Source organism: Oncorhynchus clarkii, chromosome 6, assembly GCF_045791955.1.
Source record: "Oncorhynchus clarkii lewisi isolate Uvic-CL-2024 chromosome 6, UVic_Ocla_1.0, whole genome shotgun sequence".
NCBI lineage: Eukaryota > Metazoa > Chordata > Actinopteri > Salmoniformes > Salmonidae > Oncorhynchus > Oncorhynchus clarkii.
The window spans coordinates 84,157,496-84,229,584 of record NC_092152.1 but is presented as its reverse complement, the minus strand read 5'-3'; the positions used below and the strand labels follow the sequence as shown (position 1 = coordinate 84,229,584).

The window sequence follows — 72,089 nt, the reverse complement described above, 5'->3', positions numbered from 1 at the left end:
GCCAGGTCATTCTAATCCTCTACAGATACATGCCCAGGTGACAGTTGGTTCAGGCTTTGTATTCAAACCTCAAACTTGAATATCTCTCTCTCTCTCTCTCTCTCTCTCTCTCTCTCTCTCTCTCTCTCTCTCTCTCTCTCTCTCTCTCTCTCTCTCTCTCTCTCTCTCTCTCTCTCTCTCTCTCTCTCTCTCTCTCTCTCTTTCTCTCGTCATATCAAAGCATTGTGTCTGACAGTGGAGAGACTAGAACAGGGCATCATTGTCAGATCCCTCTTAAACCAACCAGAAACCACAGAAACTTTTTCATTTCAGTTTCTTTGTGAAAATAAGGTGTTAAAAAAAGCGTGAAAAGGTGGAATGGAGAGGACCTGTCAGCACCACACAAAAGCAATGTTCTGTGGGTTACCGGTCCGGGCGACATGTTTGAAATAGAATAACTTAATTTCAACCCATCATGGAGACAGGATTAAAAAAAGGACTGTTTTGCCTAGTTGTAACCAGATAGTCTTTTTGCAGAACAGTTAGAGGTATCCTTACTGTATAGAGAATATAGAACATGAGTTAGGAGACAGGGAATTTCACGTCAACTAGACAACGGCTCCACTTGGTCCTTGTGTTGTTCCGGTCGCCCTGGTTTAAGTGGTTCTCTACACCTTTTGTGAGGCCTGTCTGTCAAGTGCTGTGGCGGTGAGAAAGGAAAGTAAGTGTCTGCGGTCAGTCTATAGGAGTCAGTCCCCATCAGACCCTAGAAGCAGTAGTACTCATCACATGTATTTATGAAGCCCTTTTTACATCAGCACATGTCTCAAAGTGCTGTACAGAAACCCAGCCTAAAACCCCAAACAGCCAACAATGCAGACTTAGAAGCACGGTGGCCAGGAAAAACTCACTAGAAAGGAAGATTTTGATTTGATTTTGATTTGATTAGTAGTCAGGCAGCTCTTGAGAAAGCCTGCTTTCTCAAGAGTGTTAATGTGTTTGGACCCCAGGAAGAGTAGCTGCTGCCTTGGCAGGAACTAATGGGGATCCATAATGAACCCCAGGAAGAGTAGCTGCTGCCTTGACAGGAACTAATGGGGATCCATAATAACCCCCAGGAAGAGTAGCTGCTGCCTTGGCAGGAACTAATGGGGATCCATAATAAACCCCAGGAAGAGTAGCTGCTGCTTTGGCAGGGAACTAATGGGGATCCATAATAAACCCCAGGAAGAGTAGCTGCTGCCTTGGTAGGAACTAATGGGGATCCATAATAAACCCCAGGAAGAGTAGCTGCTGCCTTGGCAGGAACTAATGGGGATCCATAATAAACCCCAGGAAGAGTAGCTGCTGCCTTGGCAGGAACTAATGGGGATCCATAATGAACCCCAGGAAGAGTAGCTGCTGCCTTGGCAGGAACTAATGGGGATCCATAATAAACCCCAGGAAGAGTAGCTGCTGCCTTGGCAGGAACTAATGGGGATCCATAATGAATACAAATAAGATGCGTCCAACAAGTGCTGTATTTATGTAATGTTTCACGTTGCATGTCAGATAGTAGTGAAATTGTGTCTAAAACAACTTTTCTATAGGTTGTGTATTCGTAACAATATCCAAGTTGACACGATTGTCTGTTGACGGGGTATTGAAAGAATCTGTGGAATTTCTGTGGAATCTCAACGGAATGTTGTGACACTGATATAAAAGAGTAGTGTGTTCCTCCTGTGTTTCTCCTTGTGTCCCTGAATTTCCAGTAGATACTACCTGTGTGGTCTAGCCATGTGGATAAGTCATTGGTAGGCCTAGTTATTATACAGGTCACTATTGCATAGAAATCGCGTGGTAAATTGGTAAATGTCATCATAATAATCCATCCATTTAATAAACACCCATTGATCTTTGGACTATAAAGTAAAACGTTGCTCATAGATGTTACAGTCACCTACTTTGGAGCTTAAAGGGATAGTTTGAGATTTGATCAATTAAACCCTTTTCTACTTCCCCAAAGTCAGATGAACCCATGGTTACCATTTGTGTGTCTCTGCATCCAGTATATAGGAAGTTAGAGATAGTTTTGGGAGCCACAGTTAACTAGCGTTAGCACACTGACTGTAGAAAAACAGCTTAATTTCCAGAATTTCAGACTATCCCTTTAAGTGACGGACTCAGATTGATCTTGAAAACATTAAGCAATTTTGATTGTGACAAATGTCTGGGACTAATTGGTTTCTTATGAGTGAGTTATCATTTGTTTGTCTCTGTAAATTCACCCACGTGCTTCTGTTTGTCACGTTTCAAACAGGAAAGAAGCTCACACATACGCACACACACACTGACACACACACACTGACACAGATACTGATACACACACACTGACATACACACTGACACACACACACTGACACAGATACTGATACACACACACTGACACAGATACTGATATACACACACACACACACACACACACACTGACACAGATACTGATACACACACACACTGACATACACACTGACACACACACACTGACACAGATACTGATACACACACACTGACATACACACTGACACAGATACTGATACACACACACTGACATACATACTGACACACACCCACTGACACAGATACTGATACACACACACTGACACAGATACTGATACACACACACTGACATACACACACTGACACAGATACTGATACACACACACACACACACACACACACACACACACACACACACACACACACACACACACACACACACACAGATACTGATACACACACACTGACACAGATACTGATACACACACACTGACATACACACTGACACACACACACACTGACACAGATACTGATACAGATACAGATACTGACACTGATACAGATACTGACACACACTGACACAGATACTGATAAAGATACTGACACTGACACAGATACAGATACTGATACAGATATTGATACAGATACTGACACAGATACTGATACTGACACAGATACTGATACACACTGACACAGATACTGACACAGGTACTGATACAGATACTGACACAGACACAGATACAGATACTGATAGAGATACTGATACAGATACTGACACAGATACTGATACAGATACTGACACTGATACAGATACTGACACACACTGACACAGATACTGATAAAGATACTGACACAGATACAGATACTGATACAGATACTGATACAGATACTGACACAGATACTGATACTGACACATATACTGATACAGATACTGATACAGATACAGATACTGACACAGACACAGATACAGATACTGACACAGATACTGATACTGACACAGATACTGATACAGATACTGATACAGATACTGATACACACTGATACAGATACTGACACAGATACCGACGCAGATACTGACGCAGATACTGACACAGACACTGACGCAGATACTGATACAGATACTGATACTGATACAGATACAGATACTGATACAGATACTGATACAGATACTGACACAGATACTGATACAGATACAGATACTGATACACACTGACACAGATACTGACACAGATACTGATACAGAACCAGATACTGACACAGATACTGACATACACACTGACACAGATACTGATACAGATACTGACACAAACACCTTCCTGGAGGTTAAAAACATAGAGACAGAAAACCTACGGTAAAAGAAGGAACATCACATCAGAAATCAGCTCAATGTAATTGAAGAATCCACAGACTCTAACCACTTCTGGGAAAATTGGAAAACACAAAACAAACAACAACACAAAGAATTATCTATCCAAAACGGAGATGTATGAGTAAACCACTTCTCCAATCTTTTTGGCTCTATAACAAAAAACTAACAGCAAAAACATATACATGATCAAATACAAATCTTACAATCAGCTATTAAAGACTCCCAGAACCCACTGGATTCTCCAATTACCTTGAATGAACTACAGGACAAAACACAAACCCTCCAACCCAAAAAGGCCTGTGGTGTTGATGATGGTATCCTCAATGAAATGATCAAACATACAGACAACAAATTCCAACTGGCTACACATAAACTCTTTACCATTATCCTCAGCTCTGGCATCTTCCCCAATACTTGGAACCAAGGACTGATCACCCCAATCCACAAAAATGGAGACAAATTTGACCCCAATAACTACCGTGGGATATGTGTCAACAGTAACCTTGGGAAAATCCTCTGCATTATCATTAACAGCAGACTCGTACATTTCCTCAGTGAAAACATTGTACTGAGCAAATGTCATATTGGCTTTTTACCAAATTACCGTACGACAGACCACATATTCACCCTGCACACCCTAATTGACAAACAAACAAAACAAAAACAAAAGCAAAGTCTTCTCTCTGTTAACTTCAAAAAACCCTTCGACTCAATTTGACATGAGGGTCTGCTATACAAATTGTTGGAAAGTGGTGTTGGGGGAAAAACATACGACATTATAAAATCCATGTACACAAACAACAATTGTGCAGTTAGGTAAAAACACACACACATTTCTTCCCACAGGGCTGTGGGGTGAGACATGGATGCAGCTTAAGCCCCACCCTCTTCAACATCAACGAATTGGCGCGGGCACTAGAAAAGTCTGCAGCACCCGGCCTCACCCCACTAGAATCTGATGTCAAATGTCTACTGTTTTCTGATGATCTGGTGCTTCTGTCAACAACCAAGCCTACAGCAGCACCTAGATCTTCTGCACAGATTCTGCCAGACCTGGGCCCTGACAGTAAATCTCAGTAAGACCAAAATAATGGTGTTCCAAAAATGGTCCAGTTGCCAGGACCACAAATTCAAATTCCATACCAATTACCATACCAATTACCATACCAATTACCATACCAATTACCATACCAATTACCATACCAATTACCATACCAATTCCATACCAATTAGGATCTGGCTAAAAATACTCGAATCAGTTATAGAATCCATATGGTTGTTAGGTCTGGGGTCCGCTCACCAACCAAGAATTCACAAAATGGGACAAACACCAAATTGAGACTGCATGCAGAATTCTGCAAAATTATCCTCAGTGTACAATGTAAAACACCAAATAATGCATGCAGAGCAGAATTAGGCCGATACCCACTAATTATCAAAATCCAGAAAAGAGCCATTAAATTCTACAACCACCTAAAAGGAAGCGATTCCCAAACCTTTCATAACAAAGCTGTTACGGATACATGTATCCTGTGTCTGTGTGTATCCTGTGTGTGTTTCTCTCCTTCTCCCCTCACAGGTGAAAATCATTACTCCCCAATCAGTCAACAATCAACCCATCAATCAGAAGACACACCTCCTCCTGTTTCCTACCCTATCACAGTTCCTTTCCCTTGGTTTAAAAACCCTATCATTTGTTTGCTCAGGAGCTCAATCTCTTTGTAATGCCATGTTGGTAGATCGCTGTTCTTGTAGATTTCAGTAGCTCAATCTTTTTGTAATGCCATGTTGGTAGATCACTGTTCTTGTAGATTTCAGTAGCTCAATCTTTTTGTAATGCCATGTTGGTAGATCACTGTTCTTGTAGATTTCAGGAGAGCTCAATCTTTGTAATGCCATGTTGGTAGATCTCTGCTCTTGATAGATTTCAGTAGCACAATCTCTTTGTAAATGCCATGTATGTAGAACTCGCTCTTTGTGTATTAATTAACCTCTTCTTTTGTTTGAGCACCTCCAAATCACTTTGTCATCTCCTGTGAGTATTGTTTTTGCTTATGGTGTTTGCTGGTGGGAAAAGGGGAAACCAAGACAAGTCGCCCATGGGCATACACTACCCGTAGGTAAACTTTGTTAAAAACACTAGTTAGAACTGGGCGGACCACCCACTGTATTTTTGGTTAGTTAGTTAGCTGTTGTTGAAATAGGCTAGTCTAGCTTAGGGGTGTTTTTGCATATTTGTTTCTTTCCTTGGGTCCAGCTCAGCCCCTTTTCCTGCTCCCCCCCCCATTACCGTGTGTTTTACAATAAACCCTGAGTTTGACGGTATTATTTCAGTTGTCCTGGTTATTTCGTTCACACATACTTTGTCACAATTATAATTTACATGAGTTATGTTACGGGTCTCACTACCATCCCCCCTAGACTGTCGGGCCAAAAAGGGATTCGTAACAAAAGCCATCACCTACAGAGAGATGAACCTGGAGAAGAGTCCCCTAAGCAAGTTGGTCCTGGGGCTCTGTTCACAAACACACCCCACAGAGCCCCAGGACAGCAACACAATTAGACCCAACCAAATCATGAGAAAACAAAAAGATAATTACTTGACACATTGGAAAGACTTAACAAAAGAACAGAGCAAAGTAGAATGCTACTTGGCCCTAAACAGAGAGTACACAGTGGCAAAATACCTGAACATTGTGACTGACCCAAACTTAAGGAAAGCTTTGACTATGTACAGACTCAGTGAGCGTAGCCTTTATGGGCAGACTGCCCACAAAATGAGGTGGAATCTGAGCTGCACTTCCTACCTCCTGCCCAATGTATATTAGAGATACATATTTCCCTCAGATTACACAGATCCACAAAAAAATGGAAAACAAACCCGATTTTGATCAACTCCCATATCTAGTGGGTGAAATACCACAGTGTGTCATCACAGCAGCAAGATGTGTGACCTGTCACAAGAAAAGGGCAACCAGTGAAGAACAAATGCCATTGTAAATCCAATCCATATTTATTTTCCCTTTTGTACTTTAACCATTTGCACATCGTTACAACACTGTATATAGACATAACATGACATTTGTAATGTCTTTATTCTTTTGGAACTTCTGTGAGTGTAATGTTTACTGTTCATTTTTATTGTTTATTCCACTTTTGTACATTATCTACTTCACTTGCTTTTGCATTGTTAACATGAGAGAGAGAGAGAGAGAGCCTCCCCTCTCCCTCCCTCGCTCTCTTTCCCTCCCTCATTCTCTCTCTTTCCCTCTCCCTCCTGTCCTCCCCTAGGGGATGGGATGTTCTCAGCAGTTGTAAAGCAGGCTGGCGACTAGCAGACGGTCTGGCTCCTCTGGCTGGCTGGGCATAGACACACAGCCAGACATTCTGTCATGGGCTTCACTTTCACTGGGCTCAGCTAAACAAGCTCTCCCAGCACCATACACACACACACACACGCCTATACACACAGGCAGGCAGACAGGGAGGCATGAACACACAGACACACACACACAAACGCAAACACACAAACGCCTATACACACAGGCAGGCAGACAGTGAGGCATGAACACACAGAGACACACACACACGCACACAAACACACACACATACAAACACTTCCTTCCCTGATGCCTGAACATGATACTGAACACAGGAGCTGTTTACTCTGTCCTACTTGTCCAAACACACATTGATTTACGAGGAGAGAGACACAGATAGGGCCTGACGGATGACAATGTATTTACTGTCAGAGCCTACAGCAGATGTGTGCATTCTGACAGATGCTCATGCTCTGAGACTGCTTGGTGTGTATTACAGTAGCCTCCTTCCCTGCCTCCTTCCCTGCCTCCTATCCTTGCCTCCTATCCTTGCCTCCTATCCTTGCCTCCAATCCCTGCAATAGACACCTGAGACCAAACACACTATGCCATATTGTTTCAATTCCCACAGAGCGATTTGTCTTTTTCTGGGAATAAGTCTTATAAGATATACAGGTCTGTAATATAGTTAAGATGAATCAAATGATGGATCAATATAGATACAGTGGTGTCATTGATTTCTCTCTCTTTCTCACTCTCTTTCTCACGCTCTCTCTCTCTCTCTCTCTCTCTCTCTCTCTCTCTCTCTCTCTCTTTCTCACTCTCTTTCTCTTTTCTCACTCTCTCTTTCTCACTCTCTTTTCTCTCTCTCTCTCTCTCTCTCTCTCTCTCTCACACACACACACTTTCTCTCTCTTTCCCTCTCCTCCCCTCTCTCTCTCCCCCTCTCTCCTTCTCTATCTCCCCCTCTCTTTCTCTGTGATAACCACTCACCACCGCAATATTACAATATACTAGAAGTCAATACAGGATATGTCTGTAGGGCTTGTGGTGAATGTGTATCTGTCTGACTAGTTTATATATGCTTAGTGGGCATTACAGTAGTCGGCATCCATGGTTCTATAGACAGAGCTACCGGGTGGTGCAGGACTTTGTTTCATCCATGGTTCTATAGACAGAGCTACCGGGTGGTGCAGGACTTTGTTTCATCCATGGTTCTATAGACAGAGCTACCGGGTGGTGCAGGACTTTGTTTCATCCATGGTTCTATAGACAGAGCTACCGGGTGGTGCAGGACTTTGTTTCATCCATGGTTCTATAGACAGAGCTACCGGGTGGTGCAGGACTTTGTTTCATCCATGGTTCTATAGACAGAGCTACCGGGTGGTGCAGGACTTTGTTTCATCCATGGTTCTATAGACAGAGCTACCGGGTGGTGCAGGACTTTGTTTCATCCATGGTTCTATAGACAGAGCTACCGGGTGGTGCAGGACTTTGTTTCATCCATGGTTCTATAGACAGAGCTACCGGGTGGTGCAGGACTTTGTTTCATCCATGGTTCTATAGACAGAGCTACCGGGTGGTGCAGGACTTTGTTTCATCCATGGTTCTATAGACAGAGCTACCGGGCGGTGCAGGACTCTGTTTCATCCATGGTTCTATAGACAGAGCTACCGGGTGGTGCAGGACTTTGTTTCATCCATGGTTCTATAGACAGAGCTACCGGGCGGTGCAGGACTTTGTTTCATCCATGGTTCTATAGACAGAGCTACCGGGTGGTGCAGGACTTTGTTTCATCCATGGTTCTATAAACAGAGCTACCGGGTGGTGCAGGACTTTGTTTCATCCATGGTTCTATAGACAGAGCTACCGGGTGGTGCAGGACTTTGTTTCATCCATGGTTCTATAGACAGAGCTACCGGGTGGTGCAGGACTTTGTTTCATCCATGGTTCTATAGACAGAGCTACCGGGTGGTGCAGGACTTTGTTTCATCCATGGTTCTATAGACAGAGCTACCGGGTGGTGCAGGACTTTGTTTCATCCATGGTTCTATAAACAGAGCTACCGGGTGGTGCAGGACTTTGTTTCAGCCCAACACCACCACTCCAGGTTTGATTTATTTGAAGGTTAATCTAGCAGGTTCAGGACACCCATAACCCCTAATACAACATGGATTTACAATTGAAAATGTCAGAAAATAACCCCTGTAGTCCAGACCGAGATATGGAACCGAGGCCGGGATTCACTCCGATCCACGTCAGATCTGCGTAACAGCGCGCTAAACAAGTAAAGGTCATTTACGATTGAGCCGACTGTACAGAGCGCTGCGCTGTGAGCCATGAGCTGGTCATGGGTGCACCTCAGCCACGCTCAAGGTCCTAATTGGCAGACTCGACAGCCTTGGTTTCTCAAATGATTGCCTCGCCTGGTTCACTAGCCTCCAACTGATAAAAGTAAAACTAAATGTATGATATTCAACCAATCGCTGCCCGCACCTGCCCGCCCGTCCAGCATCACTACTCTGGACGGCTCTGACTTAGAATACGTGGACAACTACAAATATCTAGGTGTCTGGTTAGACTGTAAACCCTCCTTCCAGAATCACATAAAGCATCTCCAATCCAAAATTACATCTAGAATCGGCTGCCTATATTGCAACAAAGAATCCTTCACTCATGCTGCCAAACATACCTTCGTAAAACTGACCATCTTACCGATCCTCGACTTCGGTGATGTCATCTATAAAATAGCCTCCAACACTCTACTCAACAAATTGGAGCGGCATTCATTTTATCACCAAAGCCCCATATATCACCCACCACTGCGACCTGTACGCTCTCGTTGGTTGGCCCTCGCGTCATACTCGTCGCCAAACCCACTGGCTACAGGTTATCTACAAGTCTCTGCTAGGTAAAGCCCCGCCTTATCTCAGCTCACTGGTCAACATAGCAGCACCCACTCGTAGCATGCGCTCCAGCAGGTATATTTCACTGGTCATCCCCAAAGCAAATTCCTCATTTGGTCGCCTTTCCTTCCAGTTCTCTACTGCCAATGACTGGAACGAACTGCAAAAATCACTGAAGCTGGAGACTCATATCTCCCACACTAAATTTAAGCACCAGCTGTCAGAACAGCTGTCAGAGCAGCTCACAGATCACTGCACCTGTACATAGCCCACCTGTAAACAGCCCATCCAACTACCTCATTCCCATACTGCATTTATTTATCTTACTCCTTTGCACCTCAGTATCTCTACTTTCACATTCATCTTCTTCAGATCTACCATTCCAGTGTTTAATTGCTATATTGTAATTACTTCACCACCATGGCCTATTTATTTCCTTAACTTACCTCATTTGCACTCACTGTATATAGACTTTTTGTTTTCTTTTGTTCTACTGTTGTTGTTCTACTGTATTATTGTTTTGTTTATTCCATGTGTAACTCTGTGTTGTTGTATGTGTCGAATTGATTTGCTTTATCTTGGCCAGGTCGCAGTTGTAAATGAGAACTTGTTCTCAACTAGCCTACCTGGTTAAATAAAGGTGTTCTCAACTAGCCTACCTGGTTAAATAAAGGTGTTCTCAACTAGCCTACCTGGTTAGATAAAGGTGTTCTCAACTAGCCTACCTGGTTAAATAAAGGTGTTCTCAACTAGCCTACCTGGTTAAATAATGGTGAAATTCTTTCTTTCTTTATTATTAATTTAATCCAGGCCCTGTTTTCAGGGCAACTATCACTCTCTGCTGCCATCTTGTGGTGGAAGCAATGAACTACATTATTGCCTCGATTTGTCTCATGGCGCATTTGCTCCGATTTCCTTCTCTGCCGTGCATTTTCTATCTACAATAGTCTGTGTATTTTCCATTTGCAATAAACGATAGAGAGAAATGACGCATGGTAGAGAGTGATGCTGCATGACCAAGTATAACACATGGATACAGAGACGTAAGTATCCTATGGCTAGCCTGATAAATCCAGGCTATGAGTGACAGGCCTTCCATACTTCTTACTGGGCGATGTCGGGCACACATGTAACTAACTACTCAGTGATCCCGTGGCTGGCTTTGATGGAGAGTACCCCGCTGAGATTATTTCAGAGCCCTAAGGACATGATGACATGGGGGTGCCACACACACGCGTGCGCCCTGGGGCAGGAAGGGGGAGATAAATGAGACGAAGTGGTTTAGCCAAACAGAACAGCCTCGGGGGTAGATTTTCAACCCGGGCTAACATTAGCATGTTTATAGAGGTTGAATGTGTTTGTCTACATTCCACTGCCCCTGGAATCACCTTTTGATGAAACCTATTAAGAACAAAGGACCTTGGAAGAAGTCAATGCTCTGTGATGAAGTCGAGCATATGAATGCTAACGTTGTGCTCACGTCGTTGTGTACCATGTCGTTGTTGGGGACACCTCATTTCATGTCGTTGTTGGGGACACCTCAGTGTCAGAAAGCCTGTGTTTCTAACATTTGTTTGACAACGACCGACACAACAAGGACCAAACACCGGCTAACCAAAATTATTTTCTTAATGACATCTCCATTTGCTCAACTCTTGTAATATAATACGGTCTCATATCTAAGAACAAAATTCTATGTTGCAGAAAAACAAAATATTCCATTATATGACAATATGTGTGTAGGCTTGTCGAATTTACTGAGAATCCAAACAATAACAATGTTCTCAGTCATCACAACCGCTGAAATACAACGGGTAGCCCAGGGACGTTATTAGCATAGTGTAGAGGGTGTGTGAATAGGAGAAATGATACAACGGGTAGCCCAGGGACGTTATTGGCATAGTGTAGAGGGTGTGTGAATAGGAGAAATGATACAACGGGTAGCCCAGGGACGTTATTAGCATAGTGTAGAGGGTGTGTGAATAGGAGAAATGATACAACGGGTAGCCCAGGGACGTTATTGGCATAGTGTAGAGGGTGTGTGAATAGGAGAAATGATACAACGGGTAGCCCAGGGACATTATTGGCATAGTGTAGAGGGTGTGTGAATAGGAGAAATGATACAACGGGTAGCCCAGGGACGTTATTAGCATAGTGTAGAGGGTGTGTGAATAGGAGAAATGATACAACGGGTAGCCCAGGGACGTTATTAGCATAGTGTAGAGGGTGTGTGAATAGGAGAAATTAAACAACGGGTAGCCCAGGGACGTTATTAGCATAGTGTAGAGGGTGTGTGAATAGGAGAAATGATACAACGGGTAGCCCAGGGACGTTATTGGCATAGTGTAGAGGGTGTGTGAATAGGAGAAATGATACAACGGGTAGCCCAGGGACGTTATTGGCATAGTGTAGAGGGTGTGTGAATAGGAGAAATGATACAACGGGTAGCCCAGGGACGTTATTAGCATAGTGTAGAGGGTGTGTGAATAGGAGAAATGATACAACGGGTAGCCCAGGGACGTTATTAGCATAGTGTAGAGGGTGTGTGAATAGGAGAAATGATACAACGGGTAGCCCAGGGACGTTATTGGCATAGTGTAGAGGGTGTGTGAATAGGAGAAATGATACAACGGGTAGCCCAGGGACGTTATTGGCATAGTGTAGAGGGTGTGTGAATAGGAGAAATGATACAACGGGTAGCCCAGGGACGTTATTAGCATAGTGTAGAGGGTGTGTGAATAGGAGAAATGATACAACGGGTAGCCCAGGGACGTTATTGGCATAGTGTAGAGGGTGTGTGAATAGGAGAAATGATACAACGGGTAGCCCAGGGACGTTATTAGCATAGTGTAGAGGGTGTGTGAATAGGAGAAATGATACAACGGGTAGCCCAGGGACGTTATTAGCATAGTGTAGAGGGTGTGTGAATAGGAGAAATGATACAACGGGTAGCCCAGGGACGTTATTAGCATAGTTTAGAGGGTGTGTGAATAGGAGAAATGATACAACGGGTAGCCCAGGGACGTTATTAGCATAGTGTAGAGGGTGTGTGAATAGGAGAAATGATACAACGGGTAGCCCAGGGACGTTATTAGCATAGTGTGTAGAGGGTGTGTGAATAGGAGAAATGGTACAACGGGTAGCCCAGGGACGTTATTAACATAGTGTAGAGGGTGTGTGAATAGGAGAAATGATACCAAGCACAGAGAGAATCAATGGGATGTGACCAGATGAGGTGTCATCTATGCATGTAATATCTCAGAGGGACCAAAGGCTTTAGATCATAGAAATACAGATGAGGTGTCATCTATGGATGTAATATCTCAGAGGGACCGAAGGCTTTAGATCGTGTCATCTATGCATGTAATATCTCAGAGGGACCAAAGGCTTTAGATCATAGAAATACAGATGAGGTGTCATCTATGCATGTAATATCTCAGAGGGACCAAAGGCTTTAGATCATAGAAATACAGATGAGGTGTCATCTATGCATGTAATATCTCAGAGGGACCAAAGGCTTTAGATCATAGAAATACAGATGAGGTGTCATCTATGGATGTAATATCTCAGAGGGACCGAAGGCTTTAGATCGTGCCATCTATGCATGTAATATCTCAGAGGGACCAAAGGCTTTAGATCATAGAAATACAGATGAGGTGTCATCTATGCATGTAATATCTCAGAGGGACCGAAGGCTTTAGATCATAGAAATACAGATGAGGTGTCATCTATGCATGTAATATCTCAGAGGGACCAAAGGCTTTAGATCATAGAAATACAGATGAGGTGTCATCTATGCATGTAATATCTCAGAGGGACCAAAGGCTTTAGATCATAGAAATACAGATGAGGTGTCATCTATGCATGTAATATCTCAGAGGGACCAAAGGCTTTAGATCATAGAAATACAGATGTGGGATTATTATTATACATGATATGTATGTTTATGGTGCAGAGAGGGACTTTTACAGACTTTTACAGAAGGTGAGGAGCCTGGAACTGCTACTCAAACTGTCTTGTTTTTGTGTTGGCTGAATGTACCTTGGTCTAGTTAGAGTCTAAAGACCATTAATGTAGAACCAAAAAGTGCTAATGGTTCAAATGGTAAATATATGCTTACTGCAGCGTTTCCCAATCCTGATCTGGGGACCCCGAGAGGTGCCGCATTTTGTTTTTGCCTTAGCACTTAGTTCTAATACAGCGGTAATGTCTGTTTTAAGACAAATACATACATTTTAACAATTGCAGCAATGAATGAATGACTCGTGCTGGGGACTTTAAGGAAGCTAAACAAGAGTTTTAAACCTGTAAACTGTCTTATCTATAACCTACTGAGACTACATGACAGAGGAAAATGTATTTTTAAACAGCAACCTTTCAAGAACGCATGTTGAGAGCTGCAGTATCCAACGTTAGCCACTGGGAGGCGCTAGATGACATCTTTTGTTGACACCACTGCAACTCCAAGACATAAACACAAAGCAAACTGAACGAGAAAAGGCATGTGTTGTTAAAAAATAAAATGTCTCTCCCACTTAAATGTTTGATTATGGATGATATCAGCTATCACAAAATGGAGGGATTGGAAAATACAGTTTTGATCAATACAGATTGGAGCAATTCATTTCTAACATATTATAATCATGTATTTACACCAGATTATAACCTAGGCCTATTCATTATAAAACGATGTCTCTTCCTCGTGTGTTCTGACTGAGAAAGCTATGTTTATTCCAAAAAATTATGAGGAATATCTAATGGTGTTTTTCCACAGTATAAATTGCTTATTTAAACTAGGAGATTGAAAAATCATTGGACTATACAAAAATAAGTCCAACTAAACATTGATGCATTCAACTCTGGCTTCCTGGTTTTATTTGAGTCACAGTCAAATGAAACATGAAAACCATAAACAGCAGCCATATAGGATCTGTGTTGAAGGCGTGCCCATTAAAATACCTAACATATGACGGCTCCAGTTGTTGCGCAACAGAACAACACATTTTTTTCCGTCAATCATTTATCTAGGCAGGTCAGTTAAGAACACATTCTTATTTACAATGACAGCCTACCAGGGAACAGTGGGTTAACTGCCTTGTTCAGGGGCAAAACAACACATTTTTATCTTGTCAACTCGGGGATTTGACCCAGCTACCCAATGCTCTAACCACAAGGCTACCTGCCACCCCAAATAGATAAAGGGTGACAACATCTCTTTCCTGACCACTATCAGTAACAGTGCTCTGTCCTACTCTATCCTAAACAACAGGAAATGATCCCGCCACTCTGTCCTCGCCCGTATTGACCAACAGTCATGTTGGACATGAGTCATGTTATAGTTGGGAGTGCGTGGTCAGCAGGACCATACCTGGGGCTCTGTAGGACTCTGTAGGGCTCTGTAGATCTCTGTAGGACTCTGTCGGGGTCTGTAGGGCTCTGTATATCTCTGTAGGACTCTGTCGGGCTCTGTAGGACTCTGTAGGGCTCTGTAGATCTCTGTAGGACTCTGTCGGGGTCTGTAGGGCTCTGTATATCTCTGTAGGACTCTGTCGGGCTCTGTAGGACTCTGTAGGGCTCTGTAGATCTTTGTAGGACTCTGTCGGGCTCTGTAGGGCTCTGTAGATCTCTGTAGGACTCTGTAGGACTCTATAGGGCTCTGTAGGACTCTATAGGGCTCTGTAGATCTCTGTAGGGCTCTGTAGGAGTATGTAGGACTCTGTAGGACTCGGTAGGACTCTCTAAGGCTCTGTAGGACTCTATAGGACTTTGTAGGGCTCTGTAGGACTCTAGGACTTTGTAGGGCTCTGTAGAACTCGGTAGGACTCTGTGGGGCTCTGTAGAACTCGGTAGGACTCTGTAAGGCTCTGTATGACTCTGTAAGGCTCTGCAGGACTATGTAGGGCTCTGTAGGACTCTGTATGGTTCTGTAGGACTCTGTAGGACTCTGTGGGACTCTGTAGGACTCTGTAGGACTCTACAAGGCTCTGAATGACTCTATAGGGCTCTGTAGGGCTCTGTAGGACTCTGCAGGACTCTGTAGGACTTTGTAGAGCTCTGTAGGACTCTGTATGACTTTGTAGGACTCGGTAGGACTCTGTAGGACTCTGTAGAACTCGGTAGGACTCGGTAGGACTATGTAGGGCTCTGTAGGACTCTATATGGTTCTGTAGGACTCTGCAAGGCTCTGTAGGACTCTAGAGGACTTTGTAGGGCTCTGTATGACTTTGTATGGCTCTGTAGGGCTCTGTAGATCTTTGTAGGACTCTGTAGGACTCTAGAGGGCTCTGTAGGACTCTATAGGGCTCTGTAGATCTCTGTAGGGCTCTGTAGGAGTATGTAGGACTCTGTAGGACTCAGTAGGACTCTCTAAGGCTCTGTAGGACTCTATAGGACTTTGTAGGGCTCTGTAGGACTCTAGGACTTTGTAGGGCTCTGTAGAACTCGGTAGGACTCTGTGGGGCTCTGTAGAACTCGGTAGGACTCTGTAAGGCTCTGTATGACTCTGCAGGACTATGTAGGGCTCTGTAGGACTCTGTATGGTTCTGTAGGACTCTGTAGGACTCTGTGGGACTCTGTAGGACTCTGTACGACTTTGCAGAGCTCTGTAGGACTCTGTATGACTTTGTAGGACTCGGTAGGACTCTGTAGGACTCTGTAGAACTCGGTAGGACTCGGTAGGACTATGTAGGGCTCTGTAGGACTCTGTATGGTTCTGTAGGACTCTAGAGGACACTACAAGGCTCTGAATTACTATATAGGGCTCTGTAAGCCTCTGTAGGACTCTGCAAGGCTCTGTAGGACTCTAGAGGACTTTGTAGGGCTCTGTATGACTTTGTATGGCTCTGTAGGGCTCTGTAGGACTCTGTAGACCTCTGTAGGACTCTGTATGGCTCTGTAGGAATTTTGTAGGGCTCTGTAGGACTCTGTAGGGCTCTGTAGGACTCTGTAGGACTTTGTAGGGCTCTATAGGGCTCTGAATGACTCTATAGGGCTCTGTAGGGCTCTGTAGGACTCTGCAGGACTCTGTAGGACTTTGTAGAGCTCTGTAGGACTCTGTAGGGCTCTGTAGGACTCTGTATGACTTTGTAGGACTCGGCAGGACTCTGTAGGACTCTGTAGAACTCGGTAGGACTCGGTAGGACTATGTAGGGCTCTGTAGGACTCTGTATGGTTCTGTAGGACTCTAGAGGACTCTACAAGGCTCTGAATGACTATATAGGGCTCTGTAAGGCTCTGTAGGACTCTGCAAGGCTCTGTAGGACTCTAGAGGACTTTGTAGGGCTCTGTAGGGCTTTGTATGGCTCTGTAGGGCTCTGTAGGACTCTGTAGACCTCTGTAGGACTCTGTATGGCTCTGTAGGAATCTGTAGGGCTCTGTAGGACTCTGTAGGACTTTGTAGGGCTCTATAGGACTTTGTAGGGCTCTGTAGGACTCTAGGACTTTGTAGGGCTCTGTAGAACTCGGTAGGACTCTGTGGGGCTCTGTAGAACTCGGTAGGACTCTGTAAGGCTCTGTATGACTCTGTAAGGCTCTGCAGGACTATGTAGGGCTCTGTATGACTCTGTATGGTTCTGTAGGACTCTGTAGGACTCTGTGGGACTCTGTAGGACTCTGTAGGACTCTACAAGGCTCTGAATGACTCTATAGGGCTCTGTAGGGCTCTGTAGGACTCTGCAGGACTCTGTAGGACTTTGTAGAGCTCTGTAGGACTCTGTATGACTTTGTAGGACTCGGTAGGACTCTGTAGGACTCTGTAGAACTCGGTAGGACTCAGTAGGACTATGTAGGGCTCTGTAGGACTCTGTATGGTTCTGTAGGACTCTGTAGGACTCTGCAAGGCTCTGTAGGACTCTAGAGGACTCTACAAGGCTCTGAATGACTATAGGGCTCTGTGTGTGTGTGTGTGTGTGTGTGTGTGTGTGTGTGTGTAGGGCTCTGTGTGTGTGTGTGTGTGTGTGTGTGTGTGTGTGTGTTTAACTTGTCTGTCTGACTCAGGTGAACTTCACCTCACCCACAACACATACAGTACTCCAGAACGGTCCTGTCAGCAGACTGAGATGAGCTCTGAGGGGACAGACTGAGACATCCTGGTCTAAAACAACACTGTGTTGCTGTGTGTGTATGACAGTACATAGTATGTGGATGTTGTGTACAGTCTAACAACTAAAAGGTTAGGACACTGTTTACCTGTCAAGATGATGATTGAACTAGGTAACTGATCGTTGATGATTGATTATTTTACCTACATAATAACCTAACTGTTCCCATTCTTACTTCATACTTTCTTATATTAATAGGTCAATATCACATGATATAGGACCAACCACCAAACCAATAGAAGCTTAACATTTTCTGGAAGTTTCGTAATACTTTTCGTTCTGCAAACTGCTCAAGGCTGTACGACTGCCCATTAGAGGAAATTTACCCCCCAACAATTTTTCTGGTTATTCATAGCCCTACACACCAAATTGCGCAACACTGTAAGTTTACAAAGATTTGTTAGTCAAGAAGTATAAATGAAGTATTGCTTCCTGTACTGGAATGGATCAACTGGTGTAAACGATGAGTCAGTCACAGTACCTCATTATGCAGAGGTAAAGTGACTCCTTACTGAAATAAACAGAGAGAGGAGGGAGTGAACGACCTTGAGGCCCAGGAGAAAGAAGTGGGTGTACACCATGTGCTGCCTCAGACGTGGAGCTGTCAGATGCCGTCGAGAGATTGATGGCTTTTAGAGGGAGAAAACATCATGTCATAGTATTGCCAAGGAGATTTGTGAAGACACTGCTTGACAGCTCTCAACAGTTCGCCCTGAGCCCTATCATGTCAGAAACGGACTGGAAGAACAAGCTGTGGTGTCTCACACAGGTAGCTCATAAGCATACAAACACACACACCAACACAGACACACACACACACACCAACACAGACGCACACACACACAAACACAGACACACACACAGACACACCACACACACAGACACACACACACACACACACCAACACACACACACACACACACACACCAACACAGACACACACACACAACACACACACCCCCACACACACACACACACAGACACACCAACACACAGACACACACACAGACACACACCAATACAGACACACACACACACACACCAACACAGACACACACACCAACACAGACACCCCCACACACACCAACACAGACACCCCCACACACACACACACACACCAACACAGACACACACACACACACACACACACAGACACACACACCAACAGACACCCACATACAAACACAAACACACACAGCACATAACAGAAAACACACCCACAATAACACTAGCGTCAGCATCAACAACCTGAGATGAGGGTCAATGATCAAATGTTGGCATGGTAATATCACTGATGTTAGCTACGTTAGACACTAAACTGTTCACTACGAAACTTCCTGGACACTGAGATAACATGCTCTAAAATCTATTTCACCCTACATTAAAACTGTTCACTATGAACCTTCCTGGACACTGAGATAACATGCTCTAAAATCTATTTCACCCTACATTAAAACTGTTCACTATGAACCTTCCTGGACACTGAGATAACATGCTCTAAAATCTATTTCACCCTACATTAAAACTGTTCACTATGAACCTTCCTGGACACTGAGATAACATGCTCTAAAATCTATTTCACGCTACATTGTTTAGTTGCATGACCACAAAAGTGCTCTGGTTGTTGGTAAGAGGTTTTGGGCCTTTAGGCTCTTTGATTCTGCTGAAGGCTTCAGTGTTTTATAAGTAATGAAAGTTCCTGGCCTTTGATTCTGCTGAAGGCTTCAGTGTTTTATAAGTAATGAAAGTTCCTGGCCTTTGATTCTGCTGAAGGCTTCAGTGTTTTATAAGTAATGAAAGTTCCTGGCCTTTGATTCTGCTGAAGGCTTCAGTGTTTTATAAGTAATGAAAGTTCCTGGCCTTTGATTCTGCTGAAAGCTTCAGTGTTTTATAAGTAATGAAAGTTCCTGGCCTTTGATTCTGCTGAAGGCTTCAGTGTTTTATAAGTAATGAAAGTTCCTGGCCTTTGATTCTGCTGAAGGCTTCAGTGTTTTATAAGTAATGAAAGTTCCTAGCCTTTGATTCTGCTGAAGGCTTCAGTGTTTTATAAGTAATGAAAGTTCCTGGCCTTTGATTCTGCTGAAGGCTTCAGTGTTTTATAAGTAATGAAAGTTTTACTATATTTTGTCATTTGAAATGGAATAATGATGGAGTTAAGTACTATACTTTTAGTTTAGTTGTTTGCAGCACAAACTTGATGTGATGTGTAAGCAAGCGATGCACACCAGAACAAAGTGGGTTTATCAGGTCCAGTGTTTTCATCTTATCAGAGCAGCAGCACAGACCCAGCTTCCTTTTATTCTGCCGTCTCATCCTGCTCTGGGACACCAGCTGACATAACACACACACACACACACCCGCCCCATCCTCATCCCCAAGTGTCCCCAGAGTCCAGTCCACCACAATGCCATTATCGTCCATCGGATTGTACATGGTCATTACCCATTCAGCTCTGCCGACGTGCCTTTTGTGCTGGGTAATTCTTCACAGCATCCCCCTACCCTGCTCCCACCCCATCCCGCTCCTGTCTACTGCAGCCCATCTGTTTAGCCCATCCCCCACACCCCATATTCATCCCCATCCACCCCCCATATCCATCCCCCTCCACCCCACACTCCAAACCCAAGCAGCTGTCTTGGCCGTCCCAGTCCCGGAGGGCATGAACAGGTGCCAGGCCTAGTGTGGGACGGCTACATGAGACACACGGTTGAGCACGCTCTCTCTCTCTCTCTCTCTCTCTCTCCCTTTCTCTCTCTCTCTCTCCCTTTCTCTCTCTCTCTCTCTCTCTCTCTCTCCCTTTCTCTCTCTCTCTCTTCCTTTCTCTCTCTCTCTCCCTTTCTCTCTCTCTCTCTCTCTCTCTCTCTCTCTCTCTCTCCCTTTCTCTCCTCTTCTCTCTCTCTCTCTCTCTCTCTCTCTCTCTCTCTCTCTCTCTCTCTCTCTCCCTTTCTCTCTCTCTCTCTCTCTCTCTCTCTCTCTCTTCAGCCTGTCAATATAACACATCACACAGTGAGTGCTGGGAGAAAGTAGGTTATTATTATTGTCTATGCTGTCTCTAGCTGCAGGCAGCTTGGTTGTAACCACAGACTCGGAGGTGTTGCTGCTTCACTGCAAAACAGAGAAAACAAAGAGGGCCTGCAACTGACTCCTGTGGGATACCCTTAAACACTTACTACAGATAAAAACACGTTTCTGGATGGTATGAGTTGTCGCTTATTTATTTCAGACATGGTCCATGTAATCAGGATAACTGATAACACAAAGATAATATTAAACAGATGTTATACTTAAAGGTGCAATCTGCAGTTCAAACAATAAGAAAGTGGCACACCCCACCACTGATTTGGTAAATAGCTGAGGGATGAGTCTGGAGAAATGGAATCACTCTCAAATTCATAGACAAAGTTATGGACTGACCTTCCATGAGATCCTAATGACAGTTTCAACCATGTCTTAAGACTGTAGAGTGTTTGTTTACAATTACATTATTTACCAACAAAGGAGTAAACAATAAGCTTATATTCTGATGGGCTAGACAATTCATCTAGGCTCATAAGGCATTCATAAATTATAATCTTCAAGAATCAATGGACGTATATCATGAATTTAAAAGTCCAAAAAAGGATGTGGCAATCGCAGATTTACCCTTAAAGAAGAAGAAGTCCAACAGTCTTACTGTGGAACTGGCTGTTATGTTGATAGAATTGTATTTATTAAAGGTTGGGAGGATCTTTTGACCGCAGGTTTGAAGGAAGAGGAGGACACGCCTTAAGCTGATGTAAAAATATACATTACCGTCTCATGGAAATAGATCCAAGGGAAAGAGGCTATCGTGCTGAGCTTGAAGGGAGCTGTGTTTTTACAACAGGCTGTGCAGTGTGTTAAGGGAGGAAGACAAGTTGGACGCTGGTCAATGCGCCAGTACACACACACTAAAATAGCAACAGAGGGTCAATGTTACTATTCTCGGAAGACTGTGAACTGTCAATTGTTGGATTGATCAACGGTTGGAGCTTGGAGGAGATTCATCTGCACACGGACAGTTCTTTCTTTTTCTGATTCTAAGGCAAAAGTACAGAGGACTGGTACAGTGATGAAGCTAATAGATATGACTACAGAAAATGACAGTGGGCAGAATATTGCAAACGATTTGAAACACTTCCACCTTGAGAAATCACTAATCCTCTCAGCAGTGCTGCTACTTACAGACAGAACCAGTCAAATGTTTGGACCAACTTACTCATTCAAGGGTTTTTCTTTATTTTTACTATTTTCTACATTGTAGAATAATAACACATATGGAATCATGTAGGAACCAAAAAAGTGTTTAACACATCAAAATATATTTTATATTTGAGATTCTTCAAAGTAGCCACCCTTTGCCTTAATAACAGCTTTGCACACTCTTGGCATTCTCTCAACCAGCTTCATGAGGTAGTCACTTGGAATGCATTTCAATTAACAGGTGTGCCTTGTTAAGTTCATTTGTGGAATTTCTTTCCTTCTTAATGCATTTGAGCCAATCAGTTGTGTTGTGACAATGTAGGGGTGGTTTTCAGAAGATAGCCCTATTTGGTAAAAGACCAAGTCCATATTATGGCAAGAACAGCTAAAATAAGCAAAGAGAAGTGACAGACCATCATTACTTTCAGACATGAAGGTCAGTCAATACGGAACATTTCAAGAACATTAAAAGTTTCTTCAAGTGCAGTCGCAAAAACCATCAAGCGCTATGATGAAACTGGCTCTCATGAGGACCGCCACAGGAAAGGAAGAACCTGAGTTACATCTCAAATCAAATCAAATTATATTTCTCACATGCGCCGTACACAACCTTACAGTGAAATGCTTACTTACAAGCCCTTAACCAACAATGCAGTTTTAAGAAAAACAGTAAGAGATAAGAATAACAAATAATTAAAGAGAAGCAGTAAATAACAATAGCGGGGCTATATACAGGGGGTACCGGTACAGAGTCTGTGTCAATGTGCGGGGGCACCGGTGTCGAGGTAATTTGGGTAATTGTGTACATGTAGGTAGAGTTATTAAAGTGACTATGCGTAGATAATAACAGAGAGTAGCAGCAGTGAGGTGGCTTGGGGGTGGAAGCTGTTTAGAAGCCTCTTGGACCTAGACTTGGTGCTCTGGTACTGCTTGTCGTGCGGTAGCAGAGAGAACAGTCTATGACTAGGGTGGCTGGAGTCTGACAATTTTTAGGGCCTTCCTCTGACACCGCATGGTATAGAGGTCCTGGATGGCAGGAAGCTTGGCCCAGGTGATGGAAGTAGTGCCTTGTGGTCGGAGGCCGAGCAGTTGCCATACCAGGCAGTGATGCAACCCGTCAGGATGCTCTCGATGGTGCAGCTGTAAAACCTTTTGAGGATCTGAGGACCCATGCCAAATCTTTTCAGTCTCCTGAGGGGGAATAGGTTTTGTTGTGCCCACTTCACGACTATCTTGGTGTTTTTGGACCATGTTAGTTTGTTGGTGATGTGGACACCAAGGAATTTGAAGCTCTCAACCTGCCCCACTACAGCCCCGTCGATGAGAATGGGGGCGTGCTCGGACCTCCTTTTCCTGTAGTCCACAATCATCTCCTTTGTCTTGATCACGTTGAGGGAGAGGTTGTTGTCGTGGCACCACACGACCAGGTCTCTGACCTCCTCCCTATAGGCTGTCTCATCGTTGTTGGTGATCAGGCCTACCACTGTTGTGTCATCAGCAAACTTAATGATTGTGTTGGAGTCGTGCATAGCTGTGCAGTAATGAGTGAACAGGGAGTACAGGAGGACACTGAGCACGCATCCCTGAGGGGCCCCCGTGTTGAGGATCAGCGTGGCGGATGTGTTGTTACCTACCTTCACCACCTGGGGGCATCTCGTCAGGAAGTCCAGGATCCAGTTACAGAGGGAGGTGTTTAGACCCAAGGTCCTTAGCTTAGTGATGAGCTTTGTGGGCACTATGGTGTTGAACGCTGAGCTGTAGTCAATGAACAGCATTCTCACATAGGTGTTCCTTTAGTCCAGGTGGAAAAGGGCAGTGTGGAGTGCAATAGAGACTGCATAATCTCTGGATCTGTTGGGGTGGTATGCAAATTGGAGTGGATCTAGGGTTTCTGGGATAATGTTGTTTTTGTGAGCCATGACCAGCCTTTCAAAGCATTTCATGGCTACAGATGTGAGTGCTACGGGTCGGTAGTCATTTAGGCAGGTTACCTTAGTGTTCTTGGGCACAGGTGGTCTGCTTGAAACATGTTGGTATTAGAGACTCAAACAGTGAGAGGTTGAAAATGTCAGTGAAGACACTTGCCAATTGGTCAGCGCATGCTCGGAGTACACGTCCTGGTAATCCGTCTGGCCCAGAGGCCTTGTGAATGTTGACCTGTTTAATGGTCTTACTCACATTAACTGTGGAGAGGGTGGTCACACAGTCGTATGGAACAGCTGATGCTCTCATGCTTGTTTCAGTGTTACTTGCCTCGAAGCGAGCATAGAAGTTATTTAGCTCGACAAGTAGGCTTGTGTCACTGGACAGCTCTCGGCTGTGCTTCCCTTTGTAGTCTGTAATAGTTTCCAAGCCTTGCCACATCCGACGAGCATCGGAGCCAGTGTAGTACGATTCGATCTTAGTCCTATATTCACACTCAACTGCCTGTTGGATGGTTTGTTGGCTGGCATAGCGGGATTTCTTATAAGCTTCCGGGTGAGAGTCCCGCTCCAGAGGATATGTTCAGAGGATAAGTTCATCAGAGTTACCAGCCTCAGAAATTGCAGCCCAAATAAATGCTTCACAGAGTTTAAGTAACAGACCCATCTCAAAATCAACTATTCAGAGGAGACTGCGTGAATCAGGCCTTCATGGACAAATTGCTGCAAAGAAACCACTACTAAAGGACACCAATAAGAAGAAGAGACTTGCTTGGACCAAGAAACACGAGCATTGGCCATTAGACCGGTGGAAATCTGTTGTTTGGTCTGAAGAGCCCAAATTTGTGAGTTTTGGTAGGTGATTTCCACATGTGTGGTTCCCACCGTGAAGCATGGAGGAGGAGGTGTGATGGTGTGGGGGTGCTTTGCTGGTGACAGTGTCAGTGATTTATTTAGAATTCAAGTCACAGTTAACCAGCATGGCTACCACAGCATTCTACAACGATTCGCCATCCTATCTGGTTTGCGCTTAGTGGGACTATTATTTGTTTTTCAACAGGGCAATTACCCAACACACCTCCATGCTGTGTAAGGGCTATTTTATCTAGAAGGAGAGTGATGGAGTGCTGCATCAGATGACCTGGTCTCCACAATCACTCGACCTCAACCCAATTGAGATTTTTGGGATGAGTTGGAGCGCAGAGTGAAGGAAAAGCAGCCAACAAGTGCTTAGCATATGTGGGAACTCCTTCAAGACTGTTGGAAAAACATTCCTCATGAAGCTTGTTGAGGGAATGCCAAGAGTGTGCAAAGCTGTCATCAAGGCAAAGTGTGGCCACTTTGAAGAATCTAAAATATGAAATATAATTTGAGTTGTTTAACACTTTTTTGCTTACTTTATGATTCCATATGTGTTATTATATTTATTCTACAATGTAGAAAATAGTAGAAATAAAAATAAAAACCTTTGAATTGTCACGTTCTGACCTTTATTTCCTTTGTTTTGTCGTTATTTAGTATGGTCAGGGCGTGAGTTGGGGTGGGCAGTCTATGTTTGTTTTTCTATGATTTTGGGATTTCTATGTTTCGGCCTAGTATGGTTCTCAATCAGAGGCAGGTGTCATTAGTTGTCTCTGATTGAGAATCATACTTAGGTAGCCTGGGTTTCACTGTTTGTTTGTGGGTGTTTGTTTCCGTGTCTGTGTTTTTCACCACACGGTACTGTTTTGGTTTTCGTTTGCTTCACGTTTATTGTTTATGTATTCATAGTGTTCAGTTTATGTTTTTTAAATAAACAACCATGGACACTTACGACGCTGCGCATTGGTCCTCCGATCCTTCTCGCTTCTCCTCCTCAGACGAAGAGGAGGAGGATAACCTTTACATGAATGAGTACGTGTGTCCAACGTTTTGGCTGGCACTGTGTATATCTGTATACAGTTGAAGTCGGAAGTTTACATACACTTAGGTTGGAGACATTAAAACTTGTTTTTCAACTACTCCCCAAATTTCTTGTTAACAAACAGTTGTTTTGGCAAGTCTAGCCGACTTGTGCATGACACAAGTAATTTTTCCAGCAATTGTTAACAGGCAGATTATTTCACTTATAATTCACTGTATCACAATTCCAGTGGGTCAGAAGTTTACAAACACTAAGTTGACTGTGCCTTTAAACAGCTTGGAATATTCCCGAAAATTATGTCATGGCTTTAGAAGCTTCTGACTAATTTACATAATTTGAGTCAATTGGAGGTGTACCTGTGGATGTATTTCAAGGCCTACCTTCAAACTCAGTGCCTCTTTACTTGACATCATGGGAAAATCAAAAGAAATCAGCCAAGACCTCAGAAAAAACATTGTAGACCTCCACAAGTCTGGTTCATCCTTGGGAGCAATTTCCAAATGCCTGAAGGTACCGCATTCATCTGTACAAACAATAGTATGCAGGTATTAACACCATGGGACCACGCAGCTGTCATACCGCTCAGGAAGGAGATGCGATCTTTCTCCTAGAGATTAACGTACTTTGGTGCGAAAAGTGCAAATCAATCCCAGAACAACAGCAAAGGACATTGGGAAGATGCTGGAGGAAACAGGTACAAAATTATCTATATCCACAATAAAACAAGTCCAGCAAGGAAGAAGCCACTGCTCCAAAACCGGCATAAAAAAGCTAGACCACGGTTTGCAACTGCACATGGGAACAAAGATCGTACTTTTTGGAGAAATGTCCTCTGGTCTGATGGAACAAAAATAGGACTGTTTGGCCATAATGACCATCATTATCTTTGGAGGAAAAAGGGGGAGGCTTGCAAACCGAAGAACACCATCCTAACCGTGAAGCACGGGGGTGGCAGCATCATGTTGTGGGGGTGCTTTGTTGCAGGAGGGACTGGTGCACTTCACAAAATACATGGCATCATGAGGCAGGAAAATGGTGTGGATATATTGAAGCAACATCTTAAGACGTCAGTCAGGAAGTTAAAGCTCTGTCGCAACTGGGTCTTCCAAATGGACAATGACCCCAAGCATACTTCCAAAGTTGTGGCAAAATGACTTAAGGACAACAAAGTCAAGGTATTGGAGTGGCCTGACCTCAATCCTATAGAACATTTGTGGTCAGAATTTAAAAAGAGTGTGCGAGCAAGGAGGCCTACAAGCCTGACTCAGTTACACCAGCTCTGTCAGGAGGAATGGGCCAAAATTCACACAACTTATTTTAGGAAGCTTGTGGAAGGCTACCTGAAACGTTTGATCCAAGTTAAACAATTTATGGGCAATGCTACCAAATACTAATTGAGTGTATGTAAACTTCTGACCCATTGGGAATGTGATGAAAGAAATAAAAGCTGAAATAAATCATTCTCTCTACTATTATTCTGACATTTCACATTCTTAAAATAAAGTGGTGATCCTAACTGACCTAAGACAGGGAATTTTTACTAGGATTAAATGTCAGGAATTGTGAAAAACTGAGTTTAAATGTATTTGGCAAAACTTCTGACTTCAACTGTGTATCTGAACCTCGCGACCCCGCTCTCTGACTATTCTACACCCTTCACATGTGCGGGTGTTTGTGCTTGTACGTGCGTGTGTGCGTGTGTGTGCATATGTGTGTGCGTGTGTGTGTGTGCGTGTGTGAGTACTGCCCATTAAATGTTAAATGTATCTTGCTTGAGCTAGGGTTATGTTAGCTTGGCCTCGACAAGCTGGGGCAGGTTGTGTGCATGCCTGCCTTCACCATACTAAAAGGAGAGAAACAACTGCAGGAGGCTGGGAGAAAGGAGAGATACTACTACTGGAGGCTGGTAGAAAGGAGAGAAACTACTGCTGGAGGCTGGGAGAAAGGAGAGAAACTACTGCTGGAGGCTGGTAGAAAGGAGAGATACTACTACTGCTGGAGGCTGGGAGAAGGGAGAGATACTACTGCTGGAGGCTGGGAGAAAGGAGAGATACTACTGCTGCTGGAGGCTGGGAGAAAAGAGAGATACTACTACTGGAGGCTGGGAGAAGGAGAGATACTACTACTGGAGGCTGGGAGAAAGGAGAGGTACTACTGCTGGAGGCTGGGAGAAAGGAGAGATACTACTGCTGGAGGCTGGGAGAAAGGAGAGATACTACTGCTGGAGGCTGGGAGAAAGGAGATATACTACTGCTGGAGACTGGGAGAAAGGAGAGATACTACTGCTGGAGGCTGGGAGTAAGGAGAGATACTACTGCTGGAGGCTGGGAGAAGGAGAGATACTACTGCTGGAGGATGGGATAAAGGAGAGATACTACTGCTGGAGGCTGGGAGAAAGGAGAGATACTACTACTGCTGGAGGCTGGGAGAAGGAGAGATACTACTACTGGAGGCTGGGAGAAAGGAGAGATACTACTGCTGGAGGATGGGAGAAGGAGAGATACTACTACTGGAGGCTGGGAGAAAGGATAGAAACTATTGCTGGAGGTTGGGAGAAGGAGAGATACTACTGCTGGAGGCTGGGATAAAGGAGAGATACTACTGCTGGAGGCTGGGAGAAAGGAGAGATACTACTACTGCTGGAGGCTGGGAGAAAGGAGAGATACTACTGCTGGAGGCTGGGAGAAAGGAGAGATACTACTACTGCTGGAGGCTGGGAGAAAGGAGAGATACTACTGCTGGAGGCTGGGAGAAAGGAGAGATACTACTACTGCTGGAGGCTGGGAGAAAGGAGAGATACTATATAGTCTCGTTATTACCTCAGCTACCTCGTACCCCTGTACATGAACTCAGTACTGGTACCCCTGCACATTAACTCAGTACTGGTACTCCTTGTATATTGTGTCATTACTGTTATTTTATTGTGCTACTATTTCCTTTTTGCAAATATTTCTTAGTGTTTAACTTTGCATTATTTGGAAATGGCTTGTAAGTGGGCATCTCACAGTAACAGTCTACACCTTTTGTATTCGGCATGTGTGACAAATACAATTGAATTTGACTGCCACAGTCTTGTAGCAATCACAGTTTTAGGATTGTGTTCTAAGAAGAGGAAACGATGACAGGTACTTCAGTGGTGTGTTGTGTGGATTCTGTCCAATAATCTGGAACACATTGGCAGTGGACCCCTTCAAAAAGTTTCCCAAATGGTAAGACAAGAGCAAAGCCTCTCCTGAGTTCTGGACTCAAATATTGTTTATGTTATTTTTTTCTGATAACGAGCAGAGATTACACACTTTATGCAATATGCACAAGCTTGCTGTGTACGATGTCAGTTCTCATTGATGAAAGGAACCTTGTGATCTTCTATAGGCCTCTATGTTTTATTAAGTGATGGTGCTGCATGCATTGTGGAATGTTACATAATGTATCAGACTTGAGCGTTGTGTGGAGTTTTTATCACAACTCTTGGCAATTGGTATGGGTTGGGACCAGGGACTGGGACCGAGCCGGTGGGGCAGGGCTGGTGGGGCAGGCCTGGGCGAAAGGCAGGGCCCGTGCAATGCAGATGCAGCACATTTTGGTCAGCTGCAGCCTACGGGCTTTCACAGATCTACTTTGCAGTCTGAATGGGGAGTCTACGGAGGGTAGTCGTCCTGCGTTTACATTTGAAGCAGATTTTTTAGTAGACTTCAGACGGAGCCTACGAAGGCGGATGACTATGAACTTGGCCAAACTTCGTTGATAATCACACGTATACCAACGCGTAGGAGGCCATATTACATATATTTTTTTTAATTCAAAATCCTTAGTCCAAAATGACGAATGTTCTTTGGTTTTCACCTACGGCTTTAATTTAGGCGAGGATGAAGAATGCATTTCGAATCGACTAGAGCGAACTACGTTTCGCCGCGGAGTGTTACTGATTTGAATCGTGTGCAACAGTGTAGTGGTGGAGTGGTGCGGTAATCGCTGAGCCAGTCTGTGCGCTAAAATTGGTAGCTACAAATGAACTTTGTTTGTGCAGCATATGTGTACATTTAACAAAGTCGTTGTTCAAGCGCCCACGTCATTTTGCCCTTTGGATAGCTTTACAAAATATTTACATCTGTATCTTGCGAAACCAAGGACCACAGTACTGGAAGGACTTTACTGACCTCAAGATGTCAATTCTGCCTTTTACTCCCCCCATTGTGAAAAGGCTTTTGGGTTGGAAAAAAGGCGAACAGAACGGACAAGAGGAGAAATGGTGTGAAAAAGCTGTGAAAAGCCTGGTGAAGAAGTTGAAGAAAACAGGGCAACTGGATGAATTGGAAAAAGCCATCACGACACAGAATATCAACACGAAATGTATTACCATACCAAGGTAGGCGACTAGAAACATACATTGCAATGTTTGCGCAAGAAATGGAATCGATTGAATGTGACAGTTTTCAAACACAAATCTGGCTAGGTAGTTAGGATGGACTTTCCAGTGGTAGCTTTCTCTTCCTCGCAAACAATTTGATATTGTAGCCATGGAATATTTCTCATTCAAGAATAGTTTGGCTTTTGGGGATCCTGCACAACCCATGGGTAGGTAACTAGCCAGCTAGCTAACTGAGCAAGTTATACAGTGAGCTGCCTCTTGTCTGCATCAGCAATCACAGTACAGTAAACATAGCTAGGTAGCAAATGTAGCTAGCTAGCGAGTGTTGAATGTTTTGAGGGTTGCCCGTGTTTCTTTTCAACAATAATCATTGCATGCCACTTTTGTTGCACCACGAATTCTAGTTCACTGTCCTAGCAGGCAAACTACACACTACCCTCGGTAGATATATTTATGATGCAGGAAACGAGGCGAATCTGCATAGTGGAATAGACAGCTGTTCAACTCTAAACACAAATGGGTGACGAAGTTATATAATTTGGCCTTAATCTGGGGCGCTTTCTACTAGGATGGTGCGTAGGCGAGACTGAATCATCGTTTTCGCCATGCAGTGCAATACATCCACTGCTGTCTTGACAGATTTCAACCCTTACACAGTAATGCCCGAACGTACTCTCCTTAAAAAACCATCAATTAGCCCTAGCCTAGTTCTGCATCCTTGTAAGCTTGTCATGTCACTATAATGCTGAAAAGCTAGCTTCTATTTACACCTCCTTGTCAGCTCAGTCAATGTGTTGTTTGTAAACTCATCCGTGTTTATTGTACAGAGAGCTTTCACATCCTTCAGTATACGGTATCGATGTTTGGTTTATTTGCAGCCACACTAGTATGTAATGCTTAAGTTTGGGTAACTTCTGTGACCCTACTGCTGTCACTGTTGGTATTTCAGAACCTCACAACAAAGCAGACCTGTGATTGGCTGAAACTTTCATGTTGTCCCATAAATTCCAGCAGTTAATCAATGAATCGGCCTTCAAAATCTCATCTCCACTTTTGTCTGACATGGACTGTTGGTTAGCAAGCTGCTGGGGCGGTGGTGTGGGCTGAAGTTGGGTATATTTAGCTAATCAGACACTCCCACATTCTTGTTTGACCATCACAAGTGTTGTGCATTCTTCAGTCAATTGAATATCCTCTTAGCCAGGCTTGTAGCGCTGAAGATATCTGGCCCGGAAGTATAATATGCTAATATCTCCCTAATACCCTGGCTGTAGTGCAAAAGCCCTTGTCACAGACCAGTGTCATATAGTCAATGCTGGGACTGGAATGGGGAAATCTGATCCAAGAGCAGTGCTTAGGGGGACTTCCTGCCCCTGAATAACGGCCCACATTGCCCGGGAGGTCTGTTCCTATTTATTCCCCTGTGGTGGGGCTGACAGCAGCTGCTTGCTCAGGCCTGTCAAGGTGGTCATGGGGGAGCTCTCCTGGCTAACACATGAATTCCCCAGCGCCTCATCATTACTATCCTCACAGCTGATGAGCTAGCTAAGCTATGGTAACTCACCAGACTCTCTGTACTGTGCTCCGGATTTCACTGAGTCACAGCTGGCTTGATAAAGCTGATGGTGGTGGATTTGTATGGAACGGTAACATGTGTAGCCTATAGGACAGGTGTTTGTGGGGAGACCCTAGTTGACGAATGATAATTAAAAAATGTCTGTAAAATGTTGGCATATTGTTACATTCAATTGAGAATTGAACTCCCAGTAAATAGGCATACTTTGAATAATTTACTGTGAACAGTGGTTATTACCCGTTTAGGCTTTCTGTTTTTAGAGTAGGGCTGTTCATGCCAGATTGGCCAAAAATAAATATATTTATGATGTTTTGGATCCTTCTGAGATGAAATCCATAGATGGGTCCATTGAGGGAAGTCTATACACGGGATTCCCCAGTAACACATCAGATAAAGGTACTCACTGATCTAGACCCCAAATCCTAAACCCGAGGAAGTTGAGCAACCGTCCTACCAGATCGAGACCCCAAATCCTAAACCTGAGGAAGTTGAGCAACCGACCTACCAGATCGAGACCCCAAATCCTAAACCTGAGGAAGTTGCGCAACTGACCTACCAGATCGAGACCCCAAATCCTAAACCTGAGGAAGTTGAGCAACTGACCTACCAGATCGAGACCCCAAATCCTAAACCTGAGGAAGTTGCGCAACTGACCTACCAGATCGAGACCCCAAATCCTAAACCTGAGGAAGTTGAGCAACTGACCTACCAGATTGAGACCCCAAATCCTAAACCTGAGGAAGTTGAGCAACCGACCTACCAGATCGAGACCCCAAATCCTAAACCCGAGGAAGTTGAGCAACTGACCTACCAGATCGAGACCCCAAATCCTAAACCTGAGGAAGTTGCGCAACTGACCTACCAGATCGAGACCCCAAATCCTAAACCTGAGGAAGTTGCGCAACTGACCTACCAGATCGAGACCCCAAATCCTAAACCTGAGGAAGTTGAGCAACTGACCTACCAGATCGAGACCCCAAATCCTAAACCTGAGGAAGTTGAGCAACTGACCTGATCTAAATGAAGCACAATTATTTCATATTGAAACAGGAGCTGTGTTAAACACTAAAGCCTCGGTGCCCGGTGTGGATTTAGAGGCCCTGGGTTGTTAGATAACATTTCAAATGGGTTTAACAGCAGCAATCTCCTCTAAGAAGCTGTGTAATCAGAGAGAGTTCTAGCCTATAGCTGGCCTAGTGGGTCATAGAGCAGTTTTAGGCCTCATGATTATTTTTTCCCTCCTGATTGTCTGAATACAAAACATCGAAATTATGATTTGTTTGTTTGGAAACCAGTAGTCTTATTTCCTGTTACATTTTTATTTTCTGAAATGTTGCGCAACAAATGGCTTTGTTTTCTACCCAGAGTTTGTCTTATTTTGTGGTGCAAAGCTATTGCTCGGCATGCTTCTTGGCGCCTCTACACTTTTGTGGTTTTGGACAGTCATTTTCTTTTGCTTTTTAAATAATGGGTAGTTCTGAGAAACTAAGGCTCTGGGCCAAATTCATGTCTTAGTCATTCTGCAGTGTGTACTTATGGCTTTGTGATGCCTCACACTCACACTCTCTCGCCTGAGCAATGCGGATGGCACTGGCAGGAACTTCGGTATGAGAGGCCTGCTTAGAGGCCCACTTCCGCCTAAAACAAACATTCTCACATCTGTCAAGTCATTTTAGAGTGACTTTCTCAGAGCCAGTGGAGGCGGCTGTTAAGTGACGGAGCCTGCTCTGTTTGAGTGGGGAGAAGACTAATGTTCTCTCCCTGTCCTTTTAAATGTGCTTTAGTGAACTGGAGGCTAGGTGTGGCCTTCCTAAAGCAAAATGGGACAACACTATAGTTTTCATGGGAGTCTCCCCTTTCCATAGTGGGGTCATATTAGTTTGTATCTCAAACGATCTGGACGCTACAGACAGAGGTTGGCACATCGACGGTACCGACGTCAGACGAGTCCGTAGCTTGTGGGGTTCTTAGAGCAAAACGGAGAACACCATGGTGTTAGTGAGAGGCTAGGTCCCTGCTAGGTCGTCATTGTAAATAAGAATTTGTTCTTAACTGACTTGCCTAGTTAAATAAAGGTTAAATAAAAAATAAATAAAATCAACAGTTTTAAGGATTAGGAGGAAGACACTTGCAGAGTCAATTCCATATCAGCGGCTGTCAATACATTAAAATAGAATGGAATTGACAATCCTACTTGAAAATTAGGAGCCAATTGTCGATTAGTTTCATGAGTTGAGTGTATTTTAACTGGTCTTCCCTCTTGACCCGTCCAAAACTCTAGGTCTTTACTGTGGAGCAGAGCTGAGAGAGCAGAACTGTAACAGACGGCACAGCATTGTCTCTCTCACTCTTGGTTCGGGGCCAGGACCCGGGAGCAGCAGTCTGTCTTGTCCACACACGTCCCTTTGGCTGCAGGGCTGCAGGCTGGTGCCACCGACTCACACGGCAGCATGTTTGAGCAGGAGAAAGACAGTCCCTGATTTTGTGTCTGGATTAAGGGCCATTCTGTGACTTTGGTTAATATGCCTTATTTATTTACTGTGGTATTGTTTGGGTAAAGAGTGTTGAGTATTGTTTCTTAACCTGGTATGGAAGTCAAAATTCTGCTATTGTGACAACACTAAGGGAGAGGAAGCGTGGAGAGAGAAACGGAAGCAGGAAGAACAGAGGGAGGAACTTGAGCTGATAACAAAATAATTAACAGATTGGTGTCCCCACCACAAGTGGTCTACAGTGCTGTTGTACAGCAATAGAAGCGTGGGTGATGGTGTCTATTAGATAAAGCATGTCATGATGAATAAACTGGCCTAGTTGCGATTTAGAAAATATTTGAGAATGCATTATACCACCGAAGTGACCTACAGTGAAATCTCAACTATGTACACACGCACTAGAGGTCGACCGATTATGATTTTTCAACGTCGATACCGATTATTGGAGGACCATAAAAGCCGATACTGATTAATCGGACGATTTTATTTATTTGTAATAATGACAATTACAACAATACTGAATGAACACATATTTTAACATAATACATCAATAAAATCAATTTAGCCTCAAATAAATAATGAAACATGTTCAATTTGGTTTAAATAATGCAAAAACAAAGTGTTGGAGAAGAAAGTAAAAGTGCAGTATGTTCCATGTAAAATATGTTCCATGTAAGAAAGCTAACGTTTCAGTTCCTCGCTCAGAACATGAGAACATATGAAAGCTGGTGGTTCCTTTTAACATGAGTCTTCAATATTCCCAGGTAAGAAGTTTTAGGTTGTAGTTATTATAGGAATAATAGGACTATTTCCCTCTATACCATCTGTATTTCATTATCCTTTGACTATTGGATGTTCTTATAGGCACTTTTGTATTGCCAGTGTAACAGTATAGCTTCCGTCCCTCTCCTCGCTCCTCCCTGGGCTCGAACCAGCAACACAACGACAATTAGCGCCCGCTAACTAGCTAGCCATTTCACTTCGGTTACACAAGCCTCATCTTGGGAGTTGATAGGCTTGAAGTCATAAACAGCGCAATGCTTGACGCACAACGAAGAGCTGCTGGCAAAACGCACGAAAGTGCTGTTTGAATTAATGTTTACGCGCCTGCTTCTGCCTACCACCGCTCAGTCAGATACTTGTATGCTCAGTCAGATTATATGCAACGCATGACACGCTAGATAATATCTAGAAATATCATCAACCATGTGTAGTTAACTAGTGATTATGATTGATTGTTTTTTATAATATAAGTTTAATGCTAGCTAGCAACTTACCTTGGCTTACTGCATTCACATAACAGGCAGCCTCCTTGTGGAGTGCAACGAGAAAGAGGCAGGTTGTTATTGCGTTGGACTAGTTAAGGTTGCAAGATTGGATCCCCCGAGCTGACAAGGTGAAAATCTGTCGTTCTGCCCCTGAACAAGGCAGTTAACCCACTGTTCCTAGGCCATCATTGTAAATAAGAATTTGTTCTTAACTGACTTGCCTAGTTAAATAAAGATTAAATAAAGGTGTAAAAAAATAAAGAAATAAATCTGCGCCCAAAAATACCGATTTCCGACTGTTATGAAAACTTGAAATTGGCCCTGATTAATCGGTCGACCTCTAACACGCACACACCAAGGTTGTTATAGTAAATATTTAACTGAAATTAAATTATTATCCCCGTTTGGAAAAACTCGAACTACAATTAAGCTATTAACTTTTACTCCAAAAACGAATAAAGCTAAAATATAAACCATCATGAATTATGTTAATCTTAAAGAAAACTGTTCTCAAAATCTGTGGTTTTCAAGCTGCTGAATCTGGTGGGTAAATGCAGCCAGGAGATGGAGACGTTTCAAAAAGGCCTCGCTTGTGTATCACTGTTCCGGGGCGCCGCTGCTCCGGGGCGCCGCTGCTCCGGGGCGCCGCTAGCTAACGTGGAAAAACATAGAAGATGTTAGCTACCTAGACAAACACGTACTACTACAGTTGAAACTGTGGCTTCGGATCTTGACTTTTCGGGACTCCTCTTCCTGAACGCTAAAGGTCCCGAAGTTTCTGCTCATGTGCGGTACTCTACTTAACACCGTCTCTTCTCGTAGAGAACAGGCTGCTCTGGTGAATGGTGCTCCTTTAATGATGTGAGATCAAGGTCTGCCAGATCCCATAGTGATAGTACCATTTTTATTCATTTCTGTTATGAAGAATAATATTTGTGGGGTGCTTATATTTGTCCTGTTACACACAAGTGTGTTTTGGAAATGTGTTTCTGGCATATCCCAACTCCCCCTGAGAAACACCCACAGGGAATGGGGTCACGGCCTGGGTCAACGTTGTACAGCACCCTTGGAGCAATTAGGATTAATTACCTGGCTCAAGGGCACAGCGACAGATTTTTCACCTTGTTGGCTCCGGTATTTGAACCAGTGACCTTTCGGTTACTGGCCCAACGCTACCTGCCGCCCCTGCCAAATATAACTGCATAGTATAAAGTTACTGTAAGACAAGAAACACCACCTCATTTCTTATATTTCAGGATGTGGCCAAAACTAAAGTGTGCCACTAGGCAAAATATGTGCTTTGATTGAAACTAAAAACAGTTAGTCTTTGCTGCAGTTTAACACAATCTGATCTAAAATGTGCTCACAGTACCTCATTCAAAAATACACTGTATAGCTCAAGTTGATCTGAATGAATATTCTGAATGAATATGATTGAGATCACATGGTTAATATGCAGATGCTGCGTGGACATTTCACCGGTAAAACTTGAAGAATTATCATTCACGGTTTGACAGTGAGAAATGTGAAGCGAGAGTGACCACAGCAATGTGGGCATAAAGTAGACGTAAATAAACCCAGGGGTCTTCTGCTCTGGGGGACACGGGATCCGCAGCCTCTGAGACGACAAGTTAAAAAGCCTTGGATTGTCGTCAGCATGGGCGTCAGTTTCATTCCAATATATGTCACATTGAGCTTGGCGTTATCTTTTGAACTGCCCGCCCCCATTGGATTGTCGTCAGCGTGGGCGTCAGTTTTATTCCACTATATAAGTCACATTGAGCTTGGCGTTATCATTTGAACTGCCCGCCCCCAATGCAAGAAGTGACATCCTCCAAAATCACTATACAACACATGTCTCCTAGCCTCCCAGCATGCTTTCTGTCCCTAACACTAAATAATAGAAAATATTTTAAGACCAAACTAAAGCAAATCAGGTCTAAAAACGAACAGATTTATGAATTAAAATCTAAAAATGAACAGTAACCTTGGCGCACACAAGTAAAGTACTGAAAAATATATATATAAACACATCATGGAAAGTACTGATAAATACAAGCGCATCATGTAAAGTGTTGGTTTCATGAGCTGAAATAAAATCTCCCAGAAATTCTCACCATACGCTCAAAAACCTTATTTCTCTCAGATTCTGTACACATTTGTTTTACGTCCGTGTTAGTGAGCATTTCTCCTTTGCCAAGATAATCCATCCACCTGACAGATGTGGCCTATCAAGATAATCCATCCACCTGACAGATGTGGCCTATCAAGATCAATCCATCCACCTGACAGATGTGGCCTATCAAGATAATCCATCCACCTGGCAGATGTGGCCTATCAAGATAATCCATCCACCTGACAGATGTGGCCTATCAGGATCAATCATCCACCCGGACAGCTGATGAAACTGAGGAGTATTTCTGTCTGTAATTTAAAAAAAAAACTCATTCTGATTATCTGGGCCTGTCTCCCCAGTGGGTGGGCCTATGGCTGTGCCCCTGCCCAGTCATGTGGGCGGTAGGTAGCCTAGTGGTTAGAGTATTGGGCCAGTAACCAAAAGGTCAGCTCGGGGATTCGATCTAGCAACAAGGTAAAAATCTGTCGTTCTGCCCCTGAACAAGGCAGTTAATCCACTGTTCCCTGGTAGGCCGTCATTGTAAATAAGAATTTGTTCTTAACTGACATTAAATAAAAGTAAAATATATATATATTTTTTTTAATGTGACATACAGATCAATGTACACTGCTCAAAAAAATAAAGGGAACATTTAAACGACACAATGTAACTCCAAGTCAATCACACTTCGGTGAAATCAAACTGTCCACTTAGGAAGCAAATCAAATTTATTTATATAGCCCTTCGTACATCAGCTGATATCTCAAAGTGCTGTACAGAAACCCAGCCTAAAACCCCAAACAGCAAGCAATGCAGGTGTAGAAGCACGGTGGCTTGGAAAAACTCCCTAGAAAGGCCAAAACCTAGGAAGAAACCTAGAGAGGAACCAGGCTATGTGGGGTGGCCAGTCCTCTTCTGGCTGTGCCGGGTGGAGATTATAACAGAACATGGTCAAGATGTTCAAATGTTCATAAATGACCAGCATGGTCGAATAATAATAAGGCAGAACAGTTGAAAGAAACTGGAGCAGCAGCACGGCCAGGTGGACTGGTGACAGCAAGGAGTCATCATGTCAGGTAGTCCTGGGGCATGGTCCTAGGGCTCAGGTCCTCCGAGAGAGAGAAAGAGAGAATTAGAGAACGCACACTTAGATTCACACAGGACACCGAATAGGACAGGAGAAGTACTCCAGATATAACAAACTGACCCTATCCCCCCGACACATAAACTACTGCAGCATAAATACTGGAGGCTGAGACAGGAGGGGTCAGGAGACACTGTGGCCCCATCCGAGGACACCCCCGGACAGGGCCAAACAGGAAGGATAGCAACACTGATTGACAATACATTTCACATGCTGTTGTGCAAATGGAGTAGACAACAGGTGGAAATTATAGGCAATTAGCAAGACACCCCCAATAAAGGAGTGGTTCTGCAGGTGGGGACCACAGACCACTTCTCAGTTCCTATGCTTCCTGGCTGATGTTTTGGTCACTTTTGAATGCTGGCGGTGCTTTCACTCTAGTGGTAGCATGAGACGGAGTCTACAACCCAAACAAGTGGCTCAGGTAGTGCAGCTCATCCAGGATGGCACATCTATGCAAGCTGTGGCAAGAAGGTTTGCTGTGTCTGTCAGCGTAGTGTCCAGAGCATGGAGGCGCTACCAGGAGACAGGCCAGTACATCAGGAGACGTAGAGGAGGCCGTAGGAGGGCAACAACCCAGCAGCAGGACCGCTACCTCCGCCTTTGTGCAAGGAGGAGCACTGCCAGAGCCCTGCAAAATGACCTCCAGCAGGCCACAAATGTGCATGTGTCTGCTCAAACGGTCAGAAACAGACTTCATGAGGGTTGTATGAGGGCCCGACGTCCACAGGTGGGGGTTGTGCTTACAGCCCAACACCGTGCAGGACGTTTTTCATTTGCCAGAGAACACCAAGATTGGCAAATTCGCCACTGGCGCCCTGTGCTCTTCACAGATGAAAGCAGGTTCACACTGAGCACATGTGACAGACGTGACAGTCTGGAGACGCCGTGGAGAACGTTCTGCTGCCTGCAACATCCTCCAGCATGACCGGTTTGGCGGTGGGTCAGTCATGGTGTGGGGTGGCATTTCTTTGGGGGGGCCGCACAGCCCTCCATGTGCTCGCCAGAGGTAGCCTGACTGCCATTAGGTACCGAGATGAGATCCTCAGACCCCTTGTGAGACCATATGCTGGTGCGGTTGGCCCTGGGTTCCTCCTAATGCGAGACAATGCTAGACCTCACGTGGCTGGAGTGTGTCAGCAGTTCCTGCAAGAGGAAGGCATTGATGCTATGGACTGGCCCGCCCGTTCCCCAGACCTGAATCCAATTGAGCACATCTGGGACATCATGTCTCGCTCCATCCACCAACCACAGACTGTCCAGGAGATGCTTTAGTCCAGCTCTTGGAGGAGATCCCTCAGGAGACCATCCGCCACCTCATCAGGAGCATGCCCAGGCGTTGTAGAGAGGTCATACAGGCACGTGGAGGCCACACACACTACTGAGCCTCATTTTGACTTGTTTTAAGGACATTACATCAAAGTTGAATCCGCCTGTAGTGTGGTTTTCCACTTTAATTTTGAGTGGGACTCCAAATCCAGACCCTCCATGAGTTAATAAATTTGATTTCCATTGATACTTTTTGTGTGATTTTGTTGTCCAGCACATTCAACTATGTAAAGAAAAAAGTATTTAATAAGAATATTTAATTCATTCAGATCTAGGATGTGTTATTTTAGTGTTCCCTTTATTTATTTGAGCAGTGTATTTAAAGTGACTGATTTCCTTATATGAACGCTAACTCAGTAAAATGGTTGAAATTGAGTTTAATATTTTTGTTCAGTGTGGTGGTAGTCGTGGTTGTAGTCGTGGTGGTGATAGTCGTGGTTGTAGTCGTGGCCAATAGGACACAAAGCAGGCTTGTTGTCTGTGTGAAGAGTTAGTGTTCTTCTCCCCCACAGACAGATAGTGGTCAGGCCAAGGCAAAGCAGAGTAGAGCTTTCTCTCACTAATATAACCTAACTCCTGCCGCCTCCACACAGAGCAGCAGTTGCTAACCAAACAGCAGCCCACACCCTCCCCAAGGCCCCAGCAACCAGCCGCAGCACATTCCTCTGGGCTGACTAACCACGCCTCACACACACACACACACACTATAAGCCCCGCACACACTCAGCGCATGGAGGGAGCGTGGAGACCACGATTGGGGCACTCACACTTAATACCATGACCAGACCTGGCACAGCGCACACACACACACACACACACGCACAATACCCATGATGCCCTCTGCTTGGAAACACAGAAGCAGTCAACAAGCCAAAAATGCAGATGACCCGGTGCCCACATACACTGAGGAATCGTCACACAAACCCCTCCTGCTTCTGGATGAGGTACAGTGATGGTACACGCTGGAGCTACCAGGCAGAGCAGACCGGCAACACTGTGTCCCTCTGTACCCATCTGCCAAGACTACACACACACACACACACAGATGGAGACACACACAGAAGGAACAGAAAGAGAGATGTCTCAGACAGCAGTATCCACTTTCTGTCAGACAAATCAAACAATAGGGTTGAGCAGCCAGTGGTAATTACAACACAGACAGACAAACTCTCAGTGAACCAGTGTGTATCACATCACTAGAGAACAATACAGTCTGGACTGTGACTCAGGTACCTGCTTTAAAATGTGTGGGTGTGTGTGAGGAGGAGACATTGTGATGGCTCTGAGGGGTCTGTCCCAGACAGATTGAGATTAAACGCCTTTGTCGAGCGAGTCAACCAGAAAGTGTGTGTCTGTCTGTTTTAGTTAGTTTTTTAGTTGCAGTGCTCAGGCTAGTATCTCTGTCTGTTTGTTTTAGTTGCAGTGCTCAGGCTAGTGTTTCTGTCTGTTTGTTTTGTTTGTTTATAGTTGCAGTGCTCAGGCTAGTGTCTCTGTCTGTTTGTTTTAGTTGCAGTGCTCAGGCTTGTGTCTCTGTCTGTTTGTTTTAGTTTCAGTGCTCAGGCTAGTGTCTCTGTCTGTTTGTTTTAGTTGCAGTGCTCAGGCTTGTGTCTCTGTCTGTTTGTTTTAGTTGCAGTGCTCAGGCTAGTGTCTCTGTCTGTTTGTTTTAGTTGCAGTGCTCAGGCTTGTGTCTCTGTCTGTTTGTTTTAGTTGCAGTGCTCAGGCTTGTGTCTCTGTCTGTTTGTTTTAGTTGCAGTGCTCAGGCTTGTGTCTCTGTCTGTTTGTTTTAGTTGCAGTGCTCAGGCTTGTGTCTCTGTCTGTTTGTTTTAGTTGCAGTGCTCAGGCTTGTGTCTCTGTCTGTTTGTTTTAGTTGCAGTGCTCAGGCTTGTGTCTCTGTCTGTTTGTTTTAGTTGCAGTGCTCAGGCTAGTGTTTCTGTCTGTTTGTTTTTAGTTGCAGTGCTCAGGCTAGTGTCTGTCTGTTTGTTTTAGTTGCAGTGCTCAGACCAGTCTCCTTGTCCGTTTGTTTTTAGTTGCAGTGCTCAGGCTAGTGTGTCTGTCAGTTTGTTTTTAGCTGCAGTGCTCAGGCTAGTGTTTCCTTGGCAATATTAGGTTAAGCATTAAGCAAAGGCCCTAAAGCAACATCCAGGGTGGTCTGCAATACCTTTTATCGGTTGAAATCAAATGAAGCACAACGTATTTTGGTCCAGGCTAGTTCCTCCCTGCCTATCTAATGGTTGAACCTATTTAACTTTCAGTTAGTATTTCATCTTGGCTGAATGAACATTAGCCTTTTCCCCGTGTGTTTGATGTTGGTGTTGAGACCACCCCAGACGCAGGCAGGCACACACACATTGTCTCTGCTCCAGCTGTGCTCACTGAAACAGGATGTGTTTGCCTGCTGTTTTGAGCTGAGGGGAAGAGAGGAAATATCTAACTAGCTAGCAGGTGAATGACTGGCAGGGCAGGTGCACCCTTAGGATTTCCCCCAGACATGGAAGCTGTAAAGGTAGAGTTCAGGAAGTGTGTGGTATCATTTAGGGCTGCCCCCCCCCCCCCCCATGTTTTGCTTGCTGATGCAGTGTCATTTACCAGGTTACCACTGTCTGCTTCCAGTCAGATTGGACACTTTGGCTGGCCACAAGCTTTTATGATGGGGCACACAATGCTTGGAGGGTGGAGAGGAGGAGAGGGGAAGTAGTCGGGCCAGGGTGGACAGACGGAGGGGGGGGGGGGGGGCAGCAGACACTCTGAGCCGCCCTGATCTATTGAGACAGTCTGTCATTCTTTTACCCCCTTTTGTCCTGCTCTCTCTCTCTCTCTGCTCTCTCTCTCTCTCTGCTCTCTCTCTCCCTGCTCTCTCTCTCTCCCTGCTCTCTCTCTCTCTCCCTTCTCTCTCCTCTCTCCTCTCTCCTTTCTCCTCTCTCCTCTCTCTTATATTTATATATATTTCTGCATGAGGACATGGCCATTCTGTTATTGTAGATCAGTCTCTGTAGTTTAAAAAAACCTCTGAGTGCCTGGGCAGTACGGTACACAGTGTCATTCTCATGGTTCTCTCTCTGTGTCTCTGTCTCTCATATATTTCTGCATGAGGACATGGCCATTCTGTTATTGTAGATCAGTGTCTGTAGTTTATGGACATTAGAGACAGGCAAGGTAGTCTTTGTTGTGTTGCTCGACTGTAGTTAGTCATTATGAGGGAGCAGAAATAGAATGTTTAGTTTAACTAGATTCTATATCAAAGCATAGCCTATAGGCTAGACCAACCAGGATTAGGATTATTAGTGAATAAACTGTCAATCATTTAAATATCTTAAATAAGTACAACGATGTAGCCTGGTGGATGTTTTTCTACCAGTCCAACTTCCTTTTGACTCACTGTAGCAGTGTGCTGAGTGAGTTAAAGAATTCCGTGGCCAAAGTTTTGGCCTTGGTCCACAGAGGGGTGTGTGTGTGTTCAGAAGCGCTTGGAGCACAGAACCGTAGCCAGTGTGTGACTGTTCGTGCTTCAAAGTGTTTGTTTTGCCCCCTCAGATTAGTGCAGCTCAGCCTGGGCCAGTCAGAGTCTCTGATCTGAGGCAGACACACACACACACCCCACCAACCCCTTAAATCTGAGAACCCCCTCTCACACAACCCCTAACCCCTCCACCCCTGCAACAGCAGCTGTACCAACCCACAAATCTGGGCCCTTTCTTCTCCATACTACACAAACATAGACAACACACACAACAGCAGGCGATGTGGGTGAGGCAGGGGGATTTAGGGTGCAGGTCTCCCATCTCCTCCAGGGTTGTGAGGGGGCTCCGGGTCAGTCTCTGTTGGAGAGCCACAGTACCCTCCACCCAGTTCCCCCCAAAGCAAATTCAACTTCTAACCCTTTCCACATCAGTTCAACACCTCCATTTAAATGTCCACATTGTTAACAGATTTCTCTTTGTCACACTTTATTCAAATGCCTGGATGCATTCTGCAAACGGTGGAACAGGCTACATCTGATAACACAACAACTGAATGGCAGTGGCCAACTACTGTAGCTATCTAGACAGCTGACCTCTGTAACTAGCAGGCAAGCTAGCAAGCAAAGCTGAAGGGATCGCAAACCGGTTAGAGTAACTCTAGCCAATGCAACTTTTGTTGGCCCAGGACCCGTCTTTTCAATGCTGCCTTCGTATTCTGATAGCTGAAGTTGCATGTAAGTGTCGGGTGTATAGCGAACTATACTGTAATGCCGCATAGGCCTAGTTGAATGGAATCAGGACTGAGGATGAACATGAGTAACCATGCTCCATTAGCTAGGTCTAGCTGCATGGAATCAGGACTGGGGATAAACATGAGTAACCATGCTCCATTAGCTAGGTCTAGCTGAATGGAATCAGGACTGGGGATAAACATGAGTAACCATGCTCCATTAGCTAGGTCTAGCTGCATGGAATCAGGACTGGGGATAAACATGAGTAACCATGCTCCATTTAGCTAGGTCTAGCTGAATGGAATCAGGACTGGGGATAAACATGAGTAACCATGCTCCATTAGCTAGGCCTAGTGACTCACCGCTTCTCACTAGTTTTCCCCCTAGATACACTCTAGAAGGTCATGTACTTGTTTACCCACTTTCTGTCACCGAAATGATATTATTTTTGTACATGGCCTGTTCAGTGTGGGATTGCTGAGAGTGTCATTCAGTGTAACTTGCCTCAGTCACACAGCCACACCTAGGGCCTGGCTGTTCTGCTGGCCTGGGTCCCATGGAGGGCTTGGACTCCGGATCCTTCCTGAACCCATTTGGTGTTTTCCATTCCCCAGCACCCGATCCATCTTTCATGTCTTGTCAAGAGTGCTCGCCCACCGGCACCGGCAGGGCATACCGGGTCAAAGCCATTCCTCCACTGCCATCCTGGAACATATTTGAAACACAACGCGCTCCACATACTCATAAAGCATATTTGAAGAGTGCGAGGTCGTCTGGGGCCTGGTATGGCCCCTCCAACAACATGGTAGTCGCTCGGGGACGGTGGCATGTTATGAATGGCTGGGGGTTGTTCTGGGCAACGTTTCACTCACTTCTATCGCTGTGGTAAATGTCTTGAACAGTGACTCAGCGGCTGTATGTGAAGTTGTTGGCGTTTTTGCCTAGGGCTTGTTGTATGGTCCCTTCCTTCCTCCCTCCCTGGACTGTGCTAGTGGAATCCCTCACGTTAGAACAGCACATTGAGTCTGAATCTGTGTGTCTTGTGTTTCCTGGACCTGAGTTGGTCCAGACCAGAAAGCTGTTGCGGGGGTTCAGTGACGAGAGTAGGGTCCCAGTGAAGGGCTGAGTCAGGGAATGAGAATGGGCAATTCCAAGGTAACGGAATTACGCAGAGACTCCGATTTTTCCATTTAAAATGTATGCCAAACAAAAACTATTGATTTTTCAAAGTTTAACAAACCATACAATTCTATGCACAAAGACTACTTTTAACAATTACCATAGTAAATAAAACTAAAAACATTTACTGGAAATTACGGTAAAATCTCTCCTGGTTTATTCTGTGACCAAAGTTGTATCTGCACAGTTCTGCTGTAAATGTGGTTTTGCCACACACCGTAATAGTTTTGGTGAATAGGATGTTTTTGTCTGTTCCATGTTCAGTGTCAACCCCCAGCCTAAACCCCAAAGGAATACACCCACTGTAGAGCATGGGCCTGAGACGCAGTTACATCACCTCAGCCCAGTCTGTACACACACACACACCAACCAAACAAACCTGGGTTCAAATACTAGTTCTATTACTTTTCAATACATTTCAAAACAATTATTCAGATAACTAAAGGTTATCTAGTTAATTTTATGTTTAAAAATAAACTAGTTGTTGAATATTGGAATGTATTTGATACACTTTTTGAAAATACTACACTGACTCAAATCCACGCCCAAGCCTGACCTTTAATCCATAACCCTACAACTATACCGAACTCCTAAACCTACCTGTATCCCATAACCCTACAACTATACCGAACTCCTAAACCTACCTGTATCCCATAACCCTACAACTATACCGAACTCCTAAACCTACCTGTATCCCATAACCTTTAACCCATAACCCTACAACTATACCGAACTCCTAAACCTACCTGTATCCCATAACCTTAATTATAACCCAACAACTATACCGAACTCCTAAACCTACCTGTATCCCATAGCCTTAATTATAACCCAACAACTATACCGAACTCCTAAACCTACCTGTATCCCATAGCCTTAATTATAACCCTAAAACTATACCAAACTCCTAAACCTACCTGTATCCCATAACCTTTAACCCATAACCCTACAACTATACCGAACTCCTAAACCTACCTGTATCCCATAGCCTTAATTATAACCCTAATTTGAACCTTAAATGTAACCCCTAAGCCTAAAATAGCATTTTTCCTCGTGGACTGGAAAAATGTCCCTACTTACCCAAATTTTTCCTTGTTTTACTATCCTTGTGAGGACTTCTGGTACCTACAAGGATAGTTAAACACAGAACACTAGAGAGTGAGCTGAGCTAACCCAGCCCCCCATTAACCTTAATTCTTTATGATGGCCACAGGACTCACTGATGTGCAAAGCCCCAGGAAATGGCTGCTCGTTTACGGGCTGTGGCAACAGCAACCCACTGACTCCTTTTCAGCCAATTGGGGCTCATAAAAGGGGACCTTGCCCTGTGCCATGCGCTGTGGGAAATACCTTTTTTGTTTAATAAGAACCGGAGGATGTGTTTGAGTAGGACCGAGAGCTCGTCGGGATACAGAACTGAATGCTCTCTGTGACAATGTGACTTCTGATTAGGGACGGTATGTTATAGATTTTCTGCTGGTGGACACACACACACACACACACACACACACAGGTTTTTATGGTTTAATTATTTAGTTTGGTTTAAGGCAACATTGTTGAATCCCAACCCCCCCCCCACACACACACACACACCTGTCCTCCACCACCACACACAGGGGGATTCTGCTTGTAACGACTTCCCCTTTCTCAAAATGCCAAGACAGTGAAAAGCTGCTATGAAATATTAAAGGCCCTGATGTTTTTCCCTCTGGAGGCACAGTAGTTGGCTGAGACTAACACACACGCGCTCAGTCTGGCTGAGTACCACTGAAGGCTCCTCCAATCACATTACAGCATGGAGTGTTGGTACGGTGAGGTCACTGGTTAGACTCCTCGTTGCTCCGCTGAGACTCTCCTGCAGGCTTCTAAAGAGCTTAGAGGGGGACCAGATTGAACCCTAACAGGGATAAAAATAGAGGTCGACCGATTTATGATTTTTCAACGCCGATACCGATTATTGGAGGACCAAAAAAAGCCACTAACGATTAATTGGCATATTTTTTAAAATATATTTTAAAATATATATATATATATTTGTTGTAATGACCAATAAACACATATTTTAACTTTAATATAATACATCAATAAAATCAATTTAGTCTCAAATAAATAATGAAACATGTTCAATTTGGTTTAAATAATGCAAAAACAGTGTTGGAGAAGAAAGTAAAATTGCAATATGTCCCATGTAAGAAAGCTAACGTTTCAGTTCCTCGCTCAGAACATGAGAACATATGAATGCTGGTGGTTCCTTTTAACATGAGTCTTCAATATTCCCAGGTAAGAAGTTTTAGGTTGTAGTTATTATTGGACTATTTCTCTCTATACCATTTGTATTTCATTAACCTTTGACTATTGGATGTTCTTATAGGCACTTTAGTATTGCCAGTGTAACAGTATAGCTTCCGTCCCTCTCCTCGCCCCTACCTGGGCTCGAACCAGCAACACAATGACAACATCCACCACATCGAAGCAGCGTTACCCATGTAGAGCAAGGGAAACAACCACCCCAAGGCTCAGAGCGAGTGAAGTTTGAAACGCTATTAGCGTGCGCTAACTAGCCAGCCATTTCACTTCGGTCACACCAGCCTCATCTCGGGAGTTGATAGGCTTGAAGTCATAAACAGTGCAATGCTTGACGCGTAACGAAGAGCTGCTGGCAAAACGCAGGAAAGTGCTGTTTGAATGAATGTTTACGCGCCTGCTTCTGCCTACCACCGCTCAGTCAGATACTTAGATACTTGTATGCTTGTATGCTCAGTCAGATTATATGCAACGCAGGACACGCTAGATAATATCTAGTAATATCATCAACCATGTGTAGTTAACTAGTGATTATGATTGATTGTTTTTTATAAGATATGTTTAATGCTAGCTAGCAACTTACCTTGGCTTACTGCATTTGCGTAACAGGCAGTCTCCTTGTGGAGTGCAACAAGAGAGAGGCAGGTCGTTATTGCGTTGGACTAGTTAACTGTAAGGTTGCAAGATTGGATCCCCCGAGCTGACAAGGTGAAAATCTCTTTCTGCCCCTGAACAAGGCAGTTAACCCACTGTTCCTAGGCTGTCATTGAAAATAAGAATGTGTTCTTAACTGACTTGCCTAGTTAAATAAAGGTGTAAAAAGAAATTTTAAAAACGGCAAATCGGCGCCCAAAAATACCGATTTCCGATTGTAATGAATACTTGAAATCGGCCCTAATTAATCGGCCATTCAGATTAATCGGTCGACCTCTACTCCATACATCTTGTCAAATATAGAGAACTGATGGTGTATACTGGTTGTTGGAATGTCATAGGGTACTTGGGTGTCTTTTTGAAAAAAGAAATGGATTCTTCATGTCTTACTCATTTGTAGGAAGTAGTTTGGTCCAAATTGGATGTTGGGTATTATATTTACTGAATATGACCTAAATCCTATAAATTCAAATGGCCAATTTGGTTGCAATCAGTTAGCTGAATTTTTCTGCGATTTTTAAAATGTCAACAAAATGTTTCAGGAATGGCATTTTGTTTCTAACTCCAGAAACTATTTCAGACCAATCTGAGATGGTGGGTGTCATGGCTGGCTGAAATGACCTGATGACCTCATGGTTTACTTTGGACCGTCAGCAGGATGAGATCTCTTTACCAAGATGGTAATAATTCACTTCAGAATTTTGACCATGTAATTGTAACCAGAGAATTAATAGTGAAGTTACAAAAACAAGGTGAAATTCAGTCGTGAGGAATCGGCTGCACGTTTTCTAACCCCCACCACAAGTTCTCCTACTAATAACAAGCTGAAAGCCATGCGTAGCTTCTCCTTTTACACTTCCTGTCTCTAAGTTGGTGATATCATTGCCACTTATTATTATTAGACTTAAAAACCCTTCTCACACAGCTCTGACCCATGACAGTAAGGGGTTGTATTAATTAAACCAAACAGTCACAAGCTGTGGTGTGACTGCTGTTGTAGTTTGATTTTATACGCTGTGAAGACGTCTTTCTGACTGTCTGAAATTCTATGAAGGAACATTTTTAATTGCATTGGTAATGGTTTGAATGTTTACACGGTTATAGTGGAATCATTTTTGTTCAGTTCAATTCAAGAGTGCAGGCTGTTTCCCCTACATGTACCCTGGCTCAGTGGTCTACATGTTTCATTGGCAACAGATGGCCACGGGGAGAAACCCTGTCACTACTGTAACCTAGTAACGGGTCTTCTGTGGCCTAGACAGCCTCCCTCTGCTACTGGGATCCTACATCAGGGTGCATCAGAATGAGACAGAGCAACATGAGCCTATTTAATATAGTCAGCCCAGGGATGGGCAACTGTACCACTGTATGTCCATAATGGCAACATCATGTTGTGGGGGTGCTTTGCTGTAGGAGGGACTGGTGCACTTCACAAAATAGGTGGCGTCATGAGGAAGGAAAATTATGTGGATATATTGAAGCAACATCTCAAGACATCAGTCAGGAAGTTTAAGCTTGGTCGCAAATGGGTCTTCCAAATGGACAATGACCCCAAGCATACTTCCAAAGTTGTGGCAAAATGGCTTAAGGACAACAAAGTCAAGGTATTGGAGTGGCCATTACAAAGCCCTGACCTCAATCCCATAGAAACATTTTGGGCAGAACTGAAAAGGTGTGTGCGAGCAAGGAGGCCTACAAACCTGACTCAGTTACACCAGCTCTGTCAGGAGGAATGGGCCAAAATTTTTACCCAACTTATTGTGGGAAGCTTGTGGAAGGCTACCCGAAACGTTTGACCCAAGTTAAACAATTTAAAGGCAATGCTAACAAATACTAATTGAGTATTTGAGGGAGGCTGTCTAGGCCACAGAAGACCAGTTACTGGGTTACAGTAGTATATAGAGAACTGATAGTGAGTATATTGAGTGTATTTAAACTAATGACCCACTGGGAATGTGATGAAAGAAATAAAAGATGGAAGAAATCATTCTCCTTTCTATTATTCTGACATTTCACATTCTTAAAATGAAGTGGGGATCCTAACTGACCTAAAATAGGGGATTTTTACTGGGATTAAATGTCAGGAATTGTGAAAAACTGAGTTTAAATGTATTTGGCTAAGGTGTGTGTAAACTTCAGACTTCAACTGTATGTACTACATTACTAAAAGTATGTGGAAACCTTCTAGATCAACATCTCATTCCAAAATCATGGGCATTAATATGGAGTTGTTCCCCCCCCTTTGCTGCTGTAATAGCCTCCACTCCTCTGGGACGGCTTTCCACTAGATGTTGGTACGTTGCTGCAGGGACTTACTTCCATTCAGCCACAAGCATTAGTGAGGTCGGGCACTGATGTTGGGCGATTAGTCGGTGTTCCAATTAATCTCAAAGGTGTTCGATGGGGTTGAGGTCAGGGCTCTGTGCAGGCCAGTCAAGTTCTTCCAGATTCGTCCGTCGCACTGCCAGATGGTGAAGCTTGCTCCAGAGTCCAATGGCGGTGAGCTTTACACCACTCCAGCTGTCGCTTGGCATTGCTCATGGTGATCTTAGACTTGTGCGCGGTTGCTCGGCCATGGAAAATGGAAACACATTTCATGTAGTGTATAAAATTGCACACTCTTCTCTCCGGATCAATGGTAGAATGTATATAATTGCAGGTGGGTGGGGGGGGCTTTAAAGTGTTTTAGCTCGCAAGGTGAAATGTTTTTGCCTATACTCAGTGTATGGGGTGTGATCTCTGTACACTCGCAGTCGTGAGATTGTGAACTTACCTTTTTGGAGTTGGCCTGCTTGGCCATTTTTAAGAACGGCAAACTATTCAAACAACGTGCCAAAAGGCAAAACAGTTTATGAACTTTCTAACTCCAAAGCAGTAACAACAAAACAAACCTCTCTGTCTCTGCCAGGTCTCTGGATGGACGGTTACAGGTGTCCCACAGGAAGGGCCTCCCGCACGTCATCTACTGCCGCTTGTGGCGCTGGCCGGACCTGCAGTCCCACCACGAGCTGCGGGCCGTGGAGCTCTGTGAGTACGCCTTCCACACCAAGAAGGATGAGGTGTGTGTCAACCCCTACCACTACCAGAGGGTGGAGACGCCAGGTACGGACAACTGTCCCCTTTCATTAAAAACCACCAGAGGTTCAATGAGCTTCACCTCAGTAGCATGTATTGCACATCTTGTAAATGTATTGGCTCTGTGACTACTGGTTTGACAGGTGTGAGAGGCTCAGCCTCAACTGTCATTTGTGAAAACATAAAAGAGCTATCTATAACTTTTGTGTTAGAGAAACAATGCATTGTATTTGTGTTCTTTGTGTTTCTGTCTGTGTGTGATGTCTAATTGTGTTCTTTGTGTTTCTGTCTGTGTGTGATACATGTCTAATTGTGTTCTTTGTGTTTCTGTCTGTGTGTGATACATGTCTAATTGTGTTTCTGTCTGTGTGTGATACATGTCTAATTGTGTTTCTGTCTGTGTGTGATACATGTCTAATTGTGTTCTTTGTGTTTCTGTCTGTGTGTGATACATGTCTAATTGTGTTTCTGTCTGTGTGTGATACATGTCTAATTGTGTTTCTGTCTGTGTGTGATACATGTCTAATTGTGTTCTTTGTGTTTCTGTCTGTGTGTGATACATGTCTAATTGTGTTTCTGTCTGTGTGTGATACATGTCTAATTGTGTTTCTGTCTGTGTGTGATACATGTCTAATTGTGTTCTTTGTGTTTCTGTCTGTGTGTGATACATGTCTAATTGTGTTTCTGTCTGTGTGTGATACATGTCTAATTGTGTTTCTGTCTGTGTGTGATACATGTCTAATTGTGTTCTTTGTGTTTCTGTCTGTGTGTGATACATGTCTAATTGTGTTTCTGTCTGTGTGTGATACATGTCTAATTGTGTTCTTTGTGTTTCTGTCTGTGATACATGTCTACTTGTGTTCTTTGTGTTTCTGTCTGTGATACATGTCTACTTGTGTTCTTTGTGTTTCTGTCTGTGATACATGTCTAATTGTGTTTCTGTGTGTGATACATGTCTACTTGTGTGTCTGCAGTGCTGCCTCCTGTGCTGGTTCCCAGACACACAGAGATCCCCAGTGAGTTTCCTCCTCTGGACGACTACAGCCACTCCATCCCAGAGAACACCAACTTCCCCGCCGGCATCGAGCCACAGAGCAACTACATACCAGGTGACATATCAGTCGTATAACTAGTGAGACCAGTCTACATACCAGGTGACATATCAGTCGTATAACTAGTGAGACCAGTCTACATACCAGGTGACATATCAGTCATATAACTAGTGAGACCAGTCTACATACCAGGTGACATATCAGTCATATTACTGGTGAGATAAGTCTATATATCAGTCATATAACTAGTGAGACAAGTCTACATACCAGGTGACATATCAGTCGTATAACTAGTGAGACCAGTCTACATACCAGGTGATATATCAGTCATATAACTAGTGAGACAAGTCTCTATATCAGTCATATAACTAGTGAGACCAGTATACATACCAGGTGAAATATCAGTCATATAACTAGTGAGACCAGTCTACATACCAGGTGATATATCAGTCATATAACTAGTGAGACAAGTCTCTATATCAGTCATATAACTAGTGAGACCAGTCTACACACCAGGTGACATATCAGTCATATTACTGGTGATACAAGTCTACATACCAGGTGACATATCAGTCATATAACTAGTGAGACCAGTCTACATACCAGGTGACATATCAGTCATATAACTAGTGAGACAAGTCTCTATATCAGTCATATAACTAGTGAGACCAGTCTACATACCAGGTGATATATCAGTCATATAACTAGTGAGACAAGTCTACATACCAGGTGACATATCAGTCGTATAACTAGTGAGACCAGTCTACATACCAGGTGACATATCAGTCATATAACTAGTGAGACCAGTCTACATACCAGGTGATATATCAGTCATATAACTAGTGAGACAAGTCTATATATCAGTCATATAACTAGTGAGACAAGTCTATATATCAGTCATATAACTAGTGAGACAAGTCTATATATCAGTCATATAACTAGTGAGACCAGTCTACATACCAGGTGACATATCAGTCCTATAACTAGTGAGACAAGTCTACATACCAGGTGACATATCAGTTGTATTACTAGTGAGACCAGTGGTAAAGGAGGTGAAACTAGTCCTCACACAGACTCCTAGAGCAGGTGAGACCAGTCAGGATTTATGAAGCATGTTATAGAACAGTCTTACAGTGGACGAGACTGGTCTAAGTGAGACACGTTTAAAATGAGTGGAAGGTCGTGAGAAAAGTCTTAAAGCAAGTTAAAATCCCATTCAAGCGGACAAGACAGGTGAGTAGGGGAGACTGGCCAAGAGTTTGCAATGCATGACCTTGTTTCACACAGCTCAGTGTCTGGGATTTGGTCTTGTCTGCCCACTCTCACACAGTCTAGTTGTGACAGACGAGGGTTTTTATCCGGTCACTTTTCCTTCAGTTCTCCTCCTGGCTTCTCAGTGAGGTTGGGTGACAGCCACTGCCCCTCTAGCACCTCTGTTTTCTCTAGCCCCCTTTCCTTCTAGCCACATAGACCCCTCTCCTTCCTTCACAGTGAGTTTGGGTGACGGCCACCTAGACCCCTCTCCTTCCTTCGCAGTGAGTTTGGGTGACGGCCACCTAGAGCCCTCTCCTTCCTTCACAGTGGGTTTGGGTGACGGCCACCTAGACCCCTCTCCTTCCTTCACAATGAGTTTGGGTGACGGCCACCTAGACCCCTCTCCTTCCTTCACAGTGAGTTTGGGTGACGGCCACATAGACCCCTCTCCTTCCTTCACAGTGGGTTTGGGAGACGGCCACCTAGACCCCTCTCCTTCCTTCACAGTGGGTTTGGGTGACGGCCACCTAGACCCCTCTCCTTCCTTCACAGTGAGTTTGGGAGACGGACACCTAGAGCCCTCTCCTTCCTTCACAGTGAGTTTGGTTGACGGCCACTTAGACCCCTCTCCTTCCTTCTCAGTGAGTTTGGGAGACGGCCACCTAAACCCCTGCCTTCAGACAGACTCTAGCAGAGGTGTGAGCTACATCAGCAGACCGGATGAACAGTTGCCAAACACACACACACACACACTCGAGTCCAGAGGAGGTGGGCAGTGTCTGCGGTGGCTTGATAGGCCGTCTGAAGCAGACACTGCCTCTCGGAGACCAGACCAGCACATGATCTGTTACTACCTCTGGAGGACAAGTTGACCCCCTGTTACAGGGGGGTCAGTCAATACATTAAGCCTGTCGGGAGTAGAACCAACTCAGTCAATACATTCATCCTGTCAGGAGTAGAACCAACTCAGTCAATACATTCAGCCTGTTAGGAGTAGAACCAACTCAGTCAATACATTCAGCCTGTCGGGAGTAGAACCAACTCAGTCAATACATTCAGCCTGTCGGGAGTAGAACCAACTCAGTCAATACATTCAGCCTGTCAGGAGTAGAACCAACTCAGTCAATACATTCATCCTGTCGGCAGTAGAACCAACTCAGTCAATACATTCAGCCTGTCGGGAGTAGAACCAACTCAGTCAATACATTCATCCTGTCAGGAGTAGAACCAACTCAGTCAATACATTCAGCCTGTCGGGAGTAGAACCAACTCAGTCAATACATTCAGCCTGTTGGGAGTAGAACCAACTCAGTCAGTACATTCAGCCTGTGAGGAGTAGAAGAAACTCAGTCAATACATTCAGCCTGTTAGGAGTAGAACCAACTCAGTCAATACATTCAGCCTGTCGGGAGTAGAACCAACTCAGTCAATACATTCAGCCTGTCAGGAGTAGAACCAACTCAGTCAGTACATTCAGCCTGTCGGGAGTAGAACCAACTCAGTCAATACATTCATCCTGTCAGGAGTAGAACCAACTCAGTCAATACATTCAGCCAACTCAGTCAATACATTCAGCCTGTAGGGAGTAGAACCAACTCAGTCAATACATTCAGCCTGTCAGGAGTAGAACCAACTCAGTCAATACATTCAGCCAACTCAGTCAATACATTCAGCCTGTAGGGAGTAGAACCAACTCAGTCAATACATTCAGCCTGTCTGGAGTAGAACCAACTCAGTCAGTACATTCAGCCTGTCGGGAGTAGAACCAACTCAGTCAATACATTCATCCTGTCAGGAGTAGAACCAACTCAGTCAATACATTCAGCCAACTCAGTCAATACATTCAGCCTGTAGGGAGTAGAACCAACTCAGTCAATACATTCAGCCTGTCAGGAGTAGAACCAACTCAGTCAATACATTCAGCCTGTCAGGAGTAGAACCAACTCAGTCAGTACATTCAGCCTGTCGGGAGTAGAACCAACTAATTCAATACATTCAGCCTGTCGGGAGTAGAACCAACTCAGTCAATACATTCAGCCTGTCGGGAGTAGAACCAACTCAGTCAATACATTCAGCCTGTCGGGAGTAGAACCAACTCAGTCAATACATTCAGCCTGTCGGGAGTAGAACCAACTCAGTCAATACATTCAGCCTGTCGGGAGTAGAACCAACTCAGTCAATACATTCAGCCTGTCGGGAGTAGAACCAACTCAGTCAATACATTCAGCCTGTCGGGAGTAGAACCAACTCAGTCAATACATTCAGCCTGTCGGGAGTAGAACCAACTCAGTCAATACATTCAGCCTGTCGGGAGTAGAACCAACTCAGTCAATACATTCAGCCTGTCGGGAGTAGAACCAACTCAGTCAATACATTCAGCCTGTCGGGAGTAGAACCAACTCAGTCAATACATTCAGCCTGTTTTCTACTGGGTTCCCCTTCCCTGAATAAAAGCATTGGCCGAGAGCGCACTGACAAAGGGCGTTGTTAATATGCATATGTGGAGCAGTGTAAGGGCCTTTGGGATATGTTATTAGAAGGAACCTACCAACCAATCATTGTTTACTCTATTGGCTGTGGTTTACTAGTGGTGTGTGTGTTTCAGAGACTCCTCCACCTGGCTATCTCAGTGAAGATGGGGAGACCAGTGATCACCTGATGAACCACAGCATGGACACCAGTTCACCCAACCTGTCACCAAACCCAGTGTCTCCAACACACAGCAATTTAGGTAAGCATTAGGACTGGGTATGACCATGGACCTCACAATACAATATTATCACCATACTTGGGTGCCGAGGCTGTATGTGTCGCCATTCAATACTGCAGTTTGAAATTCATATCGCTCTCCAAATGTCTGCTGCAGGGAGATGAGAGGGCAGGAGAATGTTTTGGTTTGTGTAGTTACCTCGGACAAAAAATAAATACAAAAATTGCTATTTGGTTGTGTGTTTGGGGATGTTTATTTGTGAGACTGTGTGTGTTTGTGTTAACTAGCGGACAAGCGTTGCAACAAGCGTTGCAGAGGAAACCCGGTCTGAGCCCAGAGCTGTCCCTCCGGAAGCCAGTCCACTGCTCCGTATTGTAACAGAGGAAACCCGGTCTGAGCCCAGAGCTGTGGCCAACTCAGTCAGCCCACACTGACATCAATGATAATATCCTGTTTATTAAATCACTGTTTCTGGCCCAGCTACTATAGAAAAAAACAAATAGACTGGACCTTCACATGGGCCCAGACAGTTCACTGTACTTCAAATAGACTGGACCTTCACATGGGCCCAGACAGTTCACTGTACCTGTACTTCAAATAGACTGGGCCTTCACATGGGCCCAGACAGTTCACTGTACTTCAAATAGACTGGGCCTTCACATGGGCCCAGACAGTTCACTGTACTTCACATGGGCCCAATAGACTGGACCTTCACATGGGCCCAGACAGTTCCTGTGGGCCCAGACAGTTCACTGTACTTCAAATAGACTGGGCCTTCACATGGGCCCAGACAGTTCACTGTACCGGTACTTCAAATAGACTGGACCTTCACATGGGCCCAGACAGTTCACTGTACTTCAAATAGACTGGACCTTCACATGGGCCCAGACAGTTCACTGTACTTCAAATAGACTGGGCCTTCACATGGGCCCAGACAGTTCACTGTACTTAAAATAGACTGGACCTTCACATGGGCCCAGGCAGTTCACTGTACTTCAAATAGACTGGGCCTTCACATGGGCCCAGACAGTTCACTGTACCTGTACTTCAAATAGCCTGGGCCTTCACATGGGCCCAGACAGTTCACTGTACTTCAAATAGACTGGGCCTTCACATGGGCCCAGACAGTTCACTGTACTTCAAATAGACTGGACCTTCACATGGGCCCAGGCAGTTCACTGTACTTCAAATAGACTGGGCCTTCACATGGGCCCAGACAGTTCACTGTACCTGTACTTCAAATAGCCTGGGCCTTCACATGGGCCCAGACAGTTCACTGTACTTCAAATAGACTGGGCCTTCACATGGGCCCAGACAGTTCACTGTACTTCAAATAGACTGGGCCTTCACATGGGCCCAGACAGTTCACTGTACTTCAAATAGACTGGGCCTTCACATGGGCCCAGACAGTTCACTGTACTTCAAATAGACTGGGCCTTCACATGGGCCCAGACAGTTCACTGTACTTCAAATAGACTGGGCCTTCACATGGGCCCAGACAGTTCACTGTACTTCAAATAGACTGGGCCTTCACATGGGCCCAGACAGTTCACTGTACTTCAAATAGACTGGGCCTTCACATGGGCCCAGACAGTTCACTGTTCTTCAAATAGACTGGGCCTTCACATGGGCCCAGACAGTTCACTGTACTTCAAAGGTAAATGTTGGAAGTAGTTAGAAGGAAAAGTAAAAATAAATCTTTGCTGTTACGAGAACTGTACAAGCGTTTGCTGAATGTTTTGGTTACGGAACCCTGTAATTTGCCGTTGTCTCCACTGTCTCTGCGTGAGGGCCGAGGGAACTGGCAGACTCTGTCCTGTTTGTTTTTCTCCCTCTCTTCTTTTTCCATATTCCATCTTTATGTCCTATACTTCCCTGGCTCTGCTGTTATCTCTCTCTGTCTTTATGTCCTCTACTTCACTGGCTCTGCTGTTATCTCTCTCTGTCTTTATGTCCTCTACTTCCCTGGCTCTGCTGCTGTTATCTCCCTGCTGTCTTTATGTCCTCTACTCCCTGGCTCTGCTGGCTCTGCTGTTACTTCCCTCTCTCTGTCTTTATGTCTTCTACTTCCCTGGCTCTGCTGTTATCTCTCTCTTCAGTCTCTCTCTGTCTTTATATCCTCTACTTCCCTGGCTCTGCTGTTATCTCTCTTCGGTCTCCCTCTGTCTTTATGTCCTCTACTTCCCTGGCTCTGCTGTTATCTCTCTCTTCAGTCTCCCTCTGTCTTTATGTCCTCTACTTCCCTGGCTCTGCTGTTCTCTCTCTCTTCAGTCTCCCTCTGTCTTTATGTCCTCTACTTCCCTGGCTCTGCTGTTATCTCTCTCTTCAGTCTCCCTCTGTCTTTATATCCTCTACTTCCCTGGCTCTGCTGTTATCTTCCTCCATCTTTATCTACTCTACTTCCCTGGCTCTGCTGTTATCTCTCTCCATCTTTATCTCTAGCTGTGTCTTTTCTCCTCACTTCTGTTTCCCTTTCTCTTCCCTCTATCTTTATATCTTCACATTGTATCCCTCTTTCTCTACCTTCCCTCCTGTCCTTACCCACCTCTCCCTCTTCTCCTCCCTCCTGTCCTTACCCACCTCTCCCTCTCCTCCTCCCTCCTGTCCTTACCCACCTCTCCCTCTCCTCCTCCCTCCTGTCCTTACCCACCTCTCCCTCTTCTCCTCCCTCCTGTCCTTACCCACCTCTCCCTCTTCTCCTCCCTCCTGTCCTTACCCACCTCTCCCTCTCCTCCTCCCTCCTGTCCTTACCCACCTGTCCTTACCCACCTCTCCCTCCTCCCTCCTGTCCTTACCCACCTCTCCCTCTCCTCCTCCCTCCTGTCCTTACCCACCTCTCCCTCTCCTCCTCCCTCCTGTCCTTACCCACCTCTCCCTCTCTCTGTCTGTTACTCTGTAGTAGTCCCATATAGATGATATTGGTAAAGGCTTAGTCCCAAGTAGGATGCTCAATAACTATCTAAATAAACTGTTTCCCCATGTCTCTCCTGTGTCTGTCAGACCTACAGCCTGTGATGTACTGTGAACCAGCCTTCTGGTGTTCTATCTCCTACTACGAGCTGAACCAGCGGGTGGGCGAGACCTTCCACGCCTCCCAACCGTCCCTCACCGTGGACGGCTTCACCGACCCCTCCAACTCAGAGCGCTTCTGCCTGGGCCTCCTCTCCAACGTCAACCGTAACGCCGCTGTGGAGCTGACACGCAGACACATCGGTACTGACGCTTTGAAAATAAACCGCTGACAAAATGACTTTGGGCCTGATGCTCGGTCATTGACATGAGGGGAAAGTGAAATGGAACAGCAGTGTTAGATGGGATAACTAGTCAACTTTAGGACTACCCCTACTTCCAACCTGAACCACCTGTACTGGCCACACGTGGTAGCAACTTGAAACAGAATTGTGTTTACAAGGTCATTCACACCAGAGTACAGAGAAAGAGAGACGTTTTATTAGCCAATACTTTAGGTTGGGGGGGGTGGGGCCTTAGGTTGGGGGGGTGGGGCCTTAGGTTGGGGGGGTGGGGCCTTAGTTCGGGGGTGGGGTGGGGCCTTAGGTCGGGGGTGGGGTGGGGCCTTAGGTCGGGGGTGGAGTGGGGCCTTAGGTCGGGGGTGGGGTGGGGCCTTAGGTCTGGGGTGGGGTGGGGCCTTAGGTCGGGGGTCTGGGGTGGGGTGGGGCCTTAGGTCGGGGGTGGGGTGGGGCCTTAGGTCGGGGGTGGGGCCTTAGGTCGGGGGTGGGGTGGGGCCTTAGGTCGGGCGGGGGGTGGGGACGTAGGTCGGGGGGGTGGGGACGTCGGGTGGGTGGACAAATAGATTCACACCACGGGACGATTTTTGTCAGAGAGAATGGTCAAGGGGCCAGAACATAATTATAATATTTTGTACACTGCTAAGCCCAAAATTAAATTGTATTTGAAAATAACAATTATTTCATACCTTGATTACAGTGAGACACGATCACATATGTCCATTTTTTTTGAGGGGGGGGGGGGATACTTGGGAACAAGTTTCCTAAATACAGCGCATTCTGAAAGTATTCAGTCATCTTGACTTTTTCCACATTTTGTTACGTTACAGATTTATTCTAAAATGTATTCAGTTACACACAGTACCCCATAATGACCGAGCACTAACAGGTTTTAGAAATGTTTGCAAATGTATAAAAAAAATATTTAAAAAAGGAATACCTTATTGACATAAGTATTCAGACCATTTGCTATGAGACTCTAAATTGAACTCAGTGGTATCATTTCCATTGATCATCCTTGAGATGTTTCTGCAACTTGATTGAAGTCCACCTGTGGTAAATTCAATTGATTTGACATGATTTGAAAAGGCGAACACACCTGTCTATATAAGGTCCCACAGTTGACAGTGCATGTCAGGGCAAAAGCCAAGCCATGAGGCACAGATCTGGGGAAGGGTACCAAACAAATGGCTACAGTATTGAAGGTCCCCAAGAACACAGTGGCCTCCATCATTCTTAAATGGAGGAAGTTTGGAACCACCAAGACTCTACCTAGAGCTGGCCGCCCGTCCAAACTGAGCAATTGGGGGAGAAGGGCCTTGGTCAGGGAGGTGACCAAGAACCCGATGGAGAAGGGCCTTGGTCAGGGAGGTGACCAAGGTAAGAGGCACATGACAGCCCGCTTTTTCTAAAGACTCTGACCATGAGATACAATTCTCTGGTCTGATGAAACCAAGATTCAACTCTTTGGTCTGAATGCCAAGCATCATGAACCTGGCACCATCCCTACGGTGAAGCATGGTGGTGGCAGCATCACGTCTGGAGGGAACCTGGCACCATCGCTACGGTGAAGCATGGTGGTAGCAGCATCATGCTGTGGGGTTGTTTTTCAGCGGCAGGGACTGGAAGACTAGTCAGGATCTAGGGAAAGATGAACAGAGCAAAGTACAGAGATCCTTGACTAAAACCTGCTCCAGAACGCTCAGGACCTCAGACTGGGGAAAAGGTTCACTTTCCAACAGGACAACGACCCTAAGCACACAGCCAAGACAACGCAGGACTGGCTTCGGGACAAGTCTCAATGTCCTTAAGTGGCCCAGCCAAGGCTGGACTTGAACCCGATCGAACATCTCTGGAGAGACCTGAAAATAGTTGCGCAGCGACGCTCTTTATCCAACCTGACATTGCCTGAGAGGATCTGCAGAGTAGAATAGGAGAAACTCCCCAAATACAGGTGTGCCAAGCTTGTAGCATCATACCCAAGAAGACTTGAGGCTGTAATCGCTGCCAAAGGTGCTTCAACAAAGTACTGAGTAAAGGGTCTGAATACTTATGTAAATGTCATATTTCAGTTTTCTATTTTTAATACATTTGCAAAAATGTCAAATAAAAAAAATAGCTTTTTCATTATAGGGTATTGTGTGTAGATTGATGAGGGGGGGGGGGGGGGTTATTTAATCCATTTTAGTATAAGGCTAATGTAACAAAGTGGGAAAAGTCAAGGGGTCTGAATACCTTCCGAATTCACTGTATTTAGGTATACATCACATGTTCGTTGTCATCAGTTTTCAGAATTGAATGGTCTGTGTGTACACGTCAGGGGTGGTTCTGGTTCTAGACGGATGGTTCTCTGTTTGTCTGCAGGCAGAGGGGTACGTTTGTACTATATTGGAGGAGAGGTGTTTGCAGAGTGCCTCAGCGACAGTGCCATCTTCGTCCAGAGTCCCAACTGTAACCAGCGTTACGGCTGGCACCCCGCCACGGTCTGCAAGATCCCCCCAGGTGAGAGCTGAGAAGGGGGTGTGTGTGTGTGTGTGTCGTACGTGTGTGTGTGGCAAAGACAGCGAGACAAAAGGTTGACACACAGTAGGTTAATTTCCACAATGACTGTCGTACTGTGGTTACTCACCAACACACGTACGACACACACACACACACACACACACACACGTACGACACACACACACACACGTACGACACACACACACACACGACACACACACACGTACGACACACACACACACACCTCCATTCATTGTGTCTTGACGGTAACGGTTTGTCGGACGGTTGTGTGACGGTTAACGGTTTGTCGGACGGTTGTGTGACGGTTCCGTAGGCTGCAACCTGAAGATCTTTAACAACCAGGAGTTTGCTGCCCTGCTGGCCCAGTCAGTGAACCAGGGCTTCGAGGCGGTCTACCAGCTCACCAGGATGTGCACCATCCGCATGAGCTTCGTCAAGGGCTGGGGAGCAGAGTACAGGTAACACACAGTCCACAGCGACACGCTCTCATTAAGGTTTCATGTATTAAACAGGAGTCAACCCCTGTCGTTCGTTGATGCCATGCTCCTACCTGATTAGCTCACTAGGTGATTCGGTACAGGAATGGAGAAACTATATGGGATGGCTGAGGGGTGCAAGGTTAAATAACTATGTGGGATGGCTGAGGGGTGCAGGGTTCAATAACAACTATGTGGGATGGCTGAGGGGTGCAGGGTTAAGTAACAACTATATGGGATGGCTGAGGGGTGCAGGGTAAAACAACTATGTGGGATGGCTGAGGGGTGCAGGGTTAAGTAACAACTATGTGGGATGGCTGAGGGGTGCAGGGTTAAGTAACAACTATGTGGGATGGCTGAGGGGTGCAGGGTTAAGTAACAACTATGTGGGATGGCTGAGGGGTGCAGGGTTAAGTAACAACGATGGGGGATGGCTGAGGGGTGCAGGGTTAAGTAACAACTATGTGGGATGGCTGAGGGGTGCAGGGTTAAGTAACAACTATGTGGGATGGCTGAGGCGTGCAGGGTTAAGTAACAACTACGTGGGATGGCTGAGGGGTGCAGGATTAAGTAACAACTATGGGGGATGGCTGAGGGGTGCAAGGTTAAGTAACAACTATGTGGGATGGCTGAGGGGTGCAAGGTTAAGTAACAACTATGTGGGATGGCTGAGGGGTGCAGGATTAAGTAACAACTATGTGGGATGGCTGAGGGGTGCAGGGTTAAGTAACAACTATGTGGGAGGGGTGCGGGGGTTAAGTAACAATGCTTCTCGTTGTCGTCATCAACTAAACCACCCCACAGATTATCAGACGGTGCTGATTGGTCTACCCATATGGTGGGTGGAAGGGATGGGTTCAGACGGTTTGAATGTGGTCGTGGCCAGACTGTATCCGTGTAGTGAAACTCACGAGCTCATGAGATCAGGATGGATCGTACCAGGCTAGTGTCTCCCCTCTCTTCCCCATAGAAACAGGTCTGTTTCACCCAAACACACATGTGCTGCGTCAAAGGGAGCTGTCAGTCGTCCCCCCTCCTCTCATCCTCTTCTCCATGCTGTAGTCTGACTCATCTGGTCTTAGAAGAGAGGGGAGAGCCCTCAGGGGCTTCTGTACTGGGAGTCAGTGATTGCTTTCCACCGGGGAGATCCCCAGTGACAGACAGACAGACAGGCAGACAGGCAGGCAGACAGACAGGCAGACAGGCAGGCAGACAGGCAGGCAGACAGGCAGGCAGGCAGGCAGGCAGACAGGTGAGATGAGATACTCCAACTCAGCATGTGGAGACACTTAGGTGCAGGGTCTCTTTCTCTTTCTTTCTTTCGCTCTCTCATTGAATCATACAATTACTTGTCTTATAACCTGTCCACAATCTGAAATGTATCTACACGGAGCAAAAATATAAACGCAACAAGTAAAGTATTGGTCCCATGTTTCATGAGCTGAAACAAAAGATCCCAGAAATGTTCCATATTTACAAAACGCTTATTTCTCTCAAATTTGGTGCATAAATTTGTTAACATCTCTGTTAGTGAGCATTTCTCCTTTGCCAAGATAATCCATCCACCTGACAGGTCGGACATATCAAGAAGCTGATTAAACGGCATGGTCATTACACAGGTGCACCTTGTGCTGGGTAAAGTAAAAAGCCACTCTAAAATGTGCAGTTGTGTCATACAACACAATGCCACAGATGTCTCGTGTTTTGAGGCAGCGTGTATTTGACATGCTGACTGCAGGAATGTCCACCAGAGCTGTTGCCAGAGAATTTAATGTTCATTTCTCTACCATAAACCGCCTCAATGTCGTTTTAGAGAATTTGGCTGTACGTCCATCTGGCCTCAAGACCACGTGAATGGCGTCGTGTGGGTAAGCGGTTTGCTGATGTCAGCATTGTGAACATAGTGCCCCATGGTGGGGTTATGGTATGGGGCAGGCATAAACTACGGAAAAAGAACATAATTGCATTTTATCGATTGCAATTTGAATGCACAGATATACCGTGACGAGACCCTGAGGCCCATTGTTGTGCCATTAATTTGCCATCACCTCATGTTTCAGCATGATAATGCACAGCCCCATGTTGCAAGGATCTGTCCACAATTCATGGAAGCTGAAAATGTCCCAGTTCTTCCATGGTCTGCATACTCACCAGACATGTAACCCGTTGAGCATGTTTGGGATGCTCTGGATCGACATATGACAGCGTGTTCCAGCTCTCGCCAATATCCAGCAACTTCATACAGCCATTGAAGAGGAGTGGGACAACATGCCACAGACCACATTCAACAGCCGTATCAACTCAATGTGAAGGAGAGATGTGTTACGATGCAAAAGGTCACACCAAATATTGACTGGTTCTCTGATCCACGCCCCTACCTTTTTTTTAAATGTATCTGTGACCTACCGATGCTTATCTGTATTCCCAGTCATGTGAAATTTATAGAAATGTAACTCAGTAAAATCTTTGAAATTGTTGCATGTTGCGTTTTATATTTTTGTTCAGTGTATCTTCATACCTACAAAAACAGCCCATTCTATCCCCTATCACACTTTCTGGTAAAAACTCTAAACGGTAGCAGAGACAGTCTGGGATATTAAATAGAACTCCCTGATAGGTTCTTGTAGACAGTGGTTCATTCAGAAGTCTGATGGTAGCAGAGACAGTCTGGGATATTAAATAGAACTCCCAGATAGGTTATTGTAGACAGTGGCTCATGCAGGAGTCGGTCCTTACACCCTAGAGGCCTTTTTTCAAGTCCTTGCTTCCCCCTCTGTATTCCTAGAACAATAAGCATTCATCTATTGTAATCACAGCTACCCACCTCTCTCTTCTCATCCTCTTCTTCTTCTCCTCCTCTTCTTCTCCTCCTCTATAATGATGAAGTGCTCTGACACGACAGAGCTGCTGTCTTGATGTATCATTCATCACTGTGGACTGTGCTGGATTATGGCTGCTAGTAGTTCTCTGTCCTGGCAAACACACAGTGAGGGAAGCAGGAGTATGGCTGCTAGTAGTTCTCTGGCCTGGCAGACACACAGTGAGGGAAGCAGGAGTATGGCTGCTAGTAGTTCTCTGGCCTGGCAGACACACAGTGAGGGAAGCAGGAGTATGGCTGCTAGTAGTTCTCTGGCCTGGCAGACACACAGTGAGGGAAGCAGGAGTATGGCTGCTAGTAGTTCTCTGGCCTGGCAGACACACAGTGAGGGAAGCAGGAGTATGGCTGCTAGTAGTTCTCTGGCCTGGCAGACACACAGTGAGGGAAGCAGGAGTATGGCTGCTAGTAGTTCTCTGGACACACAGTGAGGGAAGCAGGAGTATGGCTGCTAGTAGTTCTCTGGCCTGGCAGACACACAGTGAGGGAAGCAGGAGTATGGCTGCTAGTAGTTCTCTGGCCTGGCAGACACACAGTGAGGGAAGCAGGAGTATGGCTGCTAGTAGTTCTCTGGCCTGGCAGACACACAGTGAGGGAAGCAGGAGTATGGCTGCTAGTAGTTCTCTGGCCTGGCAGACACACAGTGAGGGAAGCAGGAGTATGGCTGCTAGTAGTTCTCTGGCCTGGCAGACACACAGTGAGGGAAGCAGGAGTATGGCTGCTAGTAGTTCTCTGTCCTGGCAGACACACAGTGAGGGAAGCAGGAGTATGGCTGCTAGTAGTTCTCTGGCCTGGCAGACACACAGTGAGGGAAGCAGGAGTATGGCTGCTAGTAGTTCTCTGGCCTGGCAGACACACAGTGAGGGAAGCAGGAGTATGGCTGCTAGTAGTTCTCTGGCCTGGCAGAAACACAGTGAGGGGGTTTAATGTCAAGGAGACGTGGGGGGAACCGGGAGGAGAGGTATTGAGATCAATAGCCCAAACCGGTCTGAAGTGGCTACTTTTATTTCAACTGTTTCTCCCAAGTGCCAGGAGACCAAGGGAACGTGGGGGGGGGGGAGAATGGAAACAAAATAATGAAGCGTTTTCTCCTGTTTTAATCTACCGATGGTTTTTCATTTTTAGTCACTGCCCAGCTATGCTTCTTTTCCCCTGTGCATTTCCTCACTCAAATATTTAGTTGTAATGAACTAATCATGCGCATGCCGTAGGTACGTTTGTACAGACGTTTTCCATCAGCAGCCATTGATAAATTTTACATGTGTTTCCACAATAAGAAAAAATACCAGCTCAGCCCAGCGCACACGGGGCTGAGACAGAGAGGGAGTTGTGTAAGGGGGATGGAATGCAGGAAAGAGGGGGATGGTGGAGCGGGGGAGGCAGAAGACACGGGGGGAGGGACGGAGGCAGAAAGATGCGGAGGGAGGGAGGCAGGGGAGACGGGAGGCAGAAAGACGCGGAGGGAGGGAGGGAGGGAGGGAGGGAGAAAGACGCGGAGGGAGGGAGGGAGGCAGAAAGACGCGGAGGGAGGGAGGGAGGCAGAAAGACGCGGAGGGAGGGAGGGAGGGAGAGGCAGAAAGACGCGGAGGGAGGGAGGGAGGGAGGCAGAAAGACGCGGAGGGAGGGAGGGAGGGAGGCAGAAAGACGCGGAGGGAGGGAGGGAGGCAGAAAGACGCGGAGGGAAGGGAGGGAGGCAGAAAGCGGAGGGAGGGAGGGAGGCAGAAAGACGCGGAGGGAGGCAGAAAGACGCGGAGGGAGGGAGGCTGGCGGACGCGGAGGGAGGGAGGCTGGCGGACGCGGAGGGAGGGAGGGAGGCTGGCGGACGCGGAGGGAGGGAGGCTGGCGGACGGACGCGGAGGGAGGGAGGCTGGCGGACGCGGAGGGAGGGAGTGGGGCGCTGTGCTTCTGTCCCAGGGTGGGACGTCGTGTGCTCTCCTTGTCCCTTCAGACAGAAACGCAATGGTCCACTGTTGACTTTTATCAATGTAGTATTACTGACCAGTCTACGCTTGCCTGGTTCCAGATCACTGTAGTGTTACTGCCCAGTCTACACTAGCCTGGTTCCAGATCACTGTAGTGTTACTGCCCAGTCTACACTAGCCTGGTTCCAGATCACTGTAGTGTTACTGCCCAGTCTACACTAGCCTGGTTCCAGATCACTGTAGTGTTACTGCCCAGTCTACGCTAGCCTGGTTCCAGATCTCAGGGGTTGATAAAACAGCACAAACATCTCGACCAGTCTATTTCTTCAGGATCTTTGACCCTTCCATGGGACTGGTGAGCTAACATAGGCTAATGCGAATAGCATGAGGTTGTAAGTAACAAGAACATTTCCCTGGACAGACATATGATATTGGCAGAAAGCTTAAATTCTTGTTAATCTAACTGCACTGTTCAATTTGCAATAGCTATTACAGTGAATGAATACCATGCTATTGTTTAAGGAGAGTACACCATTTTTGAACATGAAAAGTTATTAATAAACAAATTAGGCACATTTGGGCAGTCTTGACACAAAGTTTTGAACAGAAATGCAATAGTTCATTGTATCAGTCTAAAACTTTGCACATACACTGCTGCCATCTAGTGGCCAAAATATAAATTGCAGCTGGGCTGGAATAATACATTATGGCCTTTCTCTTGCATTTCAAAGATGACGGTACAAAAAAATACAAAAGAACGGTTGGTTTTTTCTTTGTATTATCTTTTACCAGATCTGTTATGTTCTACTACATTCCTTTCAAATTTCCACAAACTTCAAAGTGGTTCCTTTCAAATGGTACCAATAACATGCATATCCTTGCTTTAGGGCCTGAGTTACACGCAGTTAGATTTGGGTATGTCATTTCGGCGAAAATTGGGGACGGTTCCTCCTCCCACTGAAAAGGATCTGCTTCGAGTTGTATGATATATATTTAAGCAATAAGGCGCAAGGGTGTGTGGGATATGGCCAATATACCAAAGCTAAGGGCTGTTCTTATGCACGTCTTATTCACAAACTCACACACTGTGTTGAAAACCTACAAGAAAATGGATGAGTGTTTGTCACTGTCATACAGGTATAATCCAGATCCTAGTTGATTGTGTCCTGCAGTGAACTATCCTGTCTCTTATGTCTCCTCCTCCTCTTCGGTCTCTCTACCCAGGCGACAGACCGTGACCAGCACCCCTTGTTGGATCGAGCTGCACCTCAACGGCCCCCTGCAGTGGCTGGACAAGGTGCTCATGCAAATGGGTTCCCCCAGCATCCGCTGCTCCAGCGTGTCATAGGAATACTCTCCCCACCGTCTCTGTCACAGCACCAGTGAATTAAACAGACTAGAGACCATAGACACATCAACTAAAGGATCAGAAAGGGTTCGGCAGGCATTGAGAGAAGGCTTTGTGTCTTTGGAAGAAGAGCCTGTAGGCTGAAAAAGCCCAACCCTCGTCTGTCACATACTCTCCCCAACCCTCGTCTGTCACATACTCTCCCCAACCCTCGTCTGTCACATACTCTCCCCAACCCTCGTCTGTCACATACTCTCCCCAACCCTCGTCTGTCACATACTCTCCCCAACCCTCGTCTGTCACATACTCTCCCCAACCCTCGTCTGTCACATACTCTCCCCAACCCTCGTCTGTCACATACTCTCCCCAACCCTCGTCTGTCACATACTCTCCCCAACCCTCGTCTGTCACATACTCTCCCCAACCCTCGTCTGTCACATACTCTCCCCAACCCTCGTCTGTCACATACTCTCCCCAACCCTCGTCTGTCACATACTCTCCCCAACCCTCGTCTGTCACATACTCTCCCCAACCCTCGTCTGTCACATACTCTCCCCAACCCTCGTCTGTCACATACTCTCCCCAACCCTCGTCTGTCACATACTCTCCCCAACCCTCGTCTGTCACATACTCTCCCCAACCCTCGTCTGTCACATACTCTCCCCATCCCTCGTCTGTCACATACTCTCCCCATCCCTCGTCTGTCACATACTCTCCCCATCCACACCAACTGACAGCACTTTTTTTCCGTTTTGTTTTGTACATGTTTGTGGCAAAAGGGGGCGTGTGCATTAAAACAGGAAGGCGTTGTTATCGCCTCTATGTCATAGACATTTTTTTTTATTGAACATGTTTATGTCGGCATCTAGTGCCAACACCGCTGTAGCATGGGAGATTTTAAGGCATGAAATTCCTCCATTTTTCTTTTCTGTTTTTGTTATCATTGTTAGTTGTACATATGTTTATGTAGCGCTGCTAGGTAATTACTAGATTGGGTGTTTCGGAATGGTGAGTGATACTGCTTTTTATATAGCATGCTAGAAGAACATGAAGTTTTACACATTTCCGTGGAGACTGTTTCTATGGTTAGCTGTTTTTTTTTTCGTTTTCGTCTTTTTGTTGCAAATTTGTAGAATGCCGCCCATTTGTTAGCTGATTGAAAATATATGAATTTGTCGTCATGAAATATGTTCCTCCCTTGCCACTTCTGAGTAGTGTGTAAAGGGAAATCTAGTAAGAAGCTTTTAGGCGAGGTCGATGTTCTCCTGTCTGTCCAGTCCTCTGGATGGGTTTCCCATGTTCTCTAGTTTGTCCCGGAACAGTGCAGATCGTGTTTGTAATCCGTCTTTTTGGAAGCGCGCCAAATCTCTTTCCCGCACAGTCAGAGACCATTGGGTTGTGGATTTGAACTGTCACCCAGATATCCTCTGACTGTCTGAGGAGTTTGACATAGCAGTGTATTTCTCAGTACATCTGAAACTGTGGTTTGATTATCCATAGCATTTGACAAAATTAGAACTTTACAAAAATAGTTTTTTTGTATTTTACCCCCTTTTTCTCTGCAATTTCGTGATATCCAATTACGATCCAATTACGATCTTGTGCCATCGCTGCAACTCCCCAATGGGCTCGGGAGAGGTGTAGGTCGAGCCGTACATCCTCCGAAATATGACACGCCAAGCCGCGCTTCTTAACACCCGCCCACTTAACCCAGAAGCCAACTGCACCAATGTGTCAGAGAAAACATTGTTCAACTGATGACCGAAGTCAGCCTGTAGGCGCCCGGCCCGCCACTAGGAGTCGCTAGAGCGCGATCAGGCAAATAAAGCCCCACCTGCCAAACACTCCCCTAACCCGGACAACACTGGGCCAATTGTGCGCTGCCCTATGAGACTCCCGGTCACAGTCGTTTGTGACACTGCCTGGGATCGAACCCAGGTCTGCAGTGACGGCTCAGGCCTTAGACCGCTGAGCGACTCGGGTGGCCTTGACACAAACTTTTGTCATGGCAATGGTCGTGTTGAGCGACGTTGCCCCTGGCATTTTACAAGAAATCTCAAAGTCTGGGAATAGTTGATCCAATCATTTATATAAGCAAACATACTTCAAGGGGCAATTCTTAGTGTCCATTTTGGAAAAGTGACTATTGACTGCTTATGGGCATTGCAGAGTGTTGCCAGTCAGCTGTTGTTCTCAGAACCTAGGATTAAGCTAAGTATCCTGGACTATAGATACAGGAGTGTTCCTTCCTCATCTCTATTTTACTACAGAAGTGTAATGTTCTGTATTTTGTAATGAAACGCCATGCAAGACTGTACGGTGCTGATGTGAAAACCCTGAGAGGTGCACTATCACTTGTTAAAAGCTAGCTAGTCTGATCTCTCTCTCTCTCACACACACCAGTTGCCATACCCCCGTCCATGGCTGATACCCGTCTCAATCTGCACATTTTCTAGGACTCCATGGGTTCCCCTGGAAGTGATAACTGTGGGTAAGAGTGGAACCTGTACTATGGTCTGTATTATTAGTGTTGTTTCTTTGATGTAGTACTCACTCAGATCCAGCAGGGGGTGCTACTCTCACCCCCCCCAAAACACATGTGTATATACATCTAGAAAAAAATCGAATGCATGCTTATTTTCACACTCGTCCCCTTTCTTTTGTAATGTAGATTCTATTTTGCTACCAAGTATTTTTGTAGAAAGGGGATGGTATAGCATTATATGCTCTGCTCCCGAGGTCGTCACGGCGATGGAGACATACTGCTGTCAGGTGGAGAGGACAATGTTTTGGGGAACGCAGATTTTGTTTTGTTTAGTTTTGTTTTAAGGGAAACGTTAGCCCGACTCTGGCAATGTACATAGTAGGACCAAGTCCCCTTTCTGTCAGTCAGTTCTTTCTTGAATACTCTACTCTTATGAAATGCAGGATTTTAAGCCTTCTTACTGTGTACCTGG

General features: G+C 45.1%; 1 protein-coding gene across 1 annotated transcript; it reads left to right on the top strand.

Annotated features, from left to right (window-relative positions):
* The first annotated feature begins 29,995 nt into the window (after positions 1–29,995).
* On the top strand, positions 29,996–69,452 carry LOC139411737 (mothers against decapentaplegic homolog 3). Its single transcript, XM_071158422.1, has 8 exons — positions 29,996–30,401; positions 51,561–51,754; positions 52,702–52,836; positions 56,639–56,764; positions 59,744–59,956; positions 62,353–62,490; positions 62,825–62,969; positions 69,009–69,452. Exons 1-8 carry the CDS (start codon positions 30,199–30,201, stop codon positions 69,130–69,132), a joined length of 1,278 nt encoding a protein of 425 aa, XP_071014523.1. The 5' UTR covers positions 29,996–30,198; the 3' UTR covers positions 69,133–69,452.
* The last annotated feature ends 2,637 nt before the right edge of the window (positions 69,453–72,089 follow it).

Bases quoted from the DNA above. Each gene is read 5' to 3' on its own strand.
- LOC139411737 (XM_071158422.1), top strand. From the start codon at position 30,199: ATGTCAATTCTGCCTTTTACTCCCCCCATTGTGAAAAGGCTTTTGGGT. The intron at 56,765-59,743 runs GTAAGCATTAGG...TGTGTCTGTCAG, and splicing joins TCCAACACACAGCAATTTAG to ACCTACAGCCTGTGATGTAC. The intron at 59,957-62,352 runs GTACTGACGCTT...GTTTGTCTGCAG, and splicing joins GCTGACACGCAGACACATCG to GCAGAGGGGTACGTTTGTAC.